The sequence below is a fragment of the Hemiscyllium ocellatum genome, chromosome 47 (genome assembly GCF_020745735.1).
Source record: "Hemiscyllium ocellatum isolate sHemOce1 chromosome 47, sHemOce1.pat.X.cur, whole genome shotgun sequence".
NCBI lineage: Eukaryota > Metazoa > Chordata > Chondrichthyes > Orectolobiformes > Hemiscylliidae > Hemiscyllium > Hemiscyllium ocellatum.
In genome coordinates, this window is record NC_083447.1 from 27521428 (window position 1) to 27593516 (window position 72089).

A 72089-nucleotide genomic window follows, 5' to 3' on the forward strand; every position below is an offset into this window, starting at 1 on the left:
TTTACTTGCTGTAAAACAGTCCAAAACCAGAAGTGGACTTATTAATTAAGACTTATGAATTAATGAGTCAGGTTTAGCTAGGAATTAGGGCGGAATGGGAAGTACAATGATATTCCCCAGTCATCATCACTCTAAACGTCAGATAGAATTGAATATAGTTCACAACAAGGAACGAGCCAACGTTTGGGAGATGCAACGCTGAATGACAATATGAACTGAACAGGATCATTTTAAATGCGATAAACTGAACTATATTTTATATACACACCATTTAATCATTGGGAATATAGATTGAGTAGGGTCACCGCACCTGAAGCATTAACTTTGATGTCTCTTCACAGATACAGCCAGACCTGCTGAGCTTTCACTCCAAAGTCTATTTTTGTTTGAGATTGATCATATTGTTCATATCTGGCAGGATGCTTACAATTAAAAGTTGATGCAAATAACAATATTTTCAGGGCTATGGGGACAATATAGGAGAAGAATAGTAGAAATATTGCTCATTCCAAACTGGAAGAGACAATGGGTTGAGTTTTCACCACCTTTGTTGTAATAATTCTATATTATGCATTGAAAGCTTTTGGAGATTGGAGAGACAAGCTCGTTCAATGAAGGACACAAAGTGTTCCATCATCAAAAATTATCCCTGTTATTTCATGAAGTTCAGCTGCATCTAAAATGCATTTTCAAACAAAGTAGATTTCCAGCGATTTCCAGAAATTTACAAGATGTTCAGAATGTTTTTGTACTTTCTATCTTAAAGAAGGAACAGATTTCGGCTGTAATTCAGATGTCACTGACACACCAACTGTAATAGAAACAAGAAAGTGCCACATTGTCCAAATATTACCAAGGTCAACACGTAGACCTGTCAAGAAACATGAAATACAGAGATAATGGAAACATGAAAAACAAACAGAAAATGCTGGAGAAATGAAAAAAGATGATGAAGTATCTGCAGATAGCAACAGAATTAACATATGTCATACGATGTGACACTGTTCTGAAAAGTCATGTTGGAATGAAAGGTTAATTTTTTGCATCTCTGCTCAGATGTTGCCAGATCTACTGAGTTTCGCTCCAGCTCTTTTGATTTCTTTCTTCTTTCTGAACTGTGACAAAGTGTCTGATCTGAATGATAGCAGCAAATCTGCTATCTCAATTGAATATCGAATAACTTGTTATGGACATTAAATGAGAAATTAGAAATTTCCTATTTTTGACAGGGCTCTAAATATCGGTGACGTATTGCATTGTGAGAACTTGTGATGAAAACGTTGAAACAAAACAGAAGTTGCAGCAAATGCACAGCAGGTAGCGCAGAATCTATGCAAACAAATCAGAGTTAACGTTTCAGGTCCAGTGCCCCTTCCTCAGAACTGATGGTAACACGGAAAATGTTGGTTTATGTGTAGAAGAGACTGGATAGCTCTTAATGGAGACTGTTAGTAGCTAACAATAGAGTGTGAGTAATGGAAAGCTATATGACAACTCGGCCTGGTGTATGCGTAGGGGGCTAGGACATCGGGGAGGAGAAAGTGAGGTCTGCAGATGCTGGAGATCAGAGCTGAAAATGTGTTGCCGGAAAAGCGCAGCAGGTCAGGCAGCATCCAAGGAACAGGACATTCGACGTTTCGGGCTGAAGCCCTTCTTCACGAATGAGGAAAGTGTGTCCAGCAGGCTAAGGTAGGGAGGAGGGACTTGGGGGTAGGGGCGTTTGAGATGCGATAGGTGGAAGGAGGTAAAGGTGAGGGTGATTGGCCGGAGTGGGGTGGGGGCGGAGAGGTCAGGAAGAAGATTGCACGTCAGGAAGGTGGTGCTGACTTCGAGGGGTTTGACTGAGACAAGTTGGGGGGAGGGGAATGAGGAAACTGGAGAAATCTGAGTTCATCCCTTGTGGTTTGAGGGTTCCTAGGCGGAAGATGAGGCGTTCTTCCTCCAACTGTCGTGTTGTTATGGTCTGGCGATGGAGGAGTCCAAGGACCTGCATATCCTTGGTGGAGTGGGAGGGGGAGTTGAAGTGTTGAGCCACGGGGTGGTTGGGTTGGTTGGTCCGGGTGTCCCAGAGGTGTTCTCTGAAATGTTCCACAAGTAGGGTGCCTGTCTCCCCAATATAGAGGAGGCCATATCGGGTGCAGCGGATGCAATAGATGATGTGTGTGGAGGTGCAGGTGAATTTGTGGCGGATATGGAAGGATCCCTTGGGGCCTTGGAGAGAAGTAAGGGAGGAGGTGTGGGCGCAAGTTTTGCATTTCTTGCGGTTGCAGGGGAAGGTGCCGGGAGTGGAGGTTGGGTTGGTGGGGGTTATGGACCTGACGAGGGAGTCACAGAGGGAGTGGTCTTTTCGGAACACTGATAGGGGAGGGGAGGGAAATATATCCCTGGTGGTGGTGTCCGTTTGGAGTTGGCAGAAATGACGGCGGGTGATACGCGGTATATGGAGGTTGGTGGGGTGGGAGGTAAGGACCAGTGGGGTTCTGTCCTGGTGACGATTGGAGGGGCAGGGCTCATGGGCGGAGGAGCGGGAAGTGGAGGAGATGTGTCTGGGGGAAAATTGCGGTCTTTGAAGAAGGAGGCCATCTGTGTTGTATGGTATTGGAACTGGTTTTCCTGGGAGTAGATGCGGCGTAGACGAAGGAATTGGGAATGTGGGATGGCGTTTTTACAGGAGGCAGGGTGGGAGGAGGTGTAGTCTATGTAGCTGTGGGAGTCAGTCGGTTTATAGTAAATGTCCGTGTTGATTCGGTCTTTGGAGATAGAAATGGAAGGGTCTAGGAAGGGGAGGGAGGAGTCTGAGACGGTCCAGGTGAATTTGAGGTCAGGGTGGAAGGTGTTGGTAAAGTGGATGAACTGTTGAACCTCCTCGTGGGAGCACGAGGCAGCGCCGATACAGTCATTGATATAGCGGAGGAAAAGGTGGGGGGTGGTGCCAGTGTAGTTGCAGAAGATGGACTGTTCCACATATCCTACGAAGAGACAGGCATAGCTGGGGCCCATGCGGGTGCCCATGGCTACTCCTTTGGTTTGGAGGAAGTGGGAGGATTGTAAAGAGAAGTTGTTCAGGGTGAGGACCAGTTCAGTCATTCGAAGGAGGGTGTCAGTGGAAGGGTACTGGTTGGTCTAGCGGGAAAGGAAGAAGCGGAGGGCTTTGAGTCCTTCGTGATGGGGGAATGGAGGTGTACAGGGACTGGATGTCCATCGTGAAGATAAGGCGTTGGGGACCGGGGAAGCGAAAATCATGGAGGAGGTGGAGTACGTGTGTTGAGTCCTGAACGTAGGTGGGGAGTTCTTGGACTAAGGGGGACAAGACCGTGTCGAGGTATGCAGAGATGAGTTCTGTGGGGCAGGAGCAGGCTGAGACAATGGGTCTGCTAGGGCAGTCAGGTTTGTGGATTTTGGGCAGGAGGTAGAAACGGGCGGTGTGGGGTTGTGGGACTATGAGGTTGGAGGCGGTGGATGGGAGATCCTCTGAGGTGATGAGGTTATGGAGGACATAGGGGAGTTCAGCTCGAAAATTATTGAACTTAATTATGAGTCTAAAGGGCTTGTGCTGAGCATTTCTGGAACACTGCAGCAAGCCAGACACAGAGATATTGGCCAGGGAACAGGACGGGCAGTTAAACTGTCAGACAATTGAAAGCTCAGAGTCATTTGCAGCGGTACAACTTGGATGTTCTGTGAAGCGGTCACCCAGCCTACTCTTCATTTCCCCGATGTAGAGGAGACCACATTGTGAGCAGCGCATGTAGCAGACCAGATTCTGCGAAATGTTGGTCAGGTGCTGCTTCACCTGGAGGGCATAGTTGGGCCCTTGGATACTGATGAGGAGGGAGGTAAATGGGACAGTGTTACACCTTCGGCAGTGGAAGTGAAGTGTACCTGCGTTGAGAATAAATAAAGAGTAGACCAGTGTGTCTCGGAGGTAATGATCCCTCTAGAAGGTGGACAATGGGGGAGCGGTGAATATGTGCAGGTGGGGACATCTCGCTGGAGATGGGGGAAATGCGGGCTGATGATCCTCTGAATGTGAATGCTGCTGAGATAGTAGGTAAGGACAAGGGAAACTCCGTTGCTAGAGGGAAGGGGAGGGAAAAGCTTGAAGTGCAGGAGATGGGTCAGACTTAGTTGAGGACCCTGTTGACAACAACGATGGGGAATCCCTTGATTAAGGAACAAGGTGGACATTTCAAAGGCCTCCTTGTTGAATTTAGTATCATCAGAAGCAATGCGGTGGAGACGGAGGAACTGGGGGAATGGAATTGAGTCTACGCAGGAAACTTGGTGTGAGGACGTATACTCCAGGAAGCTGTGGGAGTCGGTGGGTTAATACTGGACATCAGTGGCTTGTCTATCCCCAGAACTGGAAGCAGAGATGTTGAGGAAAGGAAGGAAGGAGTCAGATATAGACCAGATGAAAGTGATGGAGGGGTTCAAATTCCAAGCGAAATCGGTGAACTTTTCCAATTCCGGACAAGATAGAGACGCAGCAGCGATGATATCATCGATATACCGGACAAACATTGTGGATGTGTGCTGAAATAGAACTGGAACAGGGAATGGTCGACGTACCCCAAGAAGAAACAGGCATACGTGTGTATCCATGCACTTCCTCTGTGTGGCAGGAACAGGCTGAAGCAATTGATCTGCCCAGGCAGTTCTGTTTGTGAATTTTAGCGGGAAGATAGAAGTGAGCACTGCTATCAGAGGACCATCAAATTTGGGGCAGTTAGGGGGAGGGGTGAGTGGGGCAGGAATTCCCAGATGAAATATGGTCAGTTATCATAGTTGATAAAATGCCATGATGTGCCGTGGTAGGGTCATAGTGCAGGGGGAGATTAGAGGAGGTATCTGAGAGTGGGCGTTCTACCTCTGAAATTTCGAAATCAATCCCCCAGACTTATCGGGACAGGCTGAGTAACACAGTCAGGGTTGGATCTGAGCACATGGAGTGTAGACTGTTCGGACAGTGACAGGTTGGATTTGGCGAGGGGAGTGCAGAGAAATTAAGACAACCAATGTCATGTGGAGATTTCTCAATGAACCGATTTAGTTCAGGTAAAAGCCAGATGGAGGGAGAGTGTTGAAGCTGGGTAACGGGGTATATGGGAGAGGGAGAGGAATCTTGCCGAAATAAATGGGCTCTGAGGCGAAAACAGGGGAAGAGCTCAACTTAATATCATGCCTAAAATTCTTTAAAGTGGGGGCACAGAGAAGTAAAGTGCAGATATTTGCTAAGTACAGAACATTCAGCATCAGAGAGTGGAAGTTCAGGAGGGATGGTGAATAAACGATAGGAGGTGGAGTTGGGGGAGGGATGGAGTCAGAGGGCAAGGTATGGGAGTGGAGGAAGTTTCCAGAGGGTCAAGGGCATCTCCACGTTGTTGCAAATTGTGTGCCCAGTACATCTGGTCAGCACGGCGAATGAGCCGGTCAATAAATTAAAATTGTGGAGTGGTAAAGCCTTGAAGCAATATGATGCGTTGCTGCTGGACTGAGAAAATGTTGATCTCAGTGGTGCTGATATCGCACGATCAGTCTTCAGAAAGTAACTGATTGAAAATAATTGGGAAGATAATCTTATTGTAACGTCCCAATTTCACTGGAGTGACACTCAAGCAGCAAGGTCTTTCTTTTTGTAGACTTTAGACCAATCTGAAAACATAATATAACTTGATGTTATTAACAGGACAAATTTATCCATGGTTTATGAATGCACGAGCAAGGGCAGAGTTTATTTCTCATTCCCAATAGCTCTGGGGAAAGTGTCTTTGTTCAGTGAGGAAATTACAAGTGCAGAACGTCCTGCGATTCCCATTGATCACAATTTATTCAGGATCCCTGATGTCACATGAGTCAAATACTACTTTGAAGCAACGCAAGTTGCTCTGACCTCACCTCATCTGACATTGGAAAATCAGTGAAATGAATAAAGAACAAAGCAAAGTACACAGCCTATTTGAACAATGTGCTCACTCTACTCACAATTTTTAATGGAAAACTGATGCATGGATTTCTGATCCTGAGGAGAGGTTTGTCCTATTTGTGATGAGGCTGTTTGGTTAAATGCTGTGACAGAGAGACAGAAAGACACTTAACTCTGTACCATAGCGAACTAAACCAGCCTGTTCACGGTGCATCAGACAGTGACAGAAAATTACTATTGTCTGTTCCTATGTGATATTGATCATCTCAATCTCATCACTGACTGATGAAAAATAGCAGCACAGATGTCAGCGGCTCCCATTATCCCAGTTGGAAAGCAAAAATGGGAATGGGTGGCCATAGAAAATGGGACTAACTGGGGAATTGGTATAACTTAAAGTGTGAGTGGCAGAAGAAGTGTGTGAAGGGAGATCATCAGTGGAAGAGTATGTAGCAGCAGAAGGGGTAATGCAAGGGGAGTAGGAGTGTAAGAAAAGAGTAGGACGGAGGAGGAAGAATGGCAGATGATGTTTTAGTGACAGGGAAAAGCTTGTTTTTGAGGAAGTGAGATTGGATGAGAAAACATCACCGTTCAAAAAAATCGGGATCTGGTTTCCATTCAAAATACAGAAAGGATTTCTTGTACTTTTTCTTCTATCACTTGATTCTTGTTCAGGTTGGACATGTATTATATATTTCTATATCTCCATCAAGTGCAGACGACATTTTTCTTTGTCTCCTACGGTGGTGTTTCAATATTTTTGATTTTATTTGCAGTATATATTTGCTTCCAATTCATGGTGGATATGAGAATATGATTTGATCTTCTGCAGTTTGCCCATAACATAGAATTTATTTGAATATTTATGCTCATCACACTCGCTGATTTAAACAAACAATGAATGAGTACATGTCCAACCTGCAGATTAAATAAATTCTTCAACTCTAGCAATTGCAGGGAATGTTACAAAGAACAGTTCCACACAAAATACTAACGTTCCATTGCAAGGTGCCAAACCCTAGTTTATCCTAAATTATTTACAATGTTTCTAAATTAAACATGCAGAGGGGCAGAGTGTAAAAGGTGAATTCAACTCTGTGTCGAAAATCCATTTGTGGCTCCCTTGTAAAATGTGTTAACTACATCACTCATAAATTCACCAAAATAAGAAAAGCAAGAGACTGGAATTGTCAAATTATCCTCTTAATAACATTTGGAGAACAGAAAGGAAATCACGGTTTGTTTGTGATATTCAGAAATGACAACTGTGAGAATGTGGAAGGTGGGGAGCAGTGGAATGATGACCAATGTTATGGATGACACAAAGATGACCTGGGTGGATCACAGTCAGGAGGAAGGTGTTAGGCCATAGGAGGATAGAAACAGATTATTCTGATAGCCAGATCAATGGCCTGATGAAATTTAACACCGATAAATTGGGAAGATGCAAGACAGAAGTAACAAGACAAGTGAGTACTCAAAAGTGCGTATGAAAGAGAAGGGCTAAATTTGCTCGTTTTTTCTTTGCAGCAGGGAAGGTTGAGGAGGGAACATGGTACAGGTGTACAAGAGCATAAGAGGTATGGAGAGGATGAACAGACAACAGATTTTTTTTTTCTTTGTCAAAGAATCAAAAACAAAGGGATACACTTTTAAAGCGAAAGAGGATTTGTGGAATGTCTTTCAAACTGAGAGGGGAGTATGAATCTGGAATGCGTTGTCTAGGAGAATGGTTGAGGCAGGTAACCACACAAACGTTTAACAGGCCTTTGGATATGCACTTGCTGGCAATGACGTGATCGGCCTGTTTTTCATTGCAGGATTCTTTGCAGTGGCAGCCATGAACACTCTGGTATATTCTGAAACAATAAGCAATGGCAGTTGCTGCTTTGTTCCTTTGACTGTACTCAGTAAGTGGCTACATTACAAACCAGCATCATGTCATGCAGCTTCAGCACTTACTCAACCAAAGACAGCCCAACCATCTCTGGGAACATCCAGGGTAATTCACATGTTCTGTGCAAGCACTGTCCAACAGCAGCACTGATATTGTTCTGGCTGTTTGCCGCCATTATTATAGTCACAGCCAGAACTTGAACACAGCATTTCCTCCAATATGATACAGACCCTCAACAATAAGAATGTTATTACTCTGAAGCATAATAAATTATTTCCCAGGTATTCACTTTGACAAACAGCAGGTTTTCCTGTGTTTTTTTGCCTGTTGTTTCTCACAGAATTCACCCCCCAACCTTTTTACACTTTAACATTTTCTTGTGCACTGTCTCCCTGATCTCACACACCTCACTCCCTCACATCCCCCACACTCTCCATTCTTATTGATGAATCTCTGAAAAATCTGTGCCTTACCTCGATAATTTATTCCAACTCCCAACTCACATTTTCGACTGATTTGATTCCTTCACTCGGCATGGTCATTAAACTGGCCGTGCCTGATATCCTATTCAACTCGACCTTCAGGGTGGAATGCTATGCTTCTCGGAATTTTCGTGCATGTATCTGTTTGGCTTGTCCTAGATGGATGTGCAGACGCTGTCGAAATGGTGTACTTTCTCATCTGTATGTAATGATACTAGTGATAGTGGTTTATGTCTGTTTTTCTGGCTAGTTGTTGTTAATGCATCCAGATGGCTAGTTTTCTGCCTGTTTTTCCGATGTAGTACTTGCTCAAAAGTATGAAAAAATGTAAAACAGGAGTACTCCGTTTCCGTTAGCTGGCATTACAGCATCAAGGAGTTCTAATTTCAAGATTATCAGCAAAAGAGCCAGGAGTGAGATAAGGAAAATCTTCTTTATTCAGAGTGTTGTTAGGATTTGGAATGAACTGCCTGGGAGAGTTGTGGATGAGCCAGACCTCTGTGGTGTTAAAGTTGTTGGAGGGAATCCTGAGGGACAGGAAGTACATGCACTTGGAAAGACAAGGACTGACGCGGGATAGTCAACATGGCTTTATGCGTAGGAAATCATCCACCACGGATTTGGTTGAGTTTTCTGAAGAAGTAACAAAGAAGACTGATGAGGGCAGAACAGTAGATGTGATCTGTATGGACTTCAGTGAGACGTTCGACAAGGTTCCCCGTGGTAGACTGATTAGCAAGGTTATATTTCATGGAATACGGGAGAAGTAGTCATTTGGATACAGAACTGGCTCAAAGGCAGAAGACAGAGGGTGGTGGTGGCGGGTTGTTTTTCAGACTGGAGGCCTGTGACCAATGGAATGCCACAAGGATCGTTGCTGGCCCATCAATTTTTTGATATTTACATAAATGATTTGGATGCGAGCATACGAGGTCCAGTTGGTAAGTTTGCAGATGACACCAATATAGGAGGTGTAGTGGACAGCAAAGAGGGTTTCCTCAGATTACAACAGGATCTGGACCAGATGGGCCAATGGGCTGTGAGGTGGCAGATGGAGTTTAATTCAGATAAATGCGAGGTGTTGCATTTTGGGAAAGCAAATCTTAGCAGGAATTATACACTTAATGGTAAGGTCCTAGGGAGTGTTGCTGAACAAAGAGACCTTGGAGTGGAGGTTCATAGCTCCTTGAAAGTGGAGTCGTAGGTAAATAGGATAGTGAAGAAGGCTTTTGGTATGCTTTCCTTTATTGATCAGAGTATTGATTACAGGAGTTGGGAGGTCATGTTTCGGCTGTACAGGATATTGGTGAGGTCACTCTTGGAATATTGCTGCAATTCTGGTCTCCTTCCTATCGGAAAGATGTTGTGAAACTTCGAAGGGTTCAGAAAAGGTTTACAAGGATGTTGCCATGGTTGGAGTATTTGAGCTACAGGGAGAGGCTGAACGGGCTGGGGCTATTTTCTCTGGACCATCGGAGGCTGAGGGGTAACATTATAGAGATTTTAAAAATTATGAGGGGCAAGGATAGGATAAATAGACAATGTATTTTCCCTGGGGTGAGGGAGTCCAGAACTAGGGGACATAGGTTTAGGATGAGTGGAGAAAGATATAAAAGAGACCTAAAGGACAACATTTTCACTCAGAGGGTGGTACGTGAATGGAATGAGCTGCGAGAATATGAGGTGGAGGCTGGTACAATTGCAACATTTAAGAGGCATTTGGGTGGGTAAATGAATCGAACGGGTTTGGCAGGATATGGGCTGGTTGCTAGAAGGTGGGAAAAGATTGGGTTGGGATATCTTGTCGGCATGGACACATTGGACCGAAGGGTCTGTTTCATGACTATAACTGGGCATGTATTTGGAAATGTGAATTTAACAGGCTGCAGATAAAAGGGCTGGCAAATTAGAGGGGCTTGGGAATCACTTCTGGAGCTTATGCACACACAGTGGCCAATGTCCTCCTCCTGTACTTAAAAGTTTTGCACATGTATCTGATGTGAATAAAAGTCAGTATCCAATTATTTCCCATTGTAAATGCTCGCGAATATCTGATTATTTAGTGCAGCATAAGCATTTAAAATGTAATTATTGCAAGGCTAGCATCATTATATAGTGTAATTATTGCTCAGAACATGAATATTTTCAATGTTCAAAGTTTGTGAGACGATTTGTAGCTCGGCTGCTCGTTGTTATGGTTCTGTTCGCCGAGCTGGGAATTTGTGTTGCAGAGGTTTCGTCCCCTGTCTAGGTGACATCGTCAGTGCTTGGGAGCCTCCTGTGAAGCGCTTCTGTGATGTTTCCTCCGGTATTTATAGTGGTTTGTCTCTGCCGCTTCCGGTTGTCAGTTCCAGCTGTCCATTGAAGTGGTCGGTATATAGGGTCCAAGTCGACGTGCTAATTGATTGAATCTGTGGTTGAGTGCAAGGCCTCTAGGAATTCCCCAGCTGTTCTCTGTTTGGCTTGTCCTATAATAGTAGTGTAGTCCCAGTCGATGTCATGTTGCTTGTCATCTGCGTGTGTGGCTACTAAGGATAGCTGGTCGTGTCGTTTCGTGACTAGTTGGTGCTCATGGATGCAGATCGTAAGCTGTCTTCCTGTTTGTATCGTCCCCCTCTAAAACTAAATGTAGAGTGGTCTATTGACGTGCTGTTAGTTGCGTTTGGGTCCACAGGCTTCAGTGAGCAGCAACACAGCAAAAGTTGCAGGTAAGCTCAAGTAAAGTCGTTTTAATGCTAGTCTGACAGCAGTTGAGTTGGCAGTTAGGACAGTTGCATGTTTCTCCTGCGGGATGTGGGAGCTCAGGGAGATTTACACCGTCCCTGATGACTACACATGTGGGCAGTGCAACCAGCTGCAGCTCCTGGGAGACCGTGTTCAGGAGCTGCAATTGGCTGTTCTCCGGATCATCCGAGATACTGAGAACTTCATAGATAAGAGCTTCAGTGAGGTGGTAACGCCCATGTCCCCCCTTAGCCATGTTTGTGTAAAGACTATAATATCCCAGTCACATGGAAGGATCAACGCCTTGAGTTCATATGCATTACCTGTCAGCCCTGTTACATTTAAATAAATGAAATTTAATCCAACAAGCATTCCTTGCTTACAGCCGTGTTCCAGGCAGAGAGTAGCTGGGCGACCACCAAGAATGGCAAAGGGAATAGGCAAAGAGTGCAGGAATCCCCTGTGGTCATTCCTCGCAAAAATAAATATATCATTTTGGTTACTGATTGTGAATGTTGGGAGATGGGGGATGGGTATCAGGCAATGACCGTTCAGGGGAAAGCAGCAGTAGCCAGATTGGTTGCAGTGCGACTGGCTCTGGGATAGAATAAAGATAAACAGCGCCTTCGAGATAGGAGATTAGATTGTTAGGGAGACACAAACGGGAACCCAGGATGTTGTGTGGCCTTTCAGGTGTCAGGGTCCAGGATGTCTCTCAGTGGCTACTGAATGTTCTGGGGGGAGCGGGGGTGTTTGAGCTGCTATAAGTCATTGTGTACATTGATACATATGACCCAGGTAGACAAAGGAATGTGGTCCTACAGAGTGATTACTGAGTGATAGGAGAAAAGTTAAAAACCTGGACCTTGACAGTGGTAATCTCCTGATTACTTCCAGTGTCATGAGGTAGTGAAGGTAAGAATAGGAGGATATTGCAGATAAATATGTGACTAAAGAATTGGTGCAGGCGGAGGGATTCGTATTTTTAGATCATTGGGAGCTTTTCTGTGACAGAGTTGACCTGTTCAAGGGGGACTGGTGGCACATGCACTGGAGTGGGGAGGGGGGGAACCAATATCTTCGCAGCCAGTTTTGCTAGTGCTTCAAGGGAGTGTTTAAACGAGATTGGCAGGAGGTGGTATCCTGAAGAGCTGGGAGGCAAATGTGAGGCTGGAAGGAGATACAATATTCAGAATAGTACGTTGAAGAGATAGATCAGGCAGGAATACGATAGGGAGCAAGGAATGTCTACGGATTAAATTACACTTATTTCAATGCAAAATGACTGACAGGTAAGGCCAATGAATTTAGGGTGTGTTTAGGTAATCGGCGCTGGATAGAGTAGCTATCACAGAAACATGGCTGGGAGATGGATAGGACTGACAGCTTAATGTAACAGGGTAAAGTGCATTAGGAGGGACAGAGATGGTGGAAAGAAGGGAGGGGGTTGCATTTCTGTTTAAGAGGAGTACCACAGCAGTGATCAGAGATAAAATAACTGTTGAATCATCCAATGAGGCTTTGTTTGTGGAACTAAGAAAAAAAGAAGGGGATGGTGACATTAATGGGGTTGTACTATAGGCCCCCAAATAGTCAACAGGAATTACAGGAATAAAAATATCTAGAGAGATTGGGAAGACGTGCAGGAACATTCAGGTTGTCATAATAGGGGTTTTAATTTTTATAACAGACTGGAACTACCAGAGCATTGAGCCATTCGATGGCATGGAATCAAGTAGGTGCGTCAGGAAACTTTCCTCAAGCAGTATATAGAGGGTCCTAATCGGGAAGGGGCAAAATATGACCTACTCTTAAAAAAATAGGTCAGGACAGGTGAGTGAGGTGACAGTAGATGTGCACTTTGTGACCAGTGACCATAGTTCTATTAATTTTAAAATAGTTATGGAGAGGGAAAAAATTGGACCACACATTCTAGTTCTAAATTGGGACAAGGTTAATTTTGATGGACTCAGACAGGAGTTTGCAGGGGTTGGTTAGAGTCGTCTGTTTGCAAGAAAAGGGAGTTCCAGCAAGTGGGAATTTAAGATATATATGTTCCTGTGGGGGTGAAAGGAAAGTTGACAGGAATGAGGAACCCTGGATAGCAAGAGATGTTCAGGCTTTGACCAAACAAAATATGGAGGCATGGCTCAGGTAGAGGCAGCTAAAATCAAGGAAATCCCTGGAGGTGTACAGGGGATATAGGAGTTTACTGAAGAAGGAAATCAGGAAGACGAATAGGGGGTATGAGATAACCTTGCCTGAGAAGATCAGGGTGAATCCAAAGAGGTGTTTTAAGTATAATAAAGGAAAAGCAGTAACTAGAGAGAGAATAGGACCCCTCAAAGACCAAAGTGGACATGTATGTGTAGTACCATAATGGATAGGCGATGTCCTCAACAAATATTTCTCCTTTATATTTACAGTGGAGAAAGACATGAATACATGGGAATTTGGGGAAATTAGTGGTGATTACTTGGGGGCAGTCCATATTAAAGGAGAGGAGGTATTGGATGCACTAGAATGTTTGTAGTTGGAGAAATCTCATGGGCCTTACCAGATATATCCAAGAACACTACAAGGGGCTAGAGAAGAATATTTTGGGGCCCTGGCTGATAATTTTGATCATCAGTTACCACAGGTGAGGTCCCCGAAGACTGAAGGATGGCAAATGTTGTGCCCTTATTAAAGAAGGACTGAAAAATAAAGCCTGGGAAAGACAGACCATTCATCTTAACATCTGTGGGAGGTATATTACTTGAGAAGATTCTGAGGGAGAAGATGAGCATGCATTCGGAAAACAGGATTTGATTAGGAATAGTAGGCAAGGCGTTTTGACGTGACCAGAAAAGTTGAGTAGGGCAGGCCGGTAGACGTCCAAACGTGTGGTGCTGGAAAAGCACAGCAGGTAAGGTAGCATTCGACGGGCAGGAGAATCGACATTCCCGGCATGATTCCATCATAAGGAATGTATAAAACATCGATACTCCTGCTTCTCGGATGCTGCCTGACATGCTGGGCTTTTCCACTGCCACACTTTTCGACTCTGATCTCCAGCATCTGCAGTGATCACTTTCTCCAAGGGTGGGAGACCATTGGAGAAAGTGTATTTCAGTTACACCAGAAAAGGATGAAGCTTTCAGCCCCTGGCGCATGTTATACAGTTACAGGAGGAGACCAATCATCCCTTGAGTAGATAGAACGAGACCCAGTTTAGATCATGCTGCAACAGTATCTGATTATTCAGCTACTTGAAGTCAGTAACACAGGAAATGGAAGAGGCAACAAAGTGACTGGACTATGGGGTATACTAACACCAGGCTATATAGCCCCTCAAGCCTGCTCTTCCCTCCAGTAAGGTCAGGGCTGATCTCTATCGACTTCAATTTCTCTTTCATGTCGAATTCTTTCTAGTCCTCAACTCCTTGATGTGTCAAAATCCATTAACATCTCCCTGTGCCCCAAATCATTTCAGAGGTGTAGCTGGCTGGGATAAACAAGCCCCAACAGTCGCTACCCTCTGAGAGAACGAAACAGTCTCCACACATATACCTCGGCCTGTTGATATGAGCACAAGTTGTGGACATAGCGTCCAGATGTCAACTGGACTCATTCTTATCATTGAGCAACTCGGTGGTATCCTTTACCTGTGTTCCCCACCTCACCATGCCACCTCCTCCTACTCCCCCACCTCGCCTCTTTATCTGTACAAGCACCCCCAGTCCTGAAGAAAGGGTATACCCAAGGTGTGGACTTCTTCTCCTGATGCTGCCTAGATCGTTGTGTTCTTTTAGCCTCCTGCATTCCAACATTCACATTTTTAAACCAAATCTCTTCTTGTGAAATAGGTCAGAGAGAGTGAACGAGCTGCGCCCCTTCTTATTCAATAGCTGCGATGAGCTGAATGGCGTTCTCATATTTCCGTGAAACCAGCTTTAGATGCCGAATGAGTTCCTCGTTTTTAGTCTTTTGGAAATGTTCAGGTTCCAGTAGTACTGTTACATATTAACAGCATGAGCTTGAATGTTGTCCAGGTTTTGATACTTTATGCGATCTTTTCTGAGCATCCTGACTACTGATCGAACTACGGAGGATCAGACATTGCTGAAGCAGCTGAAGGTGTTCGTGTCGAGGAAGCTACCCGGAAGATCGCCCACAGAGATATCCTGGGACTGAGAGGATTGATCTCCACCAGCTACATTGTGTTCTGAATGGCCCAACCAGTGGGGAATTTACAATTGATTGCCACTAGGTTCAAGTTTATTCTGTATCCTTAACATCTTGTTCAGTCATGGGGTAAAAACAAAGACTGCAGATGCTGGAAACCAGAGTCTAGATTACAGTGGTACTGAAAAAGCACGGCAGGTCAGGCAACATCCGTGGAGCAGGAAAATCGACTTTTCGGGCAAAAGCCCTTCATCAGGAAGAGAGGCAGGGTCCCTGCAGAGTGCAGAGATAAATGAGAGGGGGGGGGTGGAGGTGGAGATAAAATAGCATACAGTACAATCGGCAAATGGGGGTGGGGATGAAGGTGATAGGTCAGAGGAGAGGGTGGAGTGGTTAGGTGGAAAAGAGGCTAGGCAGGTAGGACAGGTCATGGGGACGGTACTGAGCTGGAAGTTTGGTACTGGGGTGAGGTAGGGGAAGGGGAAATGAGGAAACTAGTGAAGTCTAAATTCAAGCCCTGAGGTTGAAGTATTCTGAGGCAGAAGATGAGGCGTTCTTCCTCCAGGCGTCTGGTGGTGAGGGAGCGGCGGTGGAGGACGCCCAGGACCTCCATGTTCTCGGCAGAGTGGGAGGGGGAGTTGAAATGTTGGGCGACAGGGCGGTGTGGTTGATTGGTGCGGGTGTCCTGGAGATGTTCCCTAAAGCATTCTGCAAGGAGGCGTCCAGTCTCCCCAATGTAGAGGAGACCGCCTCGGGAACAACGGATGCAATAAATGATTTATGTGGATGTGCAGGTAAAACTTTGATGGATCTGCAAGGTTTCTTTAGAGCCTTGGTTTGTAGATGAGGGACGAAATATGGAGTGTGAAATAGGAGGATGTCATTGATGCTACAAAACGACAAACCAACGAAGTAGAGACTGCAAAGACAGACTGCTCCATGTTGTTCCTCCTAGCTCCCTTGATAATAGTTCACGTGCGTTACATTAACGTGGTTTCCTGATGGTAAGGAGACACACCGGATGGTTTGTGCGATGTCTCAAGGAAGCATCTTCCATCTTTGAGAAGACAGACTAATCTTCTGCACGGATGTCAGAAGATTTTGCGAATGGTCAACCCTATCAGTGTGTGGCTGCTGACAGGTTTGTGAGCAACATGATGCTCAGTGCAGGGTCTCACTCCAACTGTACATTCAGAAGGTGAGAGTTTGTTCAGAGCATGGAGCTCTCACTCAACCAACATGGGGGCTCCACACAGATATGTAAACTATCATAGAGTAATAGAGTTCAACAGGCCCTTCAGACCAAACTGGCCCATTCCGACTAAAATGTTCATCCATGCTAACTCCATTCCCTGCATTTGGCCCATATCGTTCTAAACGTTTCCGATCATAAATTTGTCCAAATGTGAAAATATGTATTGCGGAAAGCACGTTATATTTCACGATATCAATGTCTTGTTTTGGAAATGATGAATTTTGGTTAATAACACTCAAGTTTTATTGCAATCACATTTTATTCTTTTGTTGCATTACAATTTAAACACTCATTTCCTTCACAATCTCCCCATGGTACCATCACCGCATGGATTAGTGTGGTGTAACACCTTTACACTGTCTCATTGTGGCAAGGAGGTCATTCCATAAAAAGGAGAGAAGATCAGTTCACAGTGCCCCAAATACTGTCTCAATATCACTCTACAACTTCAATAAAGTGTCTTCACTCTTATACTTACATCATTTTTCAAAGAAGGACAGCACACATTTACTGTGCTGATTACGTACTGCTCCGTATGACTTCTGTCAGTGGCTCATGACCAAGGAAATCCAGCTCTTTTACACTAAGAGCACTTCCCATCATTTCGCCTGCTCATAAATACAAAATAAGAAGGATGGTATGTTTTGCCAAATCATTTCATTGCCTTGCAAAGCGCTATGCTTTAAGCACAGCCATGCCGGCAGCACAGCGCTATTGCCATGGAGATGGTTGAAGAGGTGATGGCCTAGCTGTGTTATCTCTGGAATATTAACCCAGGGACACAGGTGATGACCCAGACCCCGGATTTGAATCTCTCCACGGCAAATGTTGGAATTTGAATTCAATAAAATATCAGGAATTGAGAATCAAATGAATCAATGAAATCACTGTGTTTGTCCTACCTGGCACGCTCATGCCCTTCAGGGATGGAATTATACCATCTTCACCTGGTTGGTCTTACATGTGACTCCAGATCCACAGCACTGTGGTTAACACACAATTGCAATTTGAAATGGCCAAGCCAGCCACTCTGTTACATCAAAGTCTACAAAGAAATGAAACCGGGCGGATCTCAGCACTGACTACTTACAGCCCATGGACTGCAGTGCATCAGGAAGGCAGCTCACCAATACCTTCTCAGGACAATGAGGAAAGGAGATTAATTACTGGCCCACCATTGTAATGAATTAAGGAAGATGATCACACTCACGGAAGAGAAACAAAGGGACATAACTCATTTAAAACCGGAACTTTGATGTACTCCTTACAAAGGTATGAATTTCAATAATATGGGAACAGGAGAAAAATAAATACGATTAATCTGGATTTTTATTTCCATTCCAGCTGATCATCAACAATCACTTTGTTTGTTTCTTCCTCTCTCACTTTTTCTCTATCTGTTCAACTCCCTTCTTCTCCCCTTCACAAGAGACATCCCTGTCACCAACATCAGTCACACTATTTGCCAGTTACGTTCAGTTTTGATGTACAGTCGTTGGACTCGAAATGTCACTTCTATTTTTCTCTCGACCTGAGGCTGTCAAATATCTTCAGTTTCTGTGGCACTTCCTCGTTCTTTTTGTTTCTGATCTGTAGCATCACTCTTTTTGTTCAACCTTTCATGTTGTTATGATATGGAATGTCTGCATCACTTGTTGACCTCAATACATGTCTTTCACTGTGAGGTAATTCCTGAAGGCAGTTGGTTTGACGTCAGTCTTAATCTGGACCAGATAATAATGCGGGATATCGTCAACAAAGGACAACAGTGAAATAGATAAACTTACTGATGAAGTACTGGTGAGATTATATTAGTAAAATTCGCTTTTATTTCCTGTTCCTGTCATTTCATTTTAAGTTCTATCATTCTCTGAAATAGTGTCTTGAGTGTAGTTACCTGGGCCACTGAATTACGTGAACACGACATTACTACTCTGACACAGTGTCCCTGTCATGAATTTACTTTACAGACAAGAACAAGATTGAGATGGAAACATTTGTAAGAGAAAGAATGATTAGAAGAGAACTGGAACCATAATGTCTGAATTTTACCAAGGTATAGATAATGGTTTATTTAACACCTGCACTGACGTCAAGATTGGGTCTGGGGATATCATGGAGCTGGTCGTGGGTAGCTTTGGTGATGGAGAGAATACCAAGACATAAATCAATTAGGGGCAAATCGGTACTTTGGGAGTGTGAACAGTCTTGTTCTCAGATGTTTTTGAGGGCGGGGGTATGGGCGGTTCTAAAATTTGAGGAGAATGAATGGATTTGCATTTGAAACTGAAGACAAAAGTTTCAATCTTTACTAAATATAGATAACCGAAATATCACTGAAGTTCGCCATGGCTAGTGGGATTAATAAATTGATAGAGATGGGGAGACTTACCAGGAACGCCAACAATAGCAAGCATGGGATAGTAACCAGCCTGAATAATCAGCAGTACACCATATATCCGATATGGTAATCTATGCCAATACCTGGAAACAAGGAGAAGACCCCAGGATAAACTCCTGTCCATTGTTCCAGCATTCCATTCTATTTTTTTAGATTCTGAACCACTGGTGCGACATTCAAGTCTATTGTTCTCAGATTATGATACATTGTTGGAACACTCCAGTCTATGGTTCTCAGATTCTGTTCTCTCCTCTCCCTGTCTCTGCTACAGCTGATCCCTGTTCGTGCTGGAGGTGATGCATCCGCAGCTATAATGGGATAAAGCATTGCAGGAAGCCCTTTACATATAGAAGAGGAAAGCCGTCCAGTGACATAATTAGGATCCATGGAGACTGACATCAATCACAGTCACTGAACAAACAAATCCAGTAAACTCCTTTCAGTATTCTAGCTTCAGTTCACAATAACATTTGGATTGAATTGAATGTTGACATTGCTGGTTAATGGTCACATCTTCCATCAGCAATTACTGTCGTGAAGTTAGTTGTGAGGGAGAATGATGGATGTTTTCTTGTCGCAGGCTCGATGCTTCAGCTGTGTTGTCCATTTGCAATAGTGTAACTGCCTGACCGCTGCACCATGACCACCCAAAATAAACACAATCTAGATATTGTTAACATGCTGATTTCGTCTCGACTAGAACAGGTGCCTAGCAACAGATTTTCAGTGGGCATATTTGCCCTGAACATGCACAGGAAGTGCGGATCTGTCTGGACATTCCTCTCGTTGCAATAAGAAAATGTTGAATCTTCAACACACAATACGATTAAGCACTGTTTTCTGTAAACTCACGAACATCTTAATACACTTTATTGACTTCAAAGCAGTAAGAATTACATTTGTGGAATTCAGTCCAAAGCCAAATGTGGAATATTGTCGCAAAACCAGTCCTTGATTGTCCTTGATTTCTTTAAAGAGGCTCTAAACGACCCAAGATTCTAATATGTCAGAATTTTGAAAGGTTCGTTTGTGCCCTTTTGTTTATACCTAACAGATAATGCCTCATCCAGAAGCCTTTCATGTCTTTAAAAAGAAACCTGTATAATCAAGAGGATGTGGCCAACTCCCTAGCTGGACAGGTTGAATCAGTTCTAGGGTTAGTTGGGTCAGGGTCACTGGACGCTCTCTGCCTCCTTCTGCGCTTCTGACCTTGTAAGCTGTCAGCAGTTGTGTCTGTTTTACACTTGGTGCTAAGGGTTTTTTTAATTGGGATTGTTGCAAGTATTCTGCAACAGCATCCTTAAGTCGGAATAGCACGCTGGTTTCAGATACGATACGTTATTCAGGAATTCTATTTTCGGTTCCTTATGTTTAATTTAGTAAGTTGGTGAATAAATGTTACGTGTTTAAATCTCGGCAGTCTCACCGGCTAATTCACTCTGGGAATATCAGCTACACACTAGCCTTCAACAAGCCGCAAAGTTATGGTCTGGGCTACCTGCTTAAAATGTTTTGAGAGGTTGGGTTTGGCCCATAACAGACTGGGGGCCATTTGCAGTGTTTAGATAGCGAGTGGCAGGTGTTAGTGTCTCTTATTTCGTGTGTTGATTGGCGAGTAAACAATGCTTCAGATGGTGATGGTTCTTGCAGGAACCAAGCTTGTTTTGGAGGTGGAAAAAGTGAGCTTGGGTGTTTTAAAAAATGCACATATGTCCAAGTAGCGAGAATTAGTAGACGAAGGGTATTGAAGCTACCTCCTAATGTGAGGAAAGATGAGATGATTGCAGCAGTAGCTCAGCATTCCAATTTGCTGGAAACTCCATCAGGATCTGTAAAGATGACTAAACTTCAATTTCAAATTGAGCAGCTTGAGTTAGAAGCAGAAATGAATCAGTTTGAGCTACGACTAACATTAGAAGATGAAGAAAAAGAAAGAATAGGTTTAGCAGAGGAAAGAGAAAGAATAACTAATAGCTTTCGCAGGAGAGAAAGGAAAAGGGAGAGCATTTGAACTTCAGAGATGGACACTTGGAGAAAGTGGCTAAACATTTTCAGTGGCCAGTGACCATGTGGGCTTTATTGACCCGAACAAAACTTGTAGGTAGAGCTAGTGAGGTATTCACAACACTATCAGAGGAGGGATCTGGGGTGAATGAGGAGGGGACATGTGCATATGAGCTTGTGCCAGAAGCCTACAGACAATGTTTCAGGAATCTAAGGAGGGATCCTGGTCAAATTCATGTTGAGTTTGAAAGGATCAAACAAAGTAATTTTGATAGATGGATAAGAGCTTTATAAAGAGATCAAACCTACGATGCTCTTCGAGAAACAATTAAATTGGAGGAGTTCAAAAATTCACAATGTGACATAGTGCAAACTCATTTGGAAGACTGACCGCTGAAGTGGCTAATGATTATGACTCGTGATTAATGATTATAAAACTTGTTTTGGCTTCCAGAATCAATTTCAGTCCATGATGGATAGAAACTAGGGCAAAGAGACGTCCTCACGTAGAAAGGGAAAGGTAGATCTCGGTGAAGATTGAAATGATAACTTTCCACAGGTTAAAAAGGAAATACTTGAAGGAGACAAAGAAGTTAAGAAGCTATGGTGTTTTCATTGCAACAAATTAGGACACATTAAATCACTGTGTTGGTGGGTTGAGGGAAAAAAAATCACAGATGCAGGAAAACGGGATAAGCCTGTGAGTTTTGTAGGAGTGGTAACAGAAAAAAGTGGAAGCTAGAAACGTGAATCAGAGTGCACAAACTGATCGGAGGTTTGTTAAGGAGGAAGTGACAGATCTGCTCAGAAAATATACCTGAAAAGTGAAAGTTTATTCACATAGGCATGTAAAGAGGATGCAATATTAAGGGATACAGATCCTCTCAGTGTATGCTTCTGAAAGATGAGGAGATATGTACTCCTGAAGAACTATTTCCAGGAAATGTACTGCTAAAGGGATTTCATCTTGAGACAAAAAGTGCAACATTTTGTAAAGCGAGGATAACATATTCAAGAAAGTGTGGAGCAATTGTGGGAGGGGTATTGGACAAACTCTCAGCTCCAGGAATGCAAGTTATCCTTGTGGAAAATATAGCTGATTCCCCGGTAGGAGTCCTGCTTACTCTGGTTGAAGAACCAGTGGAGACGTAGGCAACTGAAGCAATGCAGGAGTCTTATCCTGGAAACTTTCCTGATTGTGGGATAACAAGTTCCCAGTGTCACCAGTTGAAACAGGCAATATCAAAAAAGTAAAGATAAGGAAGCTTAAGTGGCATTAACGGAGAATTTGTTCCATCAGATAGTTGAGACAAAACAGGAGCAAGTTTGTGATCATGCATGTATTTTGAGTTCAGCTAAACTAATTGAGTCACAGCAGAAAGATAAAAGATTAAAGTCTGATTGAAGATTTGTAGCTCGGGTGTCCGTTGTTGTGGTTCTGTTCGCCGAGCTGGGACTTTTTGCTGCAAACGTTTCGTCCTCTGGCTAGGGAACATCATCAGTGCTGTTGGAGCCTCCTGTGAAGCGCTGCTTTGATGTTTCTTCCGGTATTTATAGTGGTTTGTTCTTGCCGCTTCCGGGTGTCAGTTTCAGCTGTAGTAGTTTGTATATGGGGTCCAGGTCAATGTGTCTGTTGATGGAGTTTGTGGATGAATGCCATGCCTCTAGGAATTCCCTGGCTGTTCTCTGTCTGGCTTGTTCTATGATGGTAGTGTTTTCCCAGTCAAATTCATGTTCCTGGTTGTCTGAGTGTATGGCTACTAGGGATAGCTGGTCGTGTCGTTTTGTGGCTAGCTGATGTTCATGGACGCGGATTGTTAGCTGTCTTCCTGTTTGTCCTATATAGTGTTTTGTGCAGTCCTTGCATAGTATTTTGTAAACTACGTTAGTTTGGCTCGTGCTGGGTATTGGGTCCTTTGTTCTAGTGAGTTGTTGATTAAGGAGAAAGAAGTAAATCAGAAATCAAAGGTCACACTTTTGGACTATATCTCAATTCTTTGGGAACCATTAATAGCGCTTGGGAATTGGCTGGACAGTATTTAAAAGTATTGCAGCATGCAATAAAACAGGAAGCGGACAGGAAATTTAAAATTTGCAATTTTGCTATCGGGGATAAGTTATTTCTTTTACTTACAGTGATAGGTGAAAATCAAGGTTTAGTGGACCTCATAAAATGAAAAGGACATTGAGTGGGGGTAACTACTTTAGAAGGACTACAGACAGAAAGACATCTCACAGCGTATGTCATGTGAATATGCTCAAAAGGTATTTTGACAGGGAAGGAAAGCAAGGGGAGCAGGTGTTAATGATTATGGCGTTCCTTAAATAAAGTGGACAATGAGGTAGTTGTCTAAAATTGGGATAAATTATTGAGTTACTTTTCTGAGAAAAATTGTAATGACTAGAAAGAGTTATTACTATTATATGAGAAGAAATGCAGAAATTAACTTGGAAGTACTAACCCAATTGTGCATAATGTAGCTATAGGAGATGCTGTTATGATTAACCAACATCCTTACAGGCATTATCCTCTAACGTTGGCACAGATTCAGAAGGAGATTGAATGCATGCTCTAAATGGCATAATCAACTTGCGTTACAGTAACTGGAATTCACCCATAGTCATGGTGCCAAAGCCAAATGGTACCAAACGGTTCTGTGTGGACTATCGTAAAGTCAATGCAGTTAAAAAGATTGATCTATGCCCAGTTCCGCCATTGCAAGGCTGTAGTCAAAATTTGGGACAAGCAACTTACATTTGGTATGAAAAACGTGACGGCCATATTTCAGGGGCTAACCAATAAGTTACAAGATTATCCAATGTGTAATGTGCATTGATGACCTGGTGAATTTTAGTCAGTCATGGAAGGAACATTTACAGCATTTATTGGATTTATTTGATTGGCTTCGGAAGGCAGGCTTGGTGGTAAACCTGGCAAAAATTGAATTTGCCAAAGCTCAAATCACCTTCCTGGGCCATGCTATTGGACATAGATAAACGGTATCATGGGATGTAAAAGTGAAGGCGATTGGGGAATTTCCCATACCGTTGACAAAAGGAGCAGTACGATGGTTCCTGGAATTGTATAGATTTTATCGAAGGTTTGTGCCTCATTTTCGCAATGTGACTGCTCTACTCACTGAATTGTTGAAGAAAGGCAAGAAGTTTCAGTGGACAGAGGACTGTCAAAAGGCATTTGACGCCATGAAATATGTATTAACCACTGCCCCACTATCAGCCATACCTGATTATGCAAAACCATTCAAAGTGGCTTTAAATGTGAGTGATGTGGGTGTCGGTGCTGGGCTCCTGCAGGAAAGCGACGAGAAGACAGAAATACCTATTAAGTATTTCTCCGAGAACTTGAATGCTCAATGATAGAAATATTCAACAGTTGAGAAAGTGACTGTGAGCTTTGTGTTGGCACTACAACGTGTCAGTATTTATATTAGCAGCAACACATCTGAGACAACCATGTACATTGATCATAAACCATTGACGTTTTCGGAGAAATTTAAGTACAAAAATACGAGACTGTTTTGCTGGAGCCTGTTGGTGCAGCCATTCAAATAAAAAATTGTGCATGTGGCAGGTCTTGAAAACATGATTGTTGATGCATTGCCAATACTGAATGACAGATTGAGGCACTCAATGATGGGATTACCACACACTGAATCCGGATGTAGTTGTGCATTTTTGCATGTTTATAGTAAATGTACATACATCCGTATTTCAGTCTACTAATCACAATTTTTTGGGTTGGTGGGGGGGGGGGAGGGGCGTGGAGGGGTTTGAAACCTGAAGACATATTTGGATATTGATGATTCAGTTTTATATCAGGGGAGTTGTCACAAAGGTAGACACTTTACAAAGTTATGTTGTTCTTGAACTGTTTTCAGAGATTTTCTAACCATCCCAAGGTTCCAACATGTCTCAATTTTGAATGCTTTATTAGGGTGCTTTGTTTTTTACCTAACAAATAATGTCTCAGGCAGAAGGCTTTCAAGTCTCCTAGAAAATACTGGTGTAATCAAGGGGATGTGGCCAGCTCTCCATCTGCACAGGTCAGTACAATTCAAGGATTAGTTGAGTCAGGATCATGGTTGAAACTAGACCCTCTCCTCCTCCTTCTGCCCTCTGACTTTGTAACCTTTGTAAGCTTTATCTGTTAAATTTTACTCTTTGTGCTCAGGGGTTTGTTTCTGTGATTATTGCAAGTAATCTGGAACAACATCATTAAGTTGTGTCAGCCTGTCATGTTCGGTTAGGATGAATTATTCAGGTACTGGATTTTCAGGTAGTTGTGTTTTATTCCTTACTTTTATAATTAAGTTCTGCTGGTGTAAACGTCGCTAATTCAGTCTGGGAATATCCACCATGCAATTACCTTCAAAAAATAACAAATTTGGTGCCTGGGCTATTTGCTCAAAAATGTTTTGAGGCGTCGGGCCTGCTCCATAACAAGGTACCAAAACCTTGTTCAGAAAATGTCATGAATTAATGTATATGGGAAGGAATGAATGTTATATTGTCTATGAGACAGAAAGGACTGGGGCCAGAGGATGAAGATCCCTGAAGGGAGTATATTAACTCCTAGTCACGAATCTTCGACCATCACCATTTCTGACAAATGGAATGAAATGAAACGCAGAGCAAGAGAACAGATAACCTTTGGTACATGGAATGATGAATGACAATGTGAACAGAGCAGGTCATCTTTAAATGTGATGTACAGAATTATACTCTAGATACTGTTTAATCACAGGTTATGCAGGTTGTTAAGATTGTTTACATCTAGACGGGATATTTAGAAATAAAATCAGACATAGATAGCAAACTGTAATGGGTTACAGTGAGTTGCAGCAGAGTTAGGGTGAGGATACAGCTCATACCGAGCTGGTGCAGAGATGATGGGCTGCATGATAACCACAGAGTCATAGAGATGTACAGCATGGAAAAAGACCCTTCGGTCCAACCCGTCCATGCCGACCAGATATCCCAACCCAATCTAGTTCCACCTGCCAAAACCAGTCCCATATCTCTCCAAACCTTTCCTATTCATATACCCATCCAAATGCCTCTTAAATGTTGCAATTGTACCAGCCCCCACCACATTCTCTGGCAGCTCACTCCATACACGTACCACCCTTTGCACGAAAACGTTGCCCCTTAGTTCTCTTTTATATCTTTCCCCTCTCACCCTAAACCTATTCCCTCTAGTTCTGGACTCCCCGACCCCAGGGAAAACACTTTGACTATATATCCTCTGGATGCCCCTCAAATGTTTTTAACGTCACCCCTCAGCCTATGACGCTCCAGGGAAAACAGACTCAGATTGTTCAGCCTCTCCCTGTAGCTCAGATTCTCAAATCCTGGTAACATGCTTGGAAATCATTTCTGAAACTTTTCACAACATCTTTATGATAGGAAGGAGCCCAGAATTGCATGCAATACTCCAACAGTGCTCTCACCAATGTCCAATTATTCAGAGAAATACATTGAAAATATTCAGCGACTGAGGAGACAATGTGAGTCATAAAACACACAATATCATAATTAATTAACCGTATCTATTTTTTTCTTTGAGTGTAGCTGTCTGTCTCCAAAAGGCCTTTTCAATCAAAATCACTTTCATGAGATCTACACATTTATTTGTGGAACTTAAAGAAGAAACAGAATCAGGTGTAATACATGCGTCACTGGGATAAGTAATGGGAACAGGATTGGAGCATCTTGTCCAAATATAACCGGGTTCAGCATCTAGACCAATTAAAAAAAAGAAAAATATTAGAGATAGTGGAAATCTGAAATACAAATGAAAAATGATGGAGAAATGCAACAGATGACGCAGGATCTGGGCAGAGACACAAAGTTAACATATCAAGTCTTATATGAACATGTTCTGAACAAGTCATATTGGACTCCAAAAAAAGTTAATTCCATTTTTCTCTGCCCTGATACTGCCAGAACTGTGGGGTTTCTCTCCAGCAATTTCAATTGGTACAATGGCAACAGACAGAGAGAAATGGTGGGCGATTACATTTCGGACTGAAGGCTTGTGCCCAGCAGTGTTCCACATAGGTGGGTTCTGGGTGTTCATTGTTAGTCATTTATTTACATGATTTGCGTGAGAATATCGAAGGCAAGGTTAGTAAGTTTGCAGATGACACCAAAACTGGTGGCATAGTGGACAAATACAGTTCAAGCTGAATGAATATGAGGTGCACTCAATGTTGTTTTTTTTGTTGCTGTCTAGTGAACCAGGAATGGAAGTTTATTCCCCATTTCCTGGGGATCGTTTACATATTGATGACGAAAATTTTCGTGAACACATTTGACAATTTTTTCACCATCCAACCCTATAATACTGTGGTAGTCCCAATCAATTTTTAGAAAATTAAAATCCCCCAGTATTACAACTTTATTAAGCTTATATATATATCCGAGATGTCCCTACGGGTTTGTTTCTCAATTTCTTTCTTACTGTTGTAGAGCATTCAGTACAATACCATTGACGTGCTCTTTCCTTTCTTATTTTTAATTCCTACCAATGTATTTTCACTGGACGATTTGTCACAAATGAGCATTTCGTGCAATCTCTTCAAACAGATCTTTGCTTTCTTATTTTTATTGCTACCCATATATTTTAACTGGATGCTTTTTCAGAAATAACTTTCTCAGTTGCATCATTAATTTATTCCTTAATCAAAAATGGCAGACCTCCCCTCAAAGCTAACTGAATGATTTTTCTATCCTTTCTGTGACACTTAAAACCTGGAACATTGAATTGTCAGTCTTGAATATCTCTCAGGCGAAAGTGAGGACTGCAGATGCTGGAGATTGTGGGGCTGGAAAACTAAGCAGGTCAGGCAGCATCTGAGGAGCAAGAAAATCGCCGTTTCAGGCAAAAGCCCTTCATCAGCTCATTCCTGATAAGGGACTTTTGCCAAAACGTTGATTTTCCTGCTTCTCACATGCTGCCTGTCCTGCTATGCTTTCCCAGCACTACACTCTCGAATTGAACATCTCTCAACCAACTTTCTGTAATAAATATGATGTCCCAGTCCCATGATCTTAAACACGCTCTGAATTCATCAGCCTTCCCTGTAAGACCCCTTACATTTAAATAAATGCAATTGAGTGCTTCAGAATTACTGTATACTCTTGACTCTCTCGTCTTTCTTTTCTAAATGACATGCTTTCTCGCATTCATAAACTTCTCCATCCATCCTACAATTTGTTATGCTACTTGGAATATCCCCTTTGCTGTCTCTATCCATATAAAGTCTCCCTGCATAGAATGAGCAAATCTTTCTGCGAAGGTATTGGTTGCTTTCCAGTTTAAATTCGACCATTCCTTTCTGAACAGGTCTTTTCTATTCTAAAATAAATTTCTATTTCCCAAAAACCGAAATCCCTCAACGACATAATAGTTCTTCAGCCAGTGATTTTTCTCCTTTAACCTTGTGTTCCTTGCCGGTTGGGGTTGGCATTGGGAGTAAATCAGAAATAACTACTTTTAAGGTTTTATTTTTAATCTTCGACCTCCCCTCTTAAATTCATTCTGTACTTTCCCTAAATTATCATTCCTACAATAATTTCTGGCTACTCAATTTCACCTTTAACAATGTACGTGAAAGGTTTAGAGATGTTCTTAATCCTAGCACAGGGAAAGCAACAAACCATCCTAAATCTATGGTCACTGCCATAGAATCTCCTGTTGATGCCCCTGACAGAAGAGTTCACTGTAGAAATAATTCTACTAAATATTGTCAAACGCTGCTGAACATAAGAATCATTCCAAATGTCCAATAACTGGTGGCTCTTCCATTTTCCTCAGAGACACAATTCCCTTCAGCAGTTATAAAAACTGAAAATCATTTTGATAGAAGTATAGCCACAAGAGAATTTTGAACTATATTCCTATCTTTTCTGACTGCCATCCATCTATCTGACTGAGTTGCTGGATTTATTTTCTAAATCTACAAGCCATCCTCTTTGTCCCTTAAATGTGACCTTAAAAGCAGGATTTCTTTTACTACACATTATGTTACCTTTCATTACCTACAGACAATGGCAAAATATATACTTATACGTTTCAAACATACAAAAACTAAATAAAATCAACCATTTAGCTAATTAAATCACTAAAAGTATTCCCCTACAACAAATTCTGAGAAGAAAAATCTTCTCCGGACATGAGCATGTGTAGAACTCTCTGGAATGAAGAGACAACTCCGTTGTATTTTTCTAAAAAAAACTGATTAACTTTTCAATACTAAAACATCTATTGCTGTGTAATAAAAGAAACATTTTAAAACATAAATAGACATTTCTTTTTTCGTAAACCACCTTAAAAAGATATTTTTTAAAAATATTCGTTTGGAAGAAAGTCGTAAGTTTTTTTTGGTGTGAATTGAATGTTAATAAAACAAAATAGAAAAAATAATGTTACATTAATATACTATGAAAACTATATCAACTGCAAAAAAAACTACATGAAATATTTGACTGCCTACAATCCCAGGAGCAGCTGCATGATCCAAACTGCTCTAAGAACATTTTTTGGACCTGTTTTTACAAAATGAAGGAAAGTGGGCGTATGTTTTAATAATTTGTTTCCAATTCAAGGTGTCTTACGATATAGTTTGATCTCCTGCCGTGAGGCTATATATGTAGAATTTAATTGAATTTTTATCTCATCTCTCTAGCTCTTTCAAACAAAATCTGTGTCCATCGTACAGACGGAAAGTTCCTTCAGCTCTGACAGTTGCAGGGAACGACAGAAAGAACATTATCCAGGTCCACGTAAAACACAAATGCTGCAGTGAAAACTGCCTAAACCTAATCCAACATTAATTACGTACAAGCTTTATGAATAAAACATACAGAAGCGTTTAATATAAAAGTGGAATTGAGCTCCATGTCCAAAATAAGAAAAAACCTCAACTGCATCATGCTGTAAATTCATCGAAATAGAAAAAAAATACAAGAGAATGGAATTCTCAGTTCTTTTCCTGTGGACTACATCTGAAAAACACGAAGAAAATCAAGGCTATATAGTGAACTTCATAAAAGATGATGATAAGAATTGGAGGGATGGAGATTGGGGAAATGATAAATAATGTTGTTGATGACACAAAGATGAGATGGTGACTCACAGCCAGAAAGAACTCGTGAGGGTGCAGGAGGGTATAAACCGATTGTTCAGGTGGCCAGATCAATCGGTGATGAAATTTACACTGATAAATGTGATACATTTCAGAAGTAACAAGACAAGAGAGCATTCAAACTGAAGGGAGGCTCGATTTATTTGATTTTAGTTTTAACCAAAGAATGATCAGGTGTGCTCCTGATGGAAGTGTTTAACTGCATGGGTGGGGGGTGGGGGATGGGGGCGGGGGTGGGGTTGGCAGTTGTATGGACAGGGTGAAGAGAGAACAGCTTTTCCCCTTACTCCAAGGCTCAATAATAAGGAGACACACTGTAACTATAAAGTGAAACTGGCCTCATCATTAATGTGTAAACTGTAGAAAAACCTTCCTATTTCTAAACGTATTTGGTATTAAAATATTTCAAGATTTATATTGCCTCTCGAAAAATACACTGTTTTTCCATTCAACTCGCCAACGTTCACAAACACAGGCACGTTTTCCCAACTATGATCCAAAGTCCAATATTTACCAGTTCCCTTAACATGCCCAGACCTCTTTAAATTGCTTATATCCTCTTCACATTTTCCTTTTCTAACCATTTCAATGCTTGTGTTCTCCCATGAAACGTTCAACATATTGTTCATAAGACGTAGATAATGGACACTTTCCAGCAATGTTGATAATGTAACATTTTTACTCAATGTCTAAACTATGAAGTTTCAAAAATGCTAAAGTGTTTTGTTGTACGTCAGCCACTTCTCAGACTGCAGTATCAAATAGTCATTAAATCTAAAAGGACTTGCCAAATCATTACTTCTGATCTCAATGGCCATTTGTCCTTTTATTATGAAATTGGCATATTAATTATGGATTATCTGTCTGACTGCAACAATGTGATTTGGTTTATTAAGAACTAGGATAGGCCATCTGGTTGCCAGGCCTGCTGTGGCAATTAACAATGCCTGACTCCGATATTTTCTCCACATTAATGTCATGTTCCCCACACACGGAGCAACCTGCATCTCCCTCTCAACCAAAATCCCACTATTCCTGTTACCACAGCCACCAACGATAAATAAAATGCAATGAACTGTAGATGAAGCAACACAAGAACATAGACTTTAAGACTGGCGGTAGGAAATTCAAGCATGCACTTATCCACACGAAACGCCATCGGCCAGATATAGCAATATGCCTCATTTTCCAAGCCTATAAATATTCATCTGTAAACTCTTTAGCTCCTCATTACAGCCTGCTTTACCACCTATTTTTATATCATCTGTGAATTTAGTTACTGCATTCAGTCTCTCCTTCCAGGTCATTTGGGCAGATTGCAAACAAAAATTGAAGTCCGAAAACTGAACGCTGCAGCACCTCAGTAGTTTCACTTCGCCAGATAAGACGATATACACCAATGCTTTGCTTTCCATTAGTCATCCTATTCTCTATCCAATTCAATGCTCTACACTTCAGCCCTGGAATCTAACCTGCTAGATCAGTCCTTTATGCACCATCTTGTCAAATGCCTTCTGAAGTTTTGATGTACAGCAGTTACTGCATCCCAATTATCCACATTGTTAGTTACATTCTTGCTGACACTGGTAAATTGATTTTTGTTTTTCCAAGTGTTCAGTTATTTCCTACTTTATGTTTGTTGCAGAAACTTCCTCATGACAGAAGTTAAACTGATTTATCTATAACTTGTGATTTGTTTGCCTATCTCCTGTTTTGAATGCTAGTGCCACATTATTAAATTTCCAATACTTTGGCACTGTTCTGGAATCCAGGGATGTTCTGAAAATCGTAACTAACGCATCCAGTACGTCTGCTGTTACCTCCTTTAAATTGATAGAGTTTAGGCCGAGGGCCTGACCTGACTTTAATCCCATCAATGTATTTAATATCTTCTTCCTCATCATTGTATTTCCATCAAGATCCTTTGCAATTGTTGTACATTTTGGGAAGAAATTATCTTCTAGCAGTGAAAATAGGAATGTTGGTTTTGCCTCTGCCAAATCTGAGTTCCCCATTATTACCTTACCGTCATCCTCTAAAATACCAACATTTTGGTACAGCATTTTTTTTCCTTTTTGATACTCGGAGAAGTGTTCTTCATCAATTCTTATGATTTCTGCTCGTTTTCCTTCGTAGCCATTTTGATTTTGTTTTTAGTAACCATTTGCTGACAATGTAAGCGTTTTTCTTTAATTCATTCACAAGATGATGGCGTCGCTGGGTTAGACAGCACTCATTGTCCGTCCCTAATTGCCCAGAGGGCAGTTAAGCATCAAACAAATTTGTGTGGATTTGACGTCACATGTAGGTCAGACCAGGTAAGGATTGTGGCTTCTGTCCAGAAAGAAAAGTCATAAAACAGATGGGTGTATCCAACAATGAGCAGTGGATTCATTATCATTGATAGACTCTTAATCCCTGTTTTATGTTGAAAATATCTTCCACCATCTACCATGGTGACATTTGAAGCCTGTCCCCAGAACATAATACAACCAGGCTATCACCTTCACGTTATTATTGTTTTCCTTGTTAAGACATGGATCACTTTTCATCTTTTTACAATTCCTGTTCCACTCAGGATTACACTTTAATTGAGAGGTTTGATGATCTCGCTAAGTAGTTGCCACTGTTCTTCAATTGTCTTGCACTTTAATGTTTTGCCAAGTCCACTCGAGCCAACCCCTTCCTCAGGCCAGTAAAATTATCATTGTCCAACACTAAACCTCTCATATGTGACTCTGTCTTTCCTGTTTCAATCTGAATGTGAAACCCCAGCATTCTGTGGTCACTCTTTCTAAAATAATCCAGTACTACAATATGATTTATCAAGCCTTCTCATTATGCAATACCAAAGCCAGTTCTCTGTTTAGTTAGATTACATTTTACTTAAAAAAGAAATAATCTTTCATACATTTGGTGAATCGCCCTCTGAGCCTCCCCTTGCCAAAATGATTAGTCCAGTAAATATGAATGTTCAAATTACCCATGATTACTGTTGTGCCCTTGTCTGAAGCCATCAATATTCCCTGCTTCATGCCATTCGCTACTCTGAAAGTAGTTTGCCGGGGTGGGAGCTTGTGGGCTGGAAATGCTCCTATCAATGGGTTTTTTCCATGTGTATTATTTCGAACCAGACAGATTAATCATTATCGTCCTACGTGCTAGTATCATTTCTTAATGCAGCCTTGACATTATCCTTAACCAATATAGACACTCCACCTGCTGTTCCTGCTTGTCTGAATAGAGTCTCCTTGGACATTTAACACTCCAGAACTGACCTTCCTGTAATCACATTTCAGTAATTCCCACAAGGCCATACTGATTTACCTTTTTTTGAGCTGTCAGCTCATTCATTTTACTCCAAATACTGCATACGTTTAGTTAAAGGTTTTACCACATTTTCAACTCGACCATCTTCCTCTTTCTTGTCCCACTTCCAGGTGGCACTTGGAGCAATCCCAAGATTACAATCCTGGAGATCCTGCTTTTAAACTCACTCTGAGCTCTCTAAGCTTTTTTGCAGGACCTTTCACTCGTCTTACCGATGTCATTGGCACCAACGTGTACCATGACCACTGGCTGTTCACTATGTCATGAACATGCTCTGAAACATTCTTGGTGCTGACACTAACCGCCCTTTGTATGAAGAATTCATAGAATCACAGAATCCCTACGATGGGGAAGCAGGCCGTTTCACACAGCATGACCACGCTGACCTTCCAAAGAGTAACGTACCCCGACCCATCCGCCTACTCTGTTACTCTGCACTTACCCCTGACTAATGCATCTAACCGGTACATTGCTGAACACTATTGGTGAAAAGTAAACATCCAAGACCTATTCCACTAATTTATGTAGAATCTGATTCCTCACAACAGATACTGCCAGAGCTACTGGGCATTTCCAGAAACTTCTGCTTTTGTCACTGATAACGATTGCATATTGATAAGAACATGTGCAACTCAGACTTGAAAAATGCTGAATTTAAACTTTCAGGAGAAAACTAACTATTTGGTTTTTCAATAGTCCCAGTAAAAGTTCAATAAATTACTTCCATCCTGTACATGAAAGTCATGTGCTCACTTTTCGATCCTGAATAAAGGAGATTTTTGCACCTTTTTAATATCAAAAAGCTCGGAAATGTTGCACATTTACTTCTTCTGATTGGAATGTGATTGCATCTCATTCTTTCATGTCAGTTTAATTATAGCAGATTAATCAAAAAACACACACGCACACATGCACACAGAGAGACACGCAGACACACACACACACAATGTATTGCTTTGTTGAAGAATGCCAGTAACATTGTTAGTAACTGGAATCATAACTGGAAAGAAAGATTTAGCTAAAGGAAGGATGACAGGAAACGGGTCTTTTTATGGAACAGAATATGTTATTGTGTGAACGTTCTAAGATCATCAAGTTTACAGAAAACAAAAGATATTGTTATGAAGGTGTAGAGGTGTATATTGTTCTGAAAGAAGTTAAAGTATAAAATTTGACTGTGAAATCAACAGTGATGCTGAGTTGCCATGGAACAAAAACAAATTCAAATTTGGCCAGTCAGTTTAAATTATGCCCAAATGCACTGAAATCCAATCGAGTTTGAAATATAATGTATTTTATGACTTCAAAATCAATGAAATGATCCAACGTTTTGATGTATAAAACCGGTCGTTTTGAATATTTAGGGGGAAAACTGCCAAGGGCAGCCACAAAGATAGAATACTAGCTGAAAAGCTTTATAAAAGTGCCTGTCTACAAGAGGTTTGTACAGCAGAACATCGAAGAGGTACTAGAGAAAAAAATCTACAAGCAACATCTACAAAGGAGAATTTAAAAAGCTGACTAGTTTTTAAGTGGGATATATTTTTTGAAAATATTATTCATAGTGTTTTGTTTTATCGGACCAGTATTGTAGTGTGGTAGGTATAAAATAGGTTTAACGAAATGAGTTCTAATTAGTTGTTCATTTTAATATTCTCTGTTGGACTTAACTAACCAAATTGTTAGTTTTAATTTCAATAGTGAGCTCTGTAAAGAGATCTTTGCCTCTCGAAATTTAACAGATTCCAGCATGAGCTGAACTTTAACAGTTTGCAGACTATCATTTGCGATTTGAATAGGTTTAGACAGATACAGTCTGAGATTTGGGCAGAGTTAAATAGGTTTGGGCTGTGAAAAACACACAGTAGGTTTAATTATTTGCACATTATTGTACGAGAGCTTTAAATAAAACGTCGATGAGATGGTTTGTTAAATTTCAGTGACTTGTGGTTGGTTAAGTTAAAAGTGAGAGAAATGGCTCTTAAAAATGTTAAAGAGGTTCTGGGGTTTGAAGATGATTCCCATATTTGCCGAGAGCGTTTAGAAGGAAAGATAAAAGCCAAACTTTCTGAAGTAGCAAAGAACTTAGATTTGGGTCTAATCAAGAACAAGAGTAAAACAGAAATTGTCAGGAAATTACTGAAACACTAAGGTGCGTCAGAGAAACAGACAAGTGCAGGGGATTTAGAAAAAAAACTTAAATTACAATTGAAGAAAATGCAGCTTAAAGATAAACAAAGGGAAAGAGTAAGAGAGAGAAGAAAGAGAGAAGGGTCTTAGCTGATCAAACAGAGAAGACAGAGGGAGAAAAAGAGAAGGAAATTTCTTAGCTGAGCAAAGAGAGAGAATTCGAACTTGAGAAATTGCAATTTAGTCAGCAAAGTCAAGTTAACACGATGGAGATTAAAAGGGGCGTTAGTTATCGATACAACTGTGTCAAAAATTTGCCACGTGTTGATGAGAAAGGTGTTGAAGCCTTCTTTATTTCATTTGAAAGTTTGGCTAGGCAGGTGGAGTGGTCCAAGGATCTATGGGTAATGCTTGTTCAGATTAAGTTGGTAGGCAGGGCTAGTGAGGTATTTGCTGCGCTGTCAGATGAGGGAGCAGAAGATTATGAAGAGGTCAAACAAGCTATTTTAATTGCTTACGGATTGATACTGGAAGCATATAGATAGCAATTCTGAAAATTAAGGAAGGAACCAGGTCAGCCTTATGTTGAGTTCGAAAGAATTAAACATAGACATTTTATTAGATGGGTGCGGGCTTTAAAGATAGATAAGACCTATGAGGCGCTAAGGGAGATTATTCCACTGGAGGAATTTAAAAACTCACTTCCAGAAATGGTAAGAATTTATCTGGAGGAACAGAAAGTTCAGGAATTGAGAAGGGCAGCAGAATTAGCAGATGAATACATGTTGCTGCATAAGACAAGCTTCCAGCCAGAATTTCGTCCTGTGAGGGTTAGAATTTGGGAGAAGGGGAGATGCTACACTATAAAAGAAAGAGTAGAGAATAAGCGATTACCACAGGTTAAAGAAGATGCCCAAGAGAGTGGAAAGGAGTTGAAAGGTCTCAGGTGTTTTCACTGAAATGGAGTGGGACACAGAAAATTACACTGTCGGTGGTTTCAGAAGGGCACTAGGAAATGATGGTTTCACTGCCATAAGGAGGGATACGTATGGTCACAGTGCTGGTCGTTATGAAGGCGCTGTGGGAAAAGATTTCGTAAAAGAAGCTAAGCCAGTGGCATTAGTGAAAGTTTTAAAGGAGACCTCAACACGAGCTGAGGAGCTTCAGGAAAGTGCACAGCCTAGGCAGGGGCTGGATGTGGATTTATTACCTGATATATATAAAGTATTCAATTCTGTGAGTAACGGTTACTCAGAACTAACAGGGGGAGAAGGGCAAGAAGTTATAATTTTGAGAGATACAGGATCAAACCAGTCTCTAATAGTAAGGGATGAGAAAATTTGATTGATTAATATGCAAATCACAGAATTTATTTCAAGTCAGTCCTGGAAATACCTTCAAGTAAATGAAGTAACACTTGCGGTCAGACAATGTATTCTAAGCGTGAGACCTTGTTTGGACGCTATCTGCATCTTCATCTGGAGTCAGACTGGTTTTATTTACAAAGTGTGGGAGGGAGAGTGTGCATGCGTGCGTGTGAAAGAATGGAGCGCACGTGTGTGCATGTGAGAGAGGGAGTGGGAGAATGTGTGTGGAACAGATATGGAGAGTGTGCATCAGTGTATGTCACGGGGAGCGTGAGAGTATGTGCTTGTCCAGGCAAAAACACGGACAGATACAGAACATCCCTTTCCACACACACACACTCACTGCGTGGTTTCAGAGCTTTACTTCTCTGCAGCCTCTGCTCCATTTGTTATTCATGTCACAGACCCAGTAACTACAGTCCCCATGATGCAGAGTTGGCTTAGCAAATCCTAAGATCTCCCTGTCTGTCTGAGGCAGCTCACATTACAACCTCCAGCAAACCATCCCCAGCATCTCCACTAACTTTTCAATAACAGGAGTCAGTCAGAAGCCCCTCAGCTCCAAGTTAGGTGCCTGTTCCTTTACAATTAGACTGCAGGATTTTCCTCGTGTTACTGACTGCACGATCAACTGAGAGACAGAGGTGTTCCGTGAGCAGGCGCATACCAAGATTTCAAACACATGAGTCAAAGCGGCTGGAACACCCCTGTCCATGGAGAACCACATGGGAAGCATCGGGAATTGAACAACAGCCTGACACACACCATTTCACTGTTTCTGAGCTTCACAATGACAGCAATCGATACAGGAGGTAGTCAAAAACTAAGGCCAGGGAAAGATACAGAAAAAAAACAAATAACTTATTAACTGATAACTTGCTGAAAATATGGATAAGGAGATGGGAGATTGGAATAACTGGATAAATGAGACAACAGTGGGCCAATTCACAAGAATGCAAACAAAGAATAAAAACATTGCCAAATCTGCTGGAATGGTCCATTGCCTCAAATTCTGAATCTGCTTCAGAGAACCAGCCCAGACACCATAAACTGGGGTAAGGTAACTGCTAAGATGGAAGGCTGTGCAGGCCGTGCTAGAGGATTACTCCATAAACTGGACTTTCTGCACAACATGGGAAATATGGCAAACCTTTTCCAGGACATTTCAACTCTCTACCACCACCCTCTGCCTCCTACCTTTGAGCTAGTTTTGCATCCAAATGACTTTCATATGAACCAACCTTGTTAAACAGATGACCAGGCACAAGGTTATTCAACGCCTTACTGAAGTCCATATCAACAATGTACAAAACTCTATCTTAATTAATCTTTTTAATCGCTTCGTCAAAATAATCTCAGTCAAGTCAGTGAGACACAATATTGCTTGCACAAAGTTATGTTGACTATCCCTAATCATTCGTTACCTTTCAAAATACCTGAAAATCCGATGATTCATAATCCCTTCCAACAACTTACCCACCACTGACATCAGGGTCACTAGCTTTTCCTTATTACCCTTCTCAATCCTTTAAGTAGTGGCACCAAGATATCCAATCTCCAGTCTTCCGGAACTTTACCTGTGGCCATTGATGTTAGCAAGAGGCCCAGCAATCACTCCCATAGCTTCCCACAGAGTTCTAGCGTACATCCAATGAGAGCCAGGACATTTTCCTCCCTTTGCATGTTTTAAGACCTCCAGCAGCTCTTCTGTAATGCAGACACTTTCCTAGATATCACTACTTATTTCCCAAGTTCTCTAGCTTCCATATCCTCCTGCACAGTAAATACTGAAACAAAATATTCGTCCAGTATCTCCCCCATTTCCTATGGTCCTGCACATGGGCAGCCTTGCTGATCTTTAAGGATGTCCTATTCTCTCCACAGTTACTCTTTTGTCCTTGACATAATTATAGAAATTCTTTGGATTCTCCTTAACTCTATTTGCCAAAGTTATGACATGTCCCATTTTTATGCTCCCAATTTCACTCTTAACTATACTCTTGTTGCCTTCAGATTCTTCTCGTGATTCTCTTTAAATCAGGAATTAAGAGGCTGATGATGACCATTCCGATTGTTGGAAAAATCCATCTAGTTCACTGATATGCGTTAAGGAAACAAACTGCCATTCTTATCTGGCCTGGCCTACAAGTGACTCCAGACTCACAGCAACGTGGTTGACTGCTAACTGCCCTCTGGGAAATTAGGGATTGGTAATAGATGCTTGCCTAGCCAGGGACGCCCTCATCGTATGAATGAATTAAGAAAAAAAACTCAATTCCTGCTGTCAATACCTGACGTATGCTTCCCTTTTTCCGTGACCAGAACCTCAATTTCTCCAATCTTCCAGCATTCCTTACACGTACCAGCCTTACCCTTCACCCTAACAGGGACAAAATGTCTCTGTATTCCTGACATCTCATTTTTGAAGGCTTCTCACTTCTCAACTAACCCGCCCTTCTCTTCGGCTATCCGTCCCAATCGACTTTGGAAAATTCTTAGTTAATATCGTCAAAATTAGTTTTCAACAATTTAGAACTTTAAATTTTAGACCTGCTTCATCCCTTTCCATTTCTATTTTAAAACTAATAGAATTATGATGACTTGCCATAAAGTGCTCCCCTACTGATAATTCAACCACCCCCTCCCCACTGCCTTATTTCCCGTGGATAAGGTGACGTTTAGCTCCTTCTCTGTGATGGAGTGCATTGGTCAAGCAGCTGCAGGGTTGTCACTGGGACTGGGGTCAGCAGAGTCTTCGACTCATTGGGTTGAACCAAACAATCATTTGTTTCAGTTGCATTTTCATTGAGTGTGACAGAGGGATTGTCTGCACGAGGCTGAGCTAGTTTCCTGTTGCTATCTTATTGGACTCACCTCATTAGCTACTCACCCCACCCCATGGTGTCCCTCTCCTTCAATACCAGCCCGATTCTCCCACCCATCAAGGTTGGAGATACTCACCATCACCCGCATGCCTTTTGGTATTTCGTGATCCTTGGCACTGGTGCCATCTTTAAAAGTCCAATAGGCACATGGTTGAGCTTTCCCAGGTTAGAGCTGCCTTGCACAATTTACTCTGAGCATGGCAGATAAGGGGCAATTACACCCGGTTTGTCGACAGGGGCATAGACGTCCTGGTGGATTGTCTAGTACAGAGGGGGACCATTCTCCTCCCAGAGGAGGCCCCACCGCCAGACCGAGCGATAATGGCCTGGCTCACCACACAGCATGCAGCACCTTCCCCCCTCTCTCTCACTCTCTTTCTCCTCTACTATAGCTCCTTCACTATTAGAGCTGTATGGATACAACAGTGTTGACTGACTCCCTCTGGACATGTCACCAACTCCCACCCTCCCCCCCCCCCCCCCCTCCGATCTACACCGTCTCCTATTCCAGGAGAAACAGCTCGGAATAGGATTGAAAGAGCGAAGTCGGGTGGTGGAGTGCCCGAAATCCATCTCCGCAACCCCAACCCCACCCTCCCCGCGCTGAATTTACCTGTGTATCTGCATTTAACTCTGTGAGTATCTATACATGGGTGCAAGTCTCACAGTGTCTGCGGTGTTTAAAATGACACAATCTCTCCCTCAACAGGCCTCCACACCCTACTGCAGTAACAGCGGCAGAGGGTGATAACCTTCGAAGATTCAGTCTGGGTGGGAGAGAGGGCAGCGTCTCACATCACCATCCAAACTGACAGCAACGTCAACGCATACACCTCCCCCCAAAACCACCCCACCCCACCCCAACACACACACACACAATGCTGGTAGCTGGAGGGTTGTAAATATACTTGGGCCTGTCAGAATTTAAATGCCCACCCCTGAGTGAACCATTTTGTCAGGGTATGAGGTGAATTTATTTCTCATTCTGTGACTTTCAATGCTTAAAAAATATGTGATAAAGTAGTGAAAAGTCCCGAAAAAGGCCCAGTGGTGTTGGTAATGACGCAGGAACAACATTGCTTAGTATCAGACAAAACTGTTCTGTGCTTCCAAAGATATTATTTGAAAAATCAAACGGCCATGCAATTTGAGAGATTTACAGCAAAGGACTTCTCAGAGTTAAAAAAAACTGTGCCACTGATGCAGTGGTGCGGGGAGGCCAGCAGGCGGAGGTATTGTAAGAATCTAATCATAAAACTCAGTGGTTTGCATTGGTGCCTCATGGTGCCAGGCACCCAGGCTGGATTCCACCCTCGGACGACAGTCTGTGTGGAGTTTGACATTCTCACCATGTTTGCCTGTGTTTCCATCGTGTGCTCTGGTTTTCACCCACAGTCCAACGAAATGGATATTAGGTGAATTAGCCAAGATATATTGTCCATAGTGCTCAGGGATTGTCGGTGAGGGTCGTTATTCAGGGGTAAACGTAGGATACTTGGGAAATGGGTCTGGAGGGGTTACTTTTCGAAGGGTCAGTGTGGATGCGCTGGGTCAAAGGGCCTGTTTCCACATGTAGCAATTCTGTGAACTCTATGAACAACAGGGACAGACAGAGAGAGTGGAGGAGGGAGACTTTGATTCCAATTTCAATGTATCTACTTCAAAAACAACTTTGCACAGCTATGCAGACAGATGGACACACAAACTGAGATACTGACGCTAACACACATAACACATGCCCACAGAGATACGCACGTAGACATGGACATTTACACACAAACACACGAACGTTACCCCACAAACAGTCATACACTGCCCTTATTACCGAGATACACGCTTTTTTAAATTAACAAGTTATCAATGGTCAGTGAGAGAAGGCAGGAGAATGGGATTCAGAAATATTTTAGCCGTGATCAAATGCCATGATAGACAAGATGGGCTGAATGGTCTAATTCTGCTGCAGGGTTCATTGCTCATTTGATCTTGTGGTGCCTGGGATTGTCTTTCCACGAGGCCAGTGGAGGCTGAATTGGCTAAGTATTTGGTTTAGGAGATTTAATGGGAATGTGGACAGGTTTGAGGGGCTGAGTGGTTAACATCTGTTTCTAATTGTCGACTCCTTATATAGCAAAAGAATGGTGATTGGTTTGAGGGGAATACATTTTTAGAATAAGGACATTCCCATTTCTGACTGAGACAGGGATGTCTGTTTCTCTTTCGGGTTATGTGGTCTGTGGTGTTCTCGTGCCCAATCAGCAGAGAAGACTGGGTTACTGAAAACATTCAAGGTTGAATTCCATAGATCTTTAGTGCACAAGATAATCCATGATTATTAGGAACAGACAGGAAAGGGATGTTTAGTTACAATCACATCAACAATGCACATTCTGAATGGTGCAGCAGGTGTGAGGGGCTGAATGGCCAGCTGTTGCTCATAACATATCAGTTCTCTCAAACACGTCGTAATGTTACAGGGGTAAAGAAAGATCTCATTCAGCCAGTCAGCATCATTATAATGAGACAGGGGGAGACCATTCTGCCCTCTAAGGATTCATGCAGGAATAGATTGAAGTCATTCAGCCCACTAAGTACATTACACAATGTAAGATGAGGCCATCCAACCTTTTCAGCCTTCTGCCCAGCAACAGGGGAAACCTGGTTAACTATCTGGGAATAAACATTCGGGATAGATGATTATTATCAGGTGGTTAAGTTGTAACTTGGTGGAGCGTCTCAGGGATCAGAGTGAGATTATCAACTATTTACAATCTATACCAATGACTTGAATGAGAGGACTGATTGGCTTGGAGCTCAAATAGCTCATTCACCAAGATAGTAATTTAACTGGACATGGAGACTCTGCAATGGGATACAGACAGGGGACGTTAGTCAGCAAATCTTTGGCAGAAAACGGTATAATGTGGGTTAAGGGAAGTCAGTGTTGTGTTGAAAAGATAAAATGACAGTAACCTACTTATGGAGAAACATCGATGAACCCATTGGTACAGAGGGATTTGGACGTCCTGGTACATGAGCCACATAAAGCTAGTCAGCAGATTCAGCAAGTGATTAGGAAAGTGTAGCGAATGATGCTGTTTCATGCAAAGGCTAAAACATCAGTATGTTTTAGTGCATGTGTACAAGACAATGCTAAGACTACATCGGATATATTGTGTGTAGTAATGAAATCCTAAACTGAAAGAAAAATACGCAATTGTTTTAGTAGCTTTTTATAGACGTTTAATTTTACTCTTTGCTAAAATGAAGGCCAGATGGAATCATAATGTCATACAGCAAGAAAATAGACACTTCAGTCCAGCTCATCTGCACCGACTAGATATTCCAATCTGATGTAGTACCATTTCCCAACATTAGACCTATAGTGCTATAAACCCTTCTGATTCATAAACCATTCATTGTCTCTTAAATGTTGTTATTGTACTAGCCTCCAACACTTACGCTGCCAGCTCATTCCATGCACACACTACCCACTGCATAAAAATGTAACCCTTCAGGTATCTTTATAATCTTGCCCTTCCTAACTTAAATCTATACCCTCTGGTTTGGACTCCTCCGGCCTTGGAAAATAATCTTGGCTGTTGCCCGCCTCTATGCCCCTCAGGGCCTCTACAAGGTCAGAACACTTCACGCCTGAGAATGAGAGATGTTCATATTGAATCATATAACCCGTGAGGAGAATTTATTGGGCGTTGCTAATGGACACGAGAATAAAACTAAGGATTCAGTTTTAGAATACAACATACTCATTTTACTACATATACTATGAAGACATAAATTATTTGTACAAAATTATGTAGACATATATAAACATGCCTTCAAATTATAAATTACAAGTCATTTCAAAATGGAGCAGATAACAGGGATGGAGTCATGCAATCAGGGGAATGTTCAACCAGACATGATATAGACCAGGTTGGTGTTCCGGTCAAATTATTACATGTTTCCTATCAGAGAGGGAGAAAATGCAACCTGTCATAGAAGCAAACGGTCATTGCTCTATCTCAACTTGTACTTCTCTACAGCAACATATGAGAGCTGAAAACCAGTCAGCCATCTTTAGCACTTTTTGAGGGTTCCTCCTGAGGATTTATTGGGATCTCTCCACAGACTGCAGCAAAGGGATTTCAGCCAAATCCAACTGTTCCAGGAGAAATCCCAGCGTAAGCAGCTTCTGAGAGGTAGAATGATTCAGAGGCAGAATAACAATTGAAACATTTTCAATTTTGATTTTGTCATGAAATTAACTGATGTTTGGACAAAGCTCTTCCGAACTAATATTCTGCAGAGTTTCATTTTTTTCTGTTCTGCCTTCAGACGTGTGTGTGTGTGTGTGTGTGTGTGTGTGTGTGTGTGTGTGTGTGTGTGTGTGTGTGTGTGTGTGTGTGTTTATACGTCTCAGATTTATAGAAAATAAATGTTGATGTACATAATTTCAATGTCCAAATTGTATATCATTTATGTATCCATCATAATTAGAGTAACGTTGCTTTGGTTTAAGATTAGATTGTTTTAAAATTTGAGAAAACCTATCTGACTTGTTTCTAACGCTGAACCTGACCCAGTCTGAGACGGATATTATTTACAATATCACACACTTCGTTACACTGATAATTTGTCGTGACCTCTGGAGTAGTGGAACTACAAACAGAAAAAATGACTCTCTAACCTTGTTAGGAGGATAAGGAGGAATTCACAAAAGGCCATTTGAGTGGGAATTCTCTGCCCCACAGGTTTCTGGTACCTGTGTGTTTGCATTTACTCAAAGACGTGTTACTTAAATATTTGATTGGGAAAGTGACTCAAAGATAATGATCTTCAGTTGGGAATGTGGGACTGGAACCGCAATCTGATCAGTCATAATCTTATTTCCTGTTGGGGCAGGGACCCACACCTGTTTCTCAGTTCGACTTTGCCGCATTCCATTCAGCCTGTCAATCTGCTACTCAAGAGCAATTGGAGACCACTTGCTCCTACTGCCTGATGCACTGAAACCGAGGTTACCATTCAGCCCCTGAATACAGTCGGACATGATTTGGTGTTGGTTAGAAAACGTTCTTGCGAAAAGAGTGGGTATTACTGTGAAACAGTCCCCTCCACTCTCTTTGCAGTAGTACCCCTGATTCCATTTATTGGTCATGTTGTAGACCTAGTTTCAAAGTGAATAATGCCTCCATACTGTACCCAGATAGTGATCACAAAATCCTCTGGTCTCTTTGAATACAACATTCCTTCACATGACTTCCAGAAAAATCACAAGGATGAAACTTCCCATAACAGAATGCAAGAACAAAAGAAGCAGGATAGGTCATTCAGCTCCTACAGCCTGCCTTTCCCTTTAATAGGGTCATGGCTGATCTGCTCTCGGCCCCAACTCCCGCAGTGCCTGAGGTGTCCAACATCCATCGATCCCTGTCTTTCAAGTATCTCAGTAATCTACCTCCCCTACCTCTCTGGAATAGAGACGTGCCGACGGTCATTCCCCTCTGTGAGAAGAAAACACACCGCACACATACAGCGTGACCTTTTGACATCAACGAAATATATGAACACCAGGAAAGAATGACTGGCCCTGATAACAAGGCAGTATTTGACTGATGATGGTATCAAGGAACCAGAAGAAAATCGAACTTAATGGATATTAAGAGGTATCTCCCCACCAGCTGTAGTGATTCAGCACAAAAAAGATGGCTGTGGTTCTTGGACATCCACCACCTCAGTCCCAGGACGTCTCTGCGGGAGATTCACAGCACAAGTTTCCTCAGTTTTTCCTCAATGTCTTTCCCCCCATCATAAGCTCAGAAGTGGGGAAGGTCAATGGAGATCACACAATGTTCAGAATTATGTGTCCTCCCTCAGCACTTGTGTCCATGTGCAGCACGACCCGGGCATCATTCAGGTTTGTGCTATTAAAAGTCGGCAACATTCATGGAACAGTACTGCTGGACACTGTGCATTACTACAGTAAAGGGAAGAGCTCATTCAGCACCTCAAGCTTGCTTCACAGGAGTGTGAGGAGCTCATTCAATCCATCAACACTATTGGATAAGAATAGGGATAGTGGATTCAATCCCTCCTGCTTATTACACAGGAAGAGATGGAGCCCAGTCAAACATATTGAGCTGCTAAACAGGAACTAGGGATTGCCCAATCAGGCCCTTGAGCGTCTCCCCTGACACCAGGAGGCGGCTATTCATCCCCTCGAGCCCTTTGTACAGAAAGAGGAGGATGACAACATGACAAACCAATGAAGTAGGGACTGCACGGATAGACTGCTCCATGTTGTTCCTCCTGGCTCCATTGCTAATGGTACACAATTGATACATCAATGTGGTTTGCTGACGGTGACGAGAGAAGACAAATGTTTCATGTGAAGTCTCAAGAAAGCATCTTTCATCTCTGAGAAGGCAGACTAATGTTCTCTATGGAGGGCAGAAGCTATTGGGAATGGTTAACTCTTTCAGAAGTAAGGCATTGCCTCTGCTGACAGAGTTGTGAACAATGTGACGCCCAGTGCAGGGTCACACGCCATTTGCACGTTGAGGTGGTAAGAGTTCAGTCAGAACATGAAGCAGTCTCTCAATCAACATGTGAGCTCCACAGAGCTACATAAGCGTCCAAGAAGCACGTATCATGGGGAAAATGCAATTTCTCATGCCAGCAATGTCTTTCAATGGAAATAATGTGTGTTCGTCCATGATCTTCAAGTTTCAATGTATCAACTCTAATTCTCTCACCGTGCTACAAATTAAACATCCATTTCCTTCACCCTCTCTTCATGCTACCGTCATCCCAGAGATTATTGTGATAAAATAGCATTGCACTGCCTCTGTGACAAGAAGATATTTGATTTATAAAGGAGAGAAAGTCTCTCCACAATAGCCCAAATATTGCCTCAACAACACTCCACAATTCCTACACATGATTCATTTTGGAATGAAGGCTGCCATTTCATTTTTGTCTTGATTAATGGATGCCCTGCCTGAATCCTGTTCGTGACTTATGACCAAGGATATCCAGGTCCTTTATTGCCAACAACACTTCCCAAGACCTCACCTTCTAATCATTGCATGAAAAGGACTGGATGAGTTGTTCACATTCAAATCACTTCTTTGTGTTACAAATAGCGGTATTCCAAGCACTGACGCATGTGATACTAAATCAGTCGTGACTTTCTGTCCAAACGAGGACCCAAGTCTCTGTGTTCTCTCCATCATCCAAAACTCAATCCATGTATTATATTCCCCCTTACCCAAGGACTGTAACTTTTTTCACTCACCTGTGTGCAACCGTGTCAACCTTCTTCTGAAAATTTAAATACACCATTCCCACTAGTTTTCACTCGTCGATGTCACAACCAATATCCTCCATAAACTCCAGTAGGTTTTTCAAAGATAGTTTTCCTGTCCTGAATCTAGATTGATGCTGCTCAATCATATCATTGTTCTCCAATGATCTATTTATGATTAATTACGAAAAAATGATCATAATGTCCTCACTCGTGACATAAACCTATCCCCCAGTTGGTTTTCTGTTTTCACTGTCCGTCCTATTGTAAATATGTGTGGTCGTAATAGCTGCTTTCTAGTATGCAGGATCCTTTACAGAATCTAAAGAGCTTTGACCTTTCTCATATAATTAAGGAAAAGGCAGGATAGAAGGAAGCCATTGCTCCATCGTGTCTGAACCAGCTCCGAAAAGAGCTATCCAGCTAGTTCAATTCTCCAAACCTATCTCTGTAGCCCTCTAAATTCATCACTCATCTGGTCCAGCAGCTTAACAACCTTCAACTCAATACGTTTTTACGAGTACTTAAACTTTACTAATTCTAAATTTCCTTAAGTTCCTCGCTTTCACAGTCACCTTGTTCTCTAATACTTTGAAAACGATTTTCTGTTGCGTCTTCTGTTTGGACAGAACCAATACGTTCAACTGACTGGGCAGAGATGGCCTCTGTCACCTCGTGAATACGTGAGAGGATGGGACTCTGGCATAATGGATATGTCCCCTACTCCTGCCTGGCAAGTTCCAGAATCAAATTGGTTGATGGACATTTTGAGTACAGTCTTCTCCCTAGTGTGAGACTGCACATTTCTGTGATCACCTCATTGTTGAAATAAACTGGCTTCACTCTTTGCACCTGGGAAAGGCATACCTTTTGGGAAATATTTGTGGAAATGTCAGTAAGAACAATGCAGTGCCCTGCTCCTCCCTATGCAGTCTCTGCAGACCCAGATACACTGTAAAATATATCCCCATACCTTGCACAGAGTAAGAACACCAGGCTCTCTGGTCTCCTGAATGTATGCAGCAGCTGACAACACAAATCCAAGAAAAACATCCTGAGAATCTACACTGACTTTCCAATGTCAGGAGCAAGTCAGTACTGATATATATGGCACACTCACTCAGTGTATAAAATGCCTACCTCTCCTCTGTTTCTATTCCTGGTTGATAAACTGTTACATTTCTGTGCTGTCTCTGAAACATGAACAGTTCTGCTCTCCATGGAAATAGTTAACATTGGAACTGCACAATTTTCTGTACCTCAGTCACGATAATAGTAACACCGCTATTGATGGTGGAGATGCTGCGGAGGTGATGTTCAAGCAGTATTTTATCTAGAATATAAATTCTGAGATCTCCACAAATATTTCCCAATGGTATACCTTTCCCAGGCGATGACCCAAACCCGGACTTCAATCTCGCCATAGCAGATGGTGGAATTTGAATTCAATAAAATATTTGGAATGAACAATCTAATGAAATATTGATGGTTGTCAAAGCTAAGAACATCTGGCTTACTAGTGTCCTTCAGGAAAGGGAATTTCACTGGTCCGGCCTACGTGTGATTCCAGACCGTCAGAGTGGTAGACTCTCAAATGCTCTTTGCAATGGCCAAGTCTGAGATTCAGGTATACCCTACAAGGTCTCAAAGAAGTGAAACCAGACAGACCTGAGCACGGCCAGTCTACAGCACGGCGAAGTGCAGTGGTTCAGAGATGCAGTTCCCCAGCACTTTCTCAAATGAACTCGGACAGAGATATAAATGCTGGCCCAGCCAACAACACCCATGTCCCATCAATGAAGAAAAGAAGATAGCCACACCCAGGTTGTAGAGATAGAGGGGACAGAACTCTCTTGAAACTGGGACTTGGATATATATCTATATGGGTTGATTATCCACAGTTCCTTTGTTTTTGTTTCTATGTCTCTATTTCTCCATATATTCAACACAATCCACCAACACATTTTACGCTATTTCCCAGCTGCTTTCATGTCTGAAGCATGGTGAGTGGACTCAAAATGTTATTTCTGTTTTTCTTTAACAGAGGCTGTCAAACCTACTCCGTATCTCTCGCACTCTGTTTCCTTTTGGTTCAGAACCCCAGTATCTTTCTTTGTTTCATTTAACCTTTATTTTTGCTATTGTATGGGACATTGGCCCAATCGAGTCCACACTGACCTTGTGCAGAGCATTTCACTCAGACCCGCCTCATACCCATTCCTACATTTCCTATGGCTAACCCGACTCCTACACTGTCCATGCGTCTCCCGTAGCCTAGCTGCACATGATGGGTAATTTAGCATGGTCAATCTACTGAACCTGTGCGCACTGTGGGAGAAAACTGAACCTGACAGAGGTGTGGAGGAGTTTAATAGGTATTAGCAGAGTGAACAGACAGCAGCTGTTCCCTTTAGTCAAAGGTTCAAAAACAAGGGGGAGCACGTTTAAAATGAAAGACAATACATTAAGACAGGATTTGTGGAATCTGTTTTGAACCCAGACGTTGGTTTGTGTCTAGAATGCACTGCCTGAGAGGGTGGATAAGGAAGGAAACCTCACAAACTTTATAAAGCACTTGTATCAGCATTGGATGATGCAGAATCGATGGGCCTTGTCTTTAATGCATGATTTCATTTGGTGGAAGCCATGAAAACTCAGATGTATTCTGAAGCAGCAACAATGAGACTTGTTGGTTCGTTCCATCGAACTGTGCTCAGTAAGTGGCGAGATTGCAAACCATTATAGTCCCATGAAGTATCAGTACTTACTCAACCTCGGACAGCGCATCCATCTCTGAAAATATCCATGTTAATTCACTTGCTCAGTGCAAGAATCGTCCAATGACAGCATCAGCATTATTTCAGCTGTTTGACACCATTATTTTCAGGACATCAATAACATAGAAACAGACTTCCCTTCATTATTATAGAGACTTCTCGTGTAAGGTTGTTACTTCTCTGAAGAATAATAAATTCGTTCTCACATATTGACAAATATGAGAGCTGTTCATCACAATATGGCAGCTTTTGTAATACTCCATCCACCAGCTGTAATATTTACTCCCAACTTAACCAGCACATAAGATGCACAGCTGGCATTCCCTCTCAACAGCCACTTGGATGAACCAGCATCAACTGAACTGGAACGTCTCAAGGGCAATTAATGCTTGTCTAGCTCCATTAAAATCCCAAATTAACTAAAAGGACCATTCGATTTTCTAATAATTACTAAACAATGAGGACATCTTATTGGTCCGATGAGTTTGTCGTTGTCATTGAGGTTGTGTGATCTATTTCTGTGAAACCATTTCGAGCATGTATAGAAAGAACAAAAGCTCAGGTCGCAGATAAAAGGTAACGCAGTATTTAAACGCAAAATGATAGGGAATAGTAGGCCATAGATCTTTTGGAAACAGGAAATAATGTAGGTTGGTGTTTACTGGCTGGCATAGATGTATTGGGCTGAAAGGCCTGTTTATATGCTATATGACTCTATCACTTTAATTGTTGGAAACAGAGAATGAAGTCTCCCTATTTCTATTGCTTGTGAGCATCAAATAGTGAGAAGTACAATCTCCAAGGGCACACAGGATTTGAAGCTATATCATTCTCCCTTCAGTATCAAATTGTTAAGAATCCCGTTTCTCTCTTTGTAACATTCCTGTCAGTATTCCTGCACCACAAGAACCCCTGGGGTCTATCGCCATATTCTGAATAGAAATTAAACACAGGCAACAGAATGCTTGCCTTGGTAATGAAACGCACCTCACAAGAACAAATGAAAGGAATCTACTGTATTAAAATTATCCATTCGACCTAATATGATTTCTAAAGCAGTTTCAAGCGTGGCTTTCTCTTTGTCCTATGCTCCTGACCTCTGTACAACATCATGAATCTTTCCTGAGTGCTTTTGAGTGCCGTTTAAAAGTCACATATGGAAAGCGGTGCCCAATAATCTAAAAGGAAAAGTCTTCATGTTCATGACAATCGTGCTGTTTTTTTTTAGTATCTAAAGACAACAGAAATGTCGAAACTAACATCAGGAGTAAGGAATAAAAACAACTCCATCATGCGATAATGTTGTGGATGATCTGATTGTGACCTCAATCACACATTTCTCCTTTGCCCTTATAAAGTTAGTGCGTCATTCTTAGTCAAAAATCTGGCTGCCTTTGCGTTAGGAATATTCAATGACTTATTCTCTATCGCTCTCTGGGAAGAGAATTCCACAAAGATACAACACAATGAGATGATTACACCAAATCACCATCTTCTTAACAGAGACATTCTTCAGTTTTATAATCCATCCACTCATGGTAATCTCACACACAAGCTGAAGCATTGTTTCAGAATTCAATTTGAAAAACTGCTTGGAATATTCTGGGGTTAAACAAGATCATATGTTGTTCGCCTAAAGCCCAGCAGATCCAGGGCCAGTCAATTCAATATTTCCTCCTGTAATATAGCTCGTCCCAAGAGTCAGCTAAGTGAATCTTCGATGGATTGCATTTCATATCATTGTGGCCATTGCTCTCTCGATGTGGTTACACCACTACCTTGTAGGTCTGTAGAAAGACGCCCCTACTTTTAAATGTACTCTGTTTCAGAAAGTTTCAACATCAATCTTACCTCCCTAAAGATTTGATGCACACGTAAAGTTTTTATTTTGTCACCCAGGTGCCCGGTTCCTCTGTGCCTAAAGCTAATCTCTCCACTGAAATAATACACTCCGTTTCCATTCAACCTGCCAATATCTTTGAGCACAGACACATTTTTCCTACTATGTTCCACGCACCAATATTTGCCTGTTCACTTGTCCCAACCTATATCTCTTTATAGACTCGTGACCTCTTCATATCTTCCTTCTCTAACAGTTTAAATAGTTTGTATTCTTCCCTAATACAGACAGACTATTTGGCCAAAGAAACGTACTGTGGCGACATTTCAAAGTAATTTGAAATGAAATATTTTCGTTCCATGTCTGAACTATAAATTTGAGACAAAGCTAAAGTGTTTTGCAGTCCCATCACTCAGTTTCCATTACTCAAAGTAGGGTCAAATGGTGTGTAATGTGTGTGGGTAGAATTGAGGAACGACAAAGATGTAAAACCATAGTTGGAGAAATGTACAGGCCTTTGAATTGTAGTCAGGGGCTGGGGCGCATGATAAACCAGGAGATAGAAAAGATGTGTAGGAAAGGCAAAGTTACAGTGAGTGAGGGGATTTCAACATGCAGGCGGATTGGGAAAATCACACTGGTGGTGGTTTGCAAGTAAAGGAATTTATGGAATGTCTACGAGATGGCTTTTTGGAGCAGCTTATGGTGTAGACAACAAGAGAACAGGCAATACTGGATTTAGTATTGTGCAATGAGGCAGATTTGAGAAGGAAGCTTAAGGTAAAGGAAACCTTTGGAGGCAGTGATGCTAATATGATTGAACCTAAACTTCAATTTGAGAGGGAGAAAGTAGAATCAGAGTTAATATTACAGCTGTACACAAAGGCACCGACAAAGACATGAGGGAGGAGCTGGGTAGAATTGACTGGGAGAGGGGCCTAACAGGAAAGACAATGGAACATTGATGGCGGGAGTTTCTCGGAGCAATTTAGGAGTAACAACAGAGATTCATCCCTTCATGCATTGTACAGAGATAAAGTTAAAAATCACACAACACCAGGTTATAATCCAACAGCTTTAATTGGAAGCTCACTCACTTACAGAGCGACGCTCCTTCATCTGGTGATAGTGGAGGGCTCGATCGTAACACAGAATTTATAGCAAAAATTTACAGTTTGATGTAACTGAAATTACACATTGAAACATTGATTGTCTGTTAAGCCTTTCATCTGTTAGAATATAGTGATGGTTTCAGTTCTTTCATGTGTAATTCACAAACACTTTTTTTTGAAGTTGCATTCCCGGGTTAGCTGTCAACAATGGTGATAGCGAGATAATATGTTGAAGGTGTTAGCTCCCTGTGTTCTCTGACTATGCCATGATGTTTAGATTGATTCTAACCTAAAAAATGAGATAACAGAGTTTTACATAAATTCATGCAGTTTTTTTAGCTCAGCGTTCTCCATGAATGCATGCGGTTTTTGAGCAAAGTACAATTTAACTCTGCAAGTACAAATTCACCCCACAAAATATATGTGTGCATGTGGATCTTTGTCTGTGTATGTATGTCTGTCTGGGGTGGGGGTTGTGAGTGTGAGAAAGTGTGTGTATGTGTGTAGTGAGTGCAGAGTGTATTAAGTCTGTGAGGGGGTGCATTTTTGAGTATGGGAGTGTGTGTCTCTATAAGGATGTGTGTGGGTGTCTGTGTGCGCGTGTGTGTGTACCTGTGTCCGTGTGTGAAAGAATGTGTTGTGTGTTTGTGTGTATGTATAGGAATATCTGTGTGTGTGTGTGTGTGTGTGTGTGTGTGTGTGTGTGTGTGTGTGTGTGTAGTGCAATGGTGGTCACCTGTAATGTGACATAACCCAAGGTCACGGTTGAGGCCCTCCCTATGGGTACCGAACTTAGCTATTAGCCTCTGCTCGGCCACTTTCCTCTGCTGCCTGTCCCGAAGTCCACCTTGGAGGATGGTCACCCGAAGTTCCGAGGCTGAATGTCCTGGACCACTGAAGTCTTCCCTAACTGGGAGGGAACCCTCATGTCTGTTGATTGCTATGCGGTGCCCATTCATCCGTTGTCGTAGCCTTTGTGCAGGGAGGATGAAACATCCGGGGATGACTGGGGAATGCATGGCTAGGGTAAAAGCAAAAGAGAAAGCAGATAACACGGTAAATCATAATGGGAAACCAGAGGATTGGGAAGCTTACAAAGAGGAACAGAGGGCAACAAAATAAGAAATAAGAACGGAGAAGATTAAATATGAGGATAAGCTATCCAGTGATATAACGGACGACTGTAAGAATCTCTTTAGATATATAAAGGGCAAAACAGAGAAGCAGAAGTGGATATTGGGGCACTGGAAAATGATGCTGGAGAGACAGTAGTGTGGAACAAATAATAGATGAGAAAATGAATAATTATTTCATGTCAGATTTCACGACGGAAGAGATGAATAATATCACAAAAATTCAAGAGAGTGAGGAGGCAGAGCTGATTAGGAGAAGTTACTCGAAAAACTAAATGGGTAAATAAGGTGGATGGAGAGATTAATGGTGATCTTCCAGAAATCTTTGGAATCAGGGAGGGTCCCAGAAGACGAGAAAATTTCGAACGTGACACCCTGTTTTTTTATTAATAAAAAGAAGATATTTGCATTTGTTTCCAACATTATAAAAATAGTACAAACTAGTGTATTCTGCTTCACAATATAAAAACAACCTCAATATAGAATTTAAAAACAAACTACTAATCTATTCGCCAAACTAACAAACCATAAAATATGATATCCTACATTACTAAAACTAAACAAAAGGAGAAAATAAAGTAAACAAGTAAATAAATAACTCGATACATATGTTTTAAAGAATTATATGAAGTCATAACAGAACACGTATTGACACAGAATTTCTCCTCCGGGCCCCTGAACCAGCCAGGAACATCCCCACGGCTAAGCAAAGGCTCTGAACAATGTGGCCGAAATATCTGTGTCAATGCATTTCAAAAAGGACTGCCGTATTCAAGAAAATAATTCCGCCTTTTGGTTCACCATGTTCGTAAGGAAGTCAAGGGGGATATATTCCATGACTATCCTGTGCCAATTCGAAAGTCCTAGGGGACCTTCGGATATCCAATTCACTAAAATGTTTTTCCCCGGTCAAAAAGGAAGGATAATGAATAATTTCCTCCCATATACATCCAAAGAAGGGAAATCTGGGGAGCCCAAAAGTACACGTACTGGGCTCCACCCAATCTCCGTACCCAAAATCTTTGCCAAGGCATTCGCTGCTCTGTGTGAATACATACGGATCTTATGGCATTTCCACAGACTTTGCGTGAGAGCACATATTTCTATATTGTATGTAGGACACATTGGAGATACTTCTGCCTTGAACATTGCAAGTCGCTCAGGTGCCATGTGAGCCCAATGAAGTATCTTGAATTGGATAGCCTGAGTTCTGTTACAGATAGACATCTTCCTGGCGTTTTCCCAAACGTCCTCCCACATCTCTAAGGAGATTTAAACCCCAATTCTTGACTCTAGGTTTTGTACAACCGTTCCATGTCCTTTTATACCTTATTACAGAGCTTGTGATAGACAGTATTGACTATGAGCGGACCTATCGGCCGAAGCACCGTCCTTTCCCTATCCGATTTATGTGGATTAATTCTCAATGTGGTCTTCTTTTGTACAAAGTCTCCTATTTGAAAATATTGAAAAAGATCTTTACTAGGCAGCCCAAATTTCTGACGAAGCTGTTTGAAGGACATTATGACATCCCCATTGAACAGATCTCCCAAACAGGAGAGACGTCTGGATTCCCAGGTTCTGAATACAGCTTCAGTCAGTCCTGGCTGGAATCCCAGTCTTCCCACAATAGGGGAACAGGGGGAGTATTTTTGTAGGTTACCCTCATCCTGTCGCATTATCCTCCAGGCTTTGATTATATTTAATAAAATAAGAATTTTATAATGATCGTAATAACTCCCATCTTGTCCATAAATAGTAGATTGATGAGGGGGTATTTTGCTTGGGAGGCTTCAGTAACTAACCAGATTGTTTGTAGGTCACAAGAGACCCAATCAGCTATGTAGGATAATACAGAGCTCAATTGGCACCTCCTGAAATCCGGAAAATCCAGCCCACCCCTTACTTGCGGAAGCTGTAGCTTGTCTAATTTAATAAGGGGCGTCTAATACTCCAAGTAAAGTAGCCGAGCCAACCGTAAAGCTTACGCAGCACCTGTCTCGGCAGCATCAGGGGGAGCATTCTCATAGCATATAAAAGGCCAGGTAGGATATTCATGTTGAACACAGCTATTCTACCTAGCCAGGATATCGGGAGATCTTCCCAGCGATGAAGGAACTATCATATTTTCTCCAATAAATGTGTATTATTGACTTTATATAGCTGACCAAATGCCGGAGTATTAAAAAGAATACCTAAGTAAAGAAAACCTCCCAGTGACCACCAAAAGGCAAAACGGAAAGGCATCCGGAAAATTGGATATACTGGCAAGACGTCCCAGCGGCATGGCCTCTGATTTCACAAAATTGATTTTATAACCTGCGAACATACCAAATATGTTAACCATTTGAATTAAGCGGGGCACAGATGTCAATGGATCATTTAAGAAAAGGAGGACACCATTCGCAGAGAGAATTTTTTTTGCTTACCCAATTCAACCCCAGGAACCATTATATTATGGTCAGCTTGTATAGCTTCCCCCAACGGCTCAATCATTAGAGTAAATTATAATGGTGAGAGAGGGCATTCCTGATGACAATCTCTGCCAACGCGAAAGCTATCTGAACTTAAACTGTTGGTGATCACCGCTGCTTTTGGATCATTATATAATACTGTAACCCATTTAGTAAAGGCCTCTCCAACACCAAACTGTTCCAGCATATAAACGAGATATGGCCATTCTACCTGATTTAATGCCTTCTCTTCCTCTCGGGAGACAACTAATCCCAGCATCGCTCCCTGCTGGCAGGCTTGTACCATATTTAAGGCTCTTCTAATGTTATTAGTTGATCTGCAACCCTTTATAAATCGATCTGACCTTCTTTAATAATGAATGGTAAAACCCTCTCTAGTCTTAATGACAACACTTTTGAGAGAATTTTAAAATCCACATTCAAGAAGGATATAGGTCTATATGAATAACGGTCATTTGGGGCCTTTTCCTTGTTGAGAATGAGACAAATATTTGCTTCCCTCAGCGAAGGCGGCAGACAGACCTGACTGTGTGAATAATTATACATATTTATAAGTGACCCGACCAATTCCCCAATCAATTCTTCATAGAACTCAGCCTGGAATCCATCTGGTCCGGGCACGTTGCCACTCTGGAGCTGCCTCACTTCCTCCTGTATTTCCTGGGTTGCTAGGGCGGCATTCAAGAACAACACCTGCTTCCAGATTAGGCCCGGGAGGGCAAGATTTTTTTTTTAAATAAAGGCTCTGTCTTCCTTGTTCTATCCTCACAGCCCTGTGACCTATACAATTCGAAATATAACTTTCTAAAGGTTGCATTGATCTTTTTACGATCACAAGTGAGGTTATCAACACTCTTTCTAAAGACAGAATGGCTTGGGGAGCCTTTTTCTTTCTGGAAAGATATGCTAGATACCTGCCAGACTTGTCACCATATTCAAAAAATCTCTGCTTCGCAAATAATATCTCCCTCTTTGCTTTTTGAGTAAGTGTGGGATTCAAAGTTACCCTCAGGGCTGTGATCCGCTGTAATTTAGTAATGGAGGGTTTATCCACATACGCTGTCTCAGCCGCCATCAGTCGAACCCCGAGCAGACTCTGTTGTTGTCCCTTTTGTCTTCTCCGGGTCACAGAATATGAGACAACCAAGCCTCGCACATAGGCCTTACCAGTCTCTCACATCACCGAAGGGTTACTGGCTGTGTTGGAGTTGATATCGCAGAAGGTTTTTAATTCCTGCAGGAAATATTTTATGAACTTACTATCCTTCAATAGGAAAGGGTCCATACGCCAAAGTCGGGAAGCTATCTCATCATCACTAGTCTTAGCCTCCATATATACTGCGGCATGTTCGGAAATAGTTATATTACCTACTTTACAAAACAATATTGATTTCAAAAGTGTCGAGGGTACAGATGCATTTCGATTCTGGTATGGCACTTGTGTGGCTTAGAATAAAAAGTAAAGTCTTTGCCCTCAGGGTGAAGACACCTCCACACATCTACCAGCCCCAAATCCCTACTCCGACCCTCCAACCGCCTAGATCTCAGAGATATGCTCGCAGAGATCTTAGGTATTCTGTCCAGCCCTAGGTTGATGATACAATTACAATCTCGCCGTATAATTGTGTAGTGCACCCCGAGAGCCATCAACTTGGAGAACGCTTCCATGACAAATTTAAATGGGTGCGTCGGGGGGGGGGGGGGGGGCAATAGAGATTCAAAATCCCGCATTTCTCTCCATATGTTAGGGTTTTAATTATTATATACCATCCAAACTCATCTTTTATTGGCTTAGCATTTCGAAGGGAAGATTCGTCTGAATAAGAATGGCTACTCCCCTACCTTTTGAGCTCAAAGATGAAAAGAACACCAAAACGAAATCAACCCTATTTCAGCCTCGAATGCTCCTTATCAAGTAAATGTGTCTCCTCTAGGAAGGCTGCATCTACCCTTTCTTTTTTAAGATTCGACAATATCTTTTTCCTTTTGATTAGTGAGTGGCTGTCCTTGACATTCCCGGTGCACCACCTAAACGAATCGCTAGCCATGATCGTCCAAGCAAGCCCGAGACCCCCCAGGAGGGATAAGTCCACCCAAAAGACATTGACTAAAAACCAAAAACGATTCACACGTAAAAACACTCTTTAACCAGCGAAATCAAAACCACTGTGGACTACACCTAAAAACAAATAGCATAAAACATATTTAAAAGGAGACTTGCCCCCTTGTTCACAAGGGGAGCAACTAGCTTCTAATAATCCCTCCATAACATCTCCCAGCCAGAACGATGCACTAGGCCAAGGCATTACAAAGTAGAGTAAATAAATTCCAATATCTTATAAGACAGAGGTTAAAAGAGTGGGAACTAAGCCCCCCCCCCCCAGTCCGCCCCACACACACCATCTTCGCCTCATCAAATGCCTTCCTCTTTGAGACCACATTATCCTGGAGCCCTTGTATATCATGATATTAGGATCCTTCCCCAACACTCTGGAGGATTCGAGCAGCATCTGTTTTTCCCTGTAATGTTGAAGTTGAACTAGGACTGGTAGGGGGCGTTGGTCCGATCCGGTTCAGCGCACAGCAATCTGTTGGTCCCGTTTAACCCGCACCCGGCACAGCTCCGACTCCAGTTTCAGCAGCTGTGGGATCCATTGCTTCAGGAATGCAAAACGCTGGGCTTCCCCCTCCCGTTCGGGAAGGCCCAGCAACCGAATATTTTTCCGATGACCTCGATTTTCGAGATCGTCAATATGTTCTTCTAAGGTCGGGTTTCGATGTTCCAGAGCCCAGACCTGACCCATGGATAACTCAGCAGTGTTCTCGGAGGCCGTGGTCCATTTCTCTGCACCTCCGACACGCTGCCCGAGTTTCTCGATCTCTCCGTCACGTTTCTGCAGCATGACCGAGACTGACTCCCACCTGAACTGGTCTCTTCAATGGAAGCATCAATCTTCTCTTGGAGTGTAACAAAGTCCAAGATCAGCCTCGCCTCTGCAGATGAGTCCCCTGGGGCGGCTGCAAACGTCTGCCTTGCTGCGAGGTGGGGAGAGGGGTTCCTGCCTGTTGTGTACTGCGAGAGCTTTTGCCTTTGGTCATTTTAAGAAGCGTCATATTCTGAAGTTTGATGTAGAATGGACAAGGCTGGTGGACAAAAACTGTTTTAATCAATTTAACAGATGAGGTGAGGGTGGGTATCCCACTTTGCCTCAGTCTTGGGCAGAGCTATGTAGCCTCAGACCTACGGAGTCACTGCCATCTTGGATCTCGCTGACACCCTGTTGAAAAGGGGAATAAGGCCAAAGGCAGAAAATTATAAACTGATTAGACTAACCCCGGTCGTGTTTAAGTTCCTGGAATCCATTGTGAAGAATGAGATTTCTGAATAATTGCCAGTGCATGGTAAATTACGGCGAAGTCAGTATGGATTCGTCAAGGGGAGGTCATGCTAATGAATCTGTTATAATTGTTTGAGGATGTAACAAGCAGGTTAGACCAAGCAGATCTAATGGATGTTATCTACCTGCACTTCAAGAGGACGTTGACAAGTTGCCTTACAGGAGGATGCTGAGTAAGATAAGGGCCCATGGTGTCAAGGACAAGGTACTAGCGTGTATAAAAGCTTGACTGTCTGGCAGAAAGTAGAGAGAGGAAATAAAAGGGTGTTCCACAAGGAAACCACAACTTTTCACTTTGTACAAGAACAATCTAGATGAAGGAACTGAGGGCACTCCGGCGAGACTTTTAGATGATGCAAAGGTAGGTAGTGGGACAGGAATCATTGAGGAGGCAGGGATTCTGCAGAAAGATTTAAACAGGGTAGGAGAGTTGGCAAAGAAGTGGCAGATGGAGTGCAACCTGAGAAAGTGCGCGGTAATGCACTTTAGTAGGAAGAAGAGAGGCATGGACTATTTTATACCTGGGGAGAAAATTTAGAAGTCTGAAGTACAAAGAGTGTTGCGAGTTCCAGTCCAGGATTGTCTCAAGGTAATCGTGCAAGTTCAGTCAGTAGTTAGGAAGGTCGTGTATCTGTGAAGGTGTTACATCCGCACAATGTGTTTAAAATCTTATATTCATCAAAAGAACTGAGTCAACTCTTATAAACAGTAAGATTTTTTTATTGAACACAATTAATATTAGAACAATAAAGCGTATTATAATGTAATGTAAAACACTACAAATTATCTTATGGTTTATCTTAACTTTGGATGATCACACACCACCTCACTGGAAGTTGACCGGATTCCACGTGGTGACGTATTCTTGTTCTTCTGATAGTCTTGGAAATGTCTTCTCTTTCAGTGTTTATTCTTGAGTTACCACTCTCTGAGGGGTTTTACGGTGATTCTTATCCAAGTCTCCGCGCCTTTTGGGAGGATGTGGAGGATCTGCCAATGAAATGATCAGGTTCATTTACGCTGATCAATCAGACTCAACCAGGTGTTGTCACATTGATGGCCCAATGGCGACATTCCAGTCTTCCATTCAGGTCTAACTTCAGATGTGCATTACATGGTCTGTTGCTTCAGGTTTCTTTGGAACTATCTGTGGGTAGTTGCAGCCTGTCTGGATTCTAGAGCATGTGGATGAGCACAGAGACTTTGGTCAAGGCTGGGTTCTACTTCCCAGCATGCTTTAATCATTGTTCATTTTTGTAACTCCATGGTAAATTTATTATTGTCCATCGTAAGATTATTATTTCAGGTGGTCAATCTGGTCAGAACGTCAAATATAGTGATGGCATTTATTTTGAGAAGACTTGAATATTACAACAGTGATGGATTTCTGAGGCTCTACAAGACTCTGGTCAGACAACATTTGGTGTACTGTGTACGGTTTCCGAGCCCATAATTCAGGAAGGATGCACCATCCCGGAGCATGATCAGAGGCACTTCATAGGAATGGCCCTCGGAATTAAAAGCTTAACATATGAGATCTCTGGGTCTATACTCGCTGGAGTTTATAAGGATGAAGTGGGATCTAATTGAAGCATACAGAATACTGGTTGCCTGGTCAGAGTAGATGTTGGGAAGATGCTTCCACTGTTAGGAGAGAAAGGACTCAAGGACATAGCCTGAGAGTCAAGAAAAAATCTTTAGAACGGAGATAAGGAGAAACGTCTTCAGCCTGAGAGTTGTGATTCTATGGTAGAATGGTAGTTTCGTTCCCTAAAGGACATTAGTGAACCAGATGAGTTTTTCTTGGTAATCGATTCATAACCACCATCAGTCTCTTAATTCCAGATTTGAATTTAAGCTCTGCCATATGCTGTGGCAGGATTTGAACCCAGGTCCTCGAACAGTATCTGGGTTTATCACATAAGAATTCAATGATAACATCACGAGGCCACTGACTTGCCCAATCCTCCACAGCGTGACTAACGTGTGCAGTAAGACATGCACTGGGATTTGCCTTCATGTTATCCTTGACTTTCTTATCAAGATATGGATGATTTTTTTTATCAGTTATGCAATTCCTATTCGGTCTTTAGTATCGCCCTAATTATTGGCCAAATTTCTTCAGCTGTCCTGCCTTTGACTATTCTTTTCTCCCCCCAGACTACCACAGCCAAATCTTTCCTTATGTCAGTATAATTATCATTGCCTAACACTAAAACTCTCATGTATGACTCAGTCTTCACTCTTTTAATCTGAATGTGAAACTCCAACATATTGTGGTTACTCCTTTCAAGGCAAAGCTCATCCACCAATCTTTCCTTGTTACATAATATCAAATCTAAATTAGATTAGATTCACTACAGTATGGAAACAGGCCCTTCAGCACAATAAGTCCATACCGACCCTCAGAAGAGTAACCCATCCAGTCCCATTTCCCTCTGAATAATGTACCTAACTCTATGGGCAATTTAGCATGGCCAATTCACCTGACCTGCACATCTTTGTACTGTGGGAGGAAACCCAAGCAGACAGGGGTAGAATGTGTAAACTACACGCAGACAGTCCCCCGAGGCTGGAATCGAACCTGGGACCCTGGTGCTGTGCTAACCACTGAGCCACCGTGCCACCCTATTGTCTGGTTGATTCCATGACGTTCTGCTCTCAGAAATAATCTCTCATACATTCTATGAATCTTTATTCAAGGATATCACTGTCCAGTTGATTAATTGAACCATTTTGCATCCATAGTTACTGTTGTGCCCTGGTTACAAACCCTCACTCTTTTCTACCTCAGAAGTACTTTGGGGGGACAGTGGCTGAAAATTACTCTTCCCAAGAGGTTTCTTCTCTTGCTTTTTATTTGCACTGAGACGGATTTCAAATTTTTTTTTGGCACAAAACACTTTGAAAAGGTCTGAGTTCCCACCCGCACGAACAAATGTTTATTTTCTTCTCACTAGCTACATTTCACAGTAAATATCGAGGATTTAAGAGAGCTAAAAGTGGTCATGAGATATCGTTAGCAAACAGGGTTGAGGAAAATCCCAAAGACTTCTTTTCATATATAAAGAGCAAGAGGGTAACTAGAGAAATATTTGGCCCACACAAGGACAAAGGAAGAAAGTTATGCATGGAGTCAGAGAAAATGGGTGAGATTCTTATCGAGTACTTTGCATTTGTATTCACCAAGGATAGGGATGTGACGGATGTTGAGGATAGGGATAGATCTCTGAGTACTCTGGGTCAAGTAGACATAAAGAGCGAGGAAGTTTTGGATACTCTGAAAGGTATTAAGGTAGCCAAGCCCCCAAGCCTGGATGGGATCCAACACAGGTTACTGAGGGATGTGAGTGTGGAAATAACTGGGGCTTTAACATATATCTTTGCAGGATGAGTGAACATGGATGAGGTCCCGGAGGAGTGGAGAATTGCTAATATTGTCCCCTTGTTTAAGAAGGATAGTGGGGATAATACAGGTAATTGTAGACTGGCGAGCCTGATAGGGAAGCTGCTGGAGAAGATACTGAGGGACTTGAGTAAGGCGTTTTATTAGGTTCCCCATGGTCGGTTGATGGAGAAGTTGAAGTCGCATGGGATCCAGAGGGTTCTATCTAGATGGAGAGAGAACTGGCTGAGCAACAGAAGACAGCGAGTAATAGTGGAAGGGGATTTCTCAAAATGGAGACCTATGACCAGTGGTGTGCAACAGCGATCTGTGCTGGGACTACTGTGGTTTGTGATATATATCAATGACTTGGAAGAAGGTATCGGTTGCCTGATTAGCAAGTTTGCAGATGACACCAAGATTGTTGGAGTAGCAGATAGGGAAGGGGACTATCAGAGAATACAGCAGAATATAGATAGATTGGAGAGAAGGGAACAGAAATGGCAGGTGGAGTTCAATCTTTGCAAATGCGAGGTCATGCATTTTGAAAGATCCAGTTCACGAGTGAACTATACAGTAAACGGAAATTTCCTGGGGAAAATTGACGTACAGCGATATCTGGGTGTTCGCGTCTATTGTTTTCTGAAGATGCCAACACAGGTCAGTAAAGTGGTCAAGGTGGCATATGGCATGCTTTCATTCATTGGATCAGGTGTTGAGTACAGTTGCATAGACTTTGGTTTGGCCGCATTTGGAACACTGCATATATTTCTGGTCACCACATTAAGAAAAGGATGTGGATGCTTTGAATAGGATACAGAGTAGGTTCACCAGGATGTTGCCTGTGATGAACGGTGCAGGTTATGAAGAAAGATTGAGTAGATTATGACTATTTTCATTACCAAGACGAAGGTTGAGGTCTACAAAATCAAGACAGATATACACAGGGTGGATAGCAAGAAGCTTTTTCCCCAGATTGTGGAATTCAATTACTCGGGGGTCATGAGTTTAAAGTGAGAGGGGAAAAGTTTAGGGCAGAAATATGTGGGAAGTTCTTTACACATAGGGCGGTGGCAGCCTGAAACATGTTACCAGCGAAGGTGGTAGAAGCAGAAACGATGGCGTTATCTAAGATGTATTTATACAGAAACAGTAATGGGCAGGGAGCAGAAGGATACAGGCGCTTAGAAAATAGGTGTCATTTTTAGAAAATAGGAGAATCTGGATCAGCACAGGCTAGGAGGGCAGAAGGGTCTGTTCCTGTGTTGGAATGTTCTTTGTTCTTTATCATTCATTCTAAAAATAGCAAGTTTTCAACTTATTGTATGCTACAATTGAATAATATAAATGGTTTATTTATTTGATAGTGCATTTTAAATTATTGTCATTTCTAAATTACAGTCACAGGGTCAAAGAGATGTATAGCATGGAAAAATAACCCTTCAGTCCAACTTGTCTATGCCAACCAGCTATCCCAACCCAATCTAGTCCCACCTGCCAGCACTCAGTCCATATCTCTCTAAACACTTTCTATTCATATACCCATTCAGACGCCATCTAAATGTTGCAATTGTACTAACCTCCACCACTTCCTCTGGCAGCTCATTCCACACACATACAACCCTCTGAGTGAAAAAGTTGCCCCTTACATCTCTTTTATATTTTCCCTTCCCAACTGAAAGCTATGCCCTCTTGTTCTGGACTTCACCACGCCAGGGAAAAGACCTTGTCTATTTACCCTATTCATGCCCCTCATGATTTTATAAACCTCTATATGTTCACCCCGAGTCTCCAACGTTCCAGGGAAAACAGCCCTAGCTTTTTCAACCTCCAGCCAAAGCTCAAACTCTCCAACCTTGGCAACATCTTTGTAAATCTTTTATGAACTATTTCAACTTTCACATGATCTATTAGGTCCTGGGGATTTTTCCACCTTTTATGCATTTCAAGACATTCAGCACTTCTTCCTCTGTAACATGGATATTTTCCAAGATGTCACCATCTATTTCTCCGTAATGATTTGGAGATGCCGGTGTTGGACTGGGGTGCACAAAGTTAAAAATCACACAACACCAGGTTATAGTCCAATAGGTTTAATTGGAAGCACACTAGCTTTCGGAGAGACGCTCCTTCATCAGGTGATCTCCGTTTATCTACATCTCCCATGTCCTTTTCCTGAGTAAATGCTGACACAAAATATTCGTTTAGTAACTCTCCCATCTCCTGCGGCTCCACACAAAGGCACCTTTTTGATCTTTGAGGACTCTATTGTCTCCTTGTTCACCCTTTTGTTCTCAATGTATTTGTAAAATCCTTTTGGATTCTCCTTTACTCTATTTACCAAAGCTATCTCGTGTCCCCTTTTTGCCTTCCTGATTTCCCTCTTTAGAATACTCCTCCTGCCTTTATACTCTTCTAAGGATTCACTCGAGCTATCCTGCCTGTACCTGTCATATCCTTCCTTCTTATTCTTAACCAGACCCTCAATTTCTTTAGTCATTCTGCACTCTCGATACCTACCAGCCTTTCCTTTCACCCTAACAAGAATATACTGTCTCTGGACTCCGGCTATCTAATTTCTGAAGGCTTCCCATTTTCTAGCCGTCTGCTTCCCTGCGAACATCTGCCGCCACCAGCTTTTGAAAGATCTTGCCTAATACCGTCAATATTGGCCTTTCTCCAATTTAGAACTTCAACTTTTATATCTAGGCTATCCTTTTCCATCATTATTTTAAAACTAATATAACAGTTGGCAAATAACTGAAGCTCACACATTTCAGTTGAGAAATTAAATTGATTGACTATATTTAAATGTGTAAGAGTTATAATTCTATTTAATTGTTCAATCATTTGCTCACTCTGAATATTCAATCAGTCAGAGGTCAACCATTGTACAAATGATAGAGCAACAATGTATGTATTTGAATACTAACATTAAATGTGTAATTGTGATCACCAGCATAGTCAGACAACATGTTCTTTTTCGATAGCAAACAAAATGTGCATTCTTTACTTTTGTATCATAAAAGGTTCTTCGGTGTTTATATTTTAATTCAGTTATTGTTCAGTTGACTAATTGTAGCTCATACCTTATTATTGCCCAATTCACAAACATGGCAAACTCCTGCCTGTTGTTCAGACCTTTAAACCAATCACTTTGCATCATGACCGACATTAAAAGTGGATTCCAAAAGGGTGAATTCGGGTACAGTGCTACTGGACCTTACAACTGCATGTAGCACTCAGAGAGACACTGGCCTGGTCCTGAATCTGTGATGAGAGTTTCCCACCTGGGTCAGGGCAGTCATACAAACATTCCCTCACAGAGAATCATTTGGAATCCACCTTGATCAGGAGGAAACTAGCCAACAGGCTATCACTGCTCTCAGTGTAGGTACAAACGCTGTCTAAATTAGATACCAATGACTGACCAGGAACCATGCCTTATAAATTCATCCTTAGTCAGAGCCTGGCCCAGGGAGCAGACGTATGGACATGGAGTGTCAGAATCCCATCTCAAAAGTTACTTATGGTGATGACAGCTGGCACGTACCCCAGACTCCATACATCTGCACCCTGGACCAGACACTGGGTGAAAACGTTCACAATTGACAGTCTATTGCAGCATTTTGTGTCTCAAAGTGAACCCTCTGAAACTATATCCAATAAGTGTACCTTCACGTTCAACAGTATCAAAATAAAATTATACATGTCTGTGAATGATCAGACACTAATTCATAGGTCACCCAGCAGAATGTATCTGAAGAAACCAGGAGCAAACGGCAAGCAAAAAATCATTTTAATAACTGAACTTGTTGGACTTTGTCTGGTCTATGTAACCACACATATTGTGCTGACACTCAGGTGAATGTAACAATTACATCAAAACTGGAAGTCTTGGTCTAACATCCCTCCCCACCTTCCTGAACTCACACACCTCACTCCGTCACACACTCCATTGCCTCACTCTCTCACACACCTCACTCCCTCACACATTCACCAACTGATGAGAATCCATAAGCTGAGTGAAACTTGGAACGTTGAACGGTACAGCACAGTGCAGGCACTTTCAGCCCTCAATGTTTTGCCAGCCTTTTATCCTACTCTAAGATCAGACTAACCTACATAACCTTCAATGCACTAACTTCTATGTGCCTATCCAAGAGTCTTCGTAAATATCCCTAATGTATCTGACTCTACCACCATCGCTGGAGGAAAGCTCTAGATTGCTCAACCTTTCTTTGTGGGACATGCCCTCCAGTCCAGACAGCATCCTGCTAAATCTCTGCACACTCCCTGAGGCTTCCACTTGTTTCCTATACGAGGCAACCAGAACTGAACACAATATTCCAAGTGTGGTTGAACCACAGCTTTATAGAGCTAAGAAATAACCTTGCTGCTCTTAAACTCAATCCACCCGATAATGAAAGACAACACACCGTATTCTTTCTAAACAACCCTATCAACTTGGGTGGCAACTTTGAGAGATCTATGGACAATGACCCCAAGAACCCTCTGTCACTCCACACTGCCAAGAATTCTGCCTTTAAACCTGTATTCTTTATCAAATGCAACCTTCCAAAATAAATTGCTTCACACTTTTTAAGGTTGAACTCTATCTGCCACTTATCAGCCCAGCTCTTCATCCTGTCGATATCCTGTTCCAATAGCCCTCCACACTATCCACAACTCCACCAACTCCGTGTCATCGGCAAACTTACTAACCTACTCGTCCACTTCCTCATCAAAGTCATTGATAACAATCACTAACAGCACAGGTCCCAGAGACGATACCTGTGGAACACTACTGGTCACTGAGATCCAGGTTGATTGCTTTCCAACACCTACCATCTTCTGTCGTCTATGAGCCAGCCACCCCGGTATCCAGACAGCCAATTTTCACTGCGCCCCATGCTTCCGTACCTACTGAATGACCCTACAATGGGGAATGCCTTGCCAAAATTCTTGTTCACCACATCTACTGGTCTTCCTTCATCAACGTGTTTTTTACATCTTCAAAGAATTTAATAAGGTTTCTGATGGATGACCTGCTCCTCACAAAGCCATGCTGCCTATCTCTAATCAAACTATCGTTTTCTAAGTAATTGTAAATACGCTCTCTCAGAAACATATGCAATACTTTGCCCACCACTGATGTAAGACTGACTGTTCGGTCATTCCCAGAGTTATCCCTATTGCCTTTCCTGAACAAGGGAATAACATTTGTCACCCTCCAATTATCAGGCTGGCAACTGCTCCAGTGGACAGTGAGGACGCAAAGATCATCACCAAAGGCACGCCAATCTCTCCTGCCACTTCCTGGAGTAACCTAGGGTAACCCCATCTGGCCCAGGTGATTTACCTATCCTTACGTTTGTAATTCATTCACTCAGTGTATACTTCCCTTCAACTTTTCTATACCATGTCCAACCAACTGATTGGCTGATTTCCATATCAGTGCAATATACAGTACTGCCTTCCTGAGTAAGTACAGTTCATAACATTCTGTGAATCATGGAATGAAAAAATAAAGGAATGCACCAATGTCTTCCTGATGAAGAGTTTATGACTGAAAGATCGATTCTCCTGCCCCTCGGATGCTGCCTGACCTGCTGTGCTTTTCCAGCACCACACTTTTTGACTCTGATCTCCATCAACTGCAGTCCTCACTTTCTCAATTACTGAGGGCTGTCCCTTCTGCACATTGAGTGGGGAATTAACCATCAGAAACTCACCGTGTGTGGAACTGACTGCTCAATTCTGGAAAGCTGCACTTGATGAATACATTTTTAAAAAAAATTACAATTCCACAGATATTCATTCAGTGCCAGAGTTAGAGTTGTGGTTCGTGGTTTGCGCAGCTTGATAACAAACAGGAAATGACTGAAGAACTCCGAGATACAGGATATTCCAGGTATTATATTTCAGCTTACGTTAATGCTGGGAGTATTATCAGACAGTCTGACAAATGTGATAAGGGAATGAGTTGACATGTGGAAGTGTGACATTTTTACCATCACAGAGTCGCATTTGAGAGAGGTCAGGGATAACAACTCAATGTTCTGCTGTACTGGAACTATCGGCAGGACAGGACAGGGTGTTAAAGACGTGGTGGTGTTGCATTATTAATTAACAAGTCAGTTACTGCTGAAAGGATGGCCAATATCTTGGAAGGGTCTTCAAATGCGGCTTTGTGGATCGAGGTTTGAATCAAAATGATGACAGATACACTGCTTTTGAAAGCACATTTTAGCCTACAGTGTGGAAACAGGCCCTTTGGCCCAACAGGTCCACACAGACCCTCCAAAGAGCAACATTAAGGTTGACACGTTGCCAGGCCCGGAAAGATTTGTCCTCGGCTGCTTTCCTTCAAGAAAGGAAATAGGCAAATCCCCGGCAATTAGAGGCCAGTAAGTCTCACGTCAGTCGTCTGCAAGGTGTTAGAAAGTATTCTGAGGGATAGGATTTATGACCATCGGGAAGAGCATGGCTTGATTAAATGCAGTCAACGTGGCTTTGTGAGGGGCAGGTCATGATGACGGTCGAGCTGTGGATGTGGTGTATATTGACTTCATCAAGGCATTTGATAAGGTTCCCCATGGTAGGCTCACTCAGAAGGTCAGGAGGAATGGGACACCGGGGAACTTAGCTGTCTGGATACAAAATTGGCTGTCCTACAGAAGACAGCGAGTGGTAGTAGAAGGAAAATATTCTGCCTGGAAGTCAGTGGTGAGTGGTGTTCCACGGGGCTCTGTCCTTGGGCCTCTACTGTTTGTAATTTTTATTAATGACTTGGATGAGCTCATTAATAAAATTGAAGGCTGGGTCAGCAAGATTGCAGATGACACAAAGGTTGGAGGTGTCGTTGATAGTATAGAGGGCTGTTGTAATCTGCAGCGGGACATTGACAGGAATCAGAGATGGGCTGAGAGGTGGCAGATGGAGTTCAACCTGGATAAATTCAAGGTGATGCATTTTGGATGGTCGAATTTGAAAGCTGAGTACAGGGTTCAGGATAAGATTCTTGGCAATGTGGAGGAACAGAGAGATCTTGAGTTGCAGGTACATAGATCCCTTAAAACGGCCACCCAAGTGGACAGCGTTGTTAACATATGGTGTTTTGACTTTCATTACTAGGGGGATTGAGTTTAAGAGTCGTGAGATCTTGTTGCAGCTCTATAAAACTATTGTTAGACTGCACTTGGAACACTGCGTCCAGTTCTGGTCACCTTATTATAGGAAAGATGTGGATGCTTTGGACAGGGTTCAGAGGAGGTTTATCAGGATGCTGCCTGGACTGGAGGGCTTATCTTATAAAGAGAGGTTGATTGAGCTCGGACTTCTTTCATTGGAGAAATGAAGGAGGAGAGGGGACCTAATTGAGGTATACAAGATAATGACAGGTATAGATATAGTTGAAAGCCAGTGACTATTTCCCAGGGCAGAAATGGCTAACACGAGGGGTCATAGTTTTAAGCTGGTTGGAGAAAAGTATAGAGGGGATGTCAGAGGCGGGTTCTTTACACAGAGAGTTGTGAGAGCATGGAATGCGTTGCCAGCAGCAGTTGTGGAAGCAAGGTCACTGGGGACATTTAAGAGACTGCTGGACATGCATATGGTCACAGAAATGTGAAGGTGTATATATGAGGATCAATGGTCGGCACAACATCGTGGGCTGAAGGGCCTGTTCTGTGCTGTATTGTTCTATGTTCTATTTTCAGAGTTCTTGTACTTAATAACAACTTGGTCTTAGGTATGGAAATGAGACCCATCATTTCAATACTCCATACTGTGAGTTGTGCACTGTTTTCACCATATTGTTATAAAGATGAACTGAATAAAGGGGGGATTTTGTGTTTATTGGACAATCTAAACGTTGGTGTTACGAAAGGATGTTGGACCTTCAGTAAAAAGACTTGACTGTTAATAGTCAGAACAACGCTGCAAACATTTACACAGACATTTCCAGCTCATGTCACACACAAGGATTTTGGGCTGGGCTGATGCCAGCCATCGATGGAGCTGCACAATTCTGTTTGGATACTGACATTGTGTGGCTAACATACACTGGATATGGTTTATGTGGGATTCAATGTAAGATGCCATGTGCTGCAGGACCCCTTCACTTTTATAACACATTCATTCAGGATTGGGTCCAAGGTACAGAATTAGAGTTTAGGTGGCATACCAGAAGGGATATGCTTGCAAGACATGGTTGTTTACAGGTCATTGCTACAAATGTTGAACTGCATCTGGACTAGCGCCATGTGCTCGTCCATTGACCAGTCTGCCCCCACACACATCTCCCTGTTATTCAGGTATGTGTCTAACCAGTCTATTGTGAGGGATTGTGTGATTAACTGCCCAGCTCCAGTTTGGAAGCTCCCTGGACAGACTTTGGAGAAGACCAGTGTTTTGGACGTCGTGGTGAGGGCCAGTAAATCTGTGTCTGAATGTAGGTTTTTTCTCAATGTCATTTCCAACAGCTTTGCTGCCTGCAAGATGGTGTGTTCACTGAATTGTTTACTACAGTCACTGAATTGTGTAATAGTTAGGTGTGCGCTCTGGTAAATCAATTATTGTTCACTTCAATAGTTTTCAACTGAAAAACAATGATATGGTTTATTTTAAAATATGTAAGAAATAAAGTGACATTAACATTTCATTATATAAAATGTAAACGTGACTTGTTGCATTTTCCCACAGACTAATCAAGCAACAATCAGATATTGTCTGGAAAGCAAGATTATGTGAACAAGACTATGTCCCAGGCAACATCAGCACCCTCTCTGGTCGGTTTTGTCCCACAGAAAAAGCACAGCCAGGCAGAAGGGGACTGCTCCTTGGCATATAGTCAGTATAGGGCGGCACTGTGGCTCAGTGGATAGCACCACTGCCTCACAGCACCAGTGACACAGGTTTGATT